This window comes from Anomaloglossus baeobatrachus, chromosome 5, assembly GCF_048569485.1.
Source record: "Anomaloglossus baeobatrachus isolate aAnoBae1 chromosome 5, aAnoBae1.hap1, whole genome shotgun sequence".
In the NCBI taxonomy this organism is placed as follows: Eukaryota; Metazoa; Chordata; class Amphibia; order Anura; family Aromobatidae; genus Anomaloglossus; species Anomaloglossus baeobatrachus.
Genome location: NC_134357.1, coordinates 570,187,867 through 570,259,955, shown reverse-complemented (window position 1 = coordinate 570,259,955; position 72,089 = coordinate 570,187,867). Strand labels below are relative to the sequence as shown.

General features: G+C 45.0%; 1 protein-coding gene across 1 annotated transcript; it reads right to left on the bottom strand.

Annotated features, from left to right (window-relative positions):
- Positions 1–25,261: 25,261 nt before the first annotated feature.
- LOC142310586 (oocyte zinc finger protein XlCOF29-like) lies at positions 25,262–66,045 on the bottom strand. Its single transcript, XM_075348105.1, has 3 exons — positions 66,005–66,045; positions 25,616–25,761; positions 25,262–25,486 (listed from the first exon to the last, which is right to left on the bottom strand). Exons 2-3 carry the CDS (start codon positions 25,691–25,693, stop codon positions 25,262–25,264), a joined length of 303 nt encoding a protein of 100 aa, XP_075204220.1. The 5' UTR covers positions 25,694–25,761; positions 66,005–66,045.
- Positions 66,046–72,089: the final 6,044 nt, after the last annotated feature.

Genomic DNA, 72,089 nt, shown 5'->3' with positions numbered 1-72,089 from the left:
TGTAGCTGTTTCTACAACTTGTCTATGGTATATAGGATGAACTCTTATTGGGTTAAGAGGAGGATCACTTTCCTTCTCCCCACTGACATGGTCATCCTCCTGTTCTGGATCGGTGACGTTTTCAGAATCAGATGAGTTCCATACGTCACCATTCCACTCATCTGAGTTCCCCTCTGTCCCTGCTTTGGCTATGGCCAAAGTTACTTCCTTTCTATTCTCCTTCCCTCTCTTCTTTCTGTATTTATACTGCTCTATACATACAGCAGACTTGTCTGCATCATGCTGATATCCATCACATTTGTCCACTGACAACTTATTCTGACACTGTGCTGTGACCAATGCAGTCTGGACCTCACACAACTGTCTCTCTAATTCCTGAACTTTTGTTACCATACGTATCTTTTCCTCATGCTGTTTTCTATATGCAGACAACAGGATCCATCCACCCCTACCCACAGCGCCCAATTCTTTACCTTTCTCCACTTTCACTTTCTGCAAGCATTCAACCACATCTACAGGTTCAGCATTTTTCAAACATTTGTCCCATGGTTCACTCAAACCAACACTATGCGACCACTTGGTTGCCAAAATATCATAGGGAGTCTGTTCCCAACCTGGAATCTCAATGCATTCACTCACAACCACTTTTTTCTTAAAAAGAGGCATATTTTACGCAATATCACACTAACAAAAATACTCAAAGCCTTCTGCGTATCCTGCCGACTACGCCAAATGTTTTGCTAATATTTTTAACACTAAGGTTCAGATACGGCTTTAAAGAAGGCAAATAAGTAATTTTATTATAAAGGTTAATATGAAATACAAACTTAAAGGAAAAGTATGATATTGCGTACACTTTTGTATATTGAACATACAAAGGTTAAGTACAGTTAAATATACTTACATCACCAAGGAGCTTTGGACATCATCTGTCTGGAAGTCAGAGAAGCATGACATAGACAGAGACTCCTGGAGATCACTGACCGGACGTCTCACGGTGCAGGAAACACGAGCTTCTGTCTGTGCTATACTTCAGCTGATCTTAAAAAGGCTTGAACAATATTACAAGCCTTAAAGTTAATGTGTTGTAGTCTTATTGATCCATGCCCTTTGATGGCCAGTCACTGGGCATAGATGAACCAGAGATACACCACACATCAGACAATGGGGTAATAAACCCACAGCATTCAAGTCTCCCAAGAATACACATCAGGTATTTGAGCTAGGTAAATGGATATATTGTTTGTCTGTATATTCAAGACAAACACACAGAAATCCTTAAGTATATACAAGATTTTGTAACCATGTACACTTTGTCTGTTTGATTAATCAATGTTATAGTATAACATAATTTATAAACTCAAAAATAGCCATTTTTATATTTGCAATACATTCCACCCTTGGCTATTTTGAGCCATACATTATTTATACAATGTCCCATACCCTAACGGCATAGTTTTAGCGGATGATACAACAACACAAAGCAATGCATGCACAATAGCAAAAATTACTCCTAATATATATAATGCATATATCCAAAAATCAGGTAACTAAGAAAATACACATTCCCACCATCTACCATTATCTTGTGTAATGTAATTAATCTAGTATAAATCCATCTCTACTTGTGATAAATATAGCCACCAAACAAGAGAATTGTCCTATTGCTTTAGCTGCATGTGCTGCTACAGTGAGTGTTCCTACAATTATTATAGATAATCCTTGTATCTATGATTTCGTTAACAATTTTACATTTTTTGTATATAATGAAACAGTCATTATATTGTTAATCTCATATTATTTCCTGCCCTCATACGTTTGCATTTTTTTATTTGTATGAGAGACACAAATAATAGCAATCTGTGACTACGCCAAATGTTTTGCTAATATTTTTAACACTAAGGTTCAGATACGGCTTTAAAGAAGGCAAATAAGTAATTTTATTATAAAGGTTAATATGAAATACAAACTTAAAGGAAAAGTATGATATTGCGTACACTTTTGTATATTGAACATACAAAGGTTAAGTACAGTTAAATATACTTACATCACCAAGGAGCTTTGGACATCATCTGTCTGGAAGTCAGAGAAGCATGACATAGACAGAGACTCCTGGAGATCACTGACCGGACGTCTCACGGTGCAGGAAACACGAGCTTCTGTCTGTGCTATACTTCAGCTGATCTTAAAAAGGCTTGAACAATATTACAAGCCTTAAAGTTAATGTGTTGTAGTCTTATTGATCCATGCCCTTTGATGGCCAGTCACTGGGCATAGATGAACCAGAGATACACCACACATCAGACAATGGGGTAATAAACCCACAGCATTCAAGTCTCCCAAGAATACACATCAGGTATTTGAGCTAGGTAAATGGATATATTGTTTGTCTGTATATTCAAGACAAACACACAGAAATCCTTAAGTATATACAAGATTTTGTAACCATGTACACTTTGTCTGTTTGATTAATCAATGTTATAGTATAACATAATTTATAAACTCAAAAATAGCCATTTTTATATTTGCAATACAGACGGTACTCTCAGCCATCCAATCTAAAACTTTCTCTACTTATTCTAGCCCCACCATTCATGCAGCGGTACTCGGTCCTAATAAATTACACGGAATCGTGCTGTTGCTTGTGTGCACCAGGGTAAGGTGTTTCATTTGAATGCGTAGAAGGCACAGATCAACCAAGTAATCTTCTTGCAGCAGCTCCACCATTACCATGGCCACGTCCCCATTTGACGCTTTTCTCATTCTTTGTGCGCAAAAAAATGCAGAGTATTACATGGCCTGTATACAGAGAGAGAGTGTCCAGCAGATTATTACTCTGCCTGATTATGGGGTGGCCATACAGACCCATTTTTCTCACAATTACGAAACATACAAACCACCTACACTGCCAGGTTTGTCGCCAGAACTGATAGACCTTGAGCCGAATTGTTGATTCAATATTTTGCTGGACGTTCACCTTTTGGCTTTTGAATACACGGATGGACTTCATTTTGTATTCTTCCAACTGTCATGGCCTCACATGATGCACTTTGGCAATTTTCTTGGCCGAGGGACCATTATCGATGATGCTGTTTCTCTTTCCTTGGGAAATCTTCATGGCTGCTCCTTGATTCGAACCAGTGATCTTTCACTTGGGAATTAATTTAATAAAATACTGACGTATTAGGGAATGTGAGAACAGATTGTAATTTGTTGTATACAGGAAGAAAACAGTAACAATAGAGTGACATGATGAGAATCTGCATAACTAATCATATACTAAATAGTTGCAAGTCAGATTTATGCAACAGATACCCAAGATGATTGTCTATATAGGAAGGTTGTCTCACGCTCAAAGCTGTAGTGGATGGTGAGATATGGAGACTAAAAGTTAAAAGTTCAAAACATTGCTACTATTTAGCTTGTCACAGTATATGGTTTGGTTTCTTTGCATATGTGGATTGGATGGATTGTTACTGTCCTCTGGTGAGAAATATGTCAAAAGCACTTATAAAAATATATTTACTAAGCAAATTGGTTGAGTGTTCAATGCTTATTTCAACCAATATGTACCTGCTTTTGGGGGGTGGGGATAAATTTGCCATAGTTATATAGCCTCAATTACACATTTCTATCCGCGTAAAGGTACTGTAAAGGCCGCTTTACACGCTGCGACATCGCTCAAGCAATCTCGTTGGGGGTCACAGAATTTGTGACGCACATCCGGTCGCTTTAGCGATGTCTTTGCGTGTGACACCTATAAGCTATTTTGAATCGTCACAAAAACGGTCAAAATCGCCGCTCATCGGTGACATGCCCCTCTACTCTCGATTATCGCGGCTGCTTGGTGTACGATAGTTTGTCGCTCCTGCAGTAGCACACATCGCTATGTGTGACGCCGCAGGAACAAGAAACCTTACCTTACCTGCTGCAGCCTGGAATGCGGAAGGAAGGAGATGGGCAGGATGTTACGTCCCGCTCATCTCCGCTTCTATTGGGCGGCGGTTCAGTGACGCTGCTGTGATGTCGCTGTGACGCTGAATGAACCGCCCCCTTAGAAAGGAGGCGGTTCGCCGGTCACAGCGACGTCGCAGAGCAGGTATGTGCGTGTGACGCTGCCGTAGCGATAATGTTCGCTACGGCAGCGATCACACAATATCGCATGTACAATGGGGGCGGGTGCTTTAGCGCTCGACATCGCTAGCAATTGCTAGCGATGTCGTAGCATGTAACGCGGACTTTAGACTATCCTTTGAAATAGCTACATGCTCGTACAAATATATTTTTGTTGGAGGGGGGGTTAAAATACTCCAGAAAAATTCCATTTAAAGGATAACTAATTTTCAATAAAAGTTGAAAAAGGGCTGCAGACGAACTTGATCTCACATTATCGTTAAGGTTCTCCACAGCCAAAGGCTTATTTTGTCAACTCTACCTTCCGGAGCCTTTTCATATGGAGGATGTGGAAGTCTTGCCAGTACTATACTGACAGAACTTTTCTTCATTTTCCATAATAACTTGTGTTACGGAAACCCCTCTCATGGTTTGGTCGGATACATTCTTTTAAAATGGTTATCCTTCCGTAATCCTTATATTTTTCAGACAGTCCCCATAAATCCTCCTACGGCCTTTTTTAAGACCCTGAGGTCTGCTCTGATCCATTTCGTCTGGAAAGGAAGCAAGCCTCAGAATAGTTACAAAACTCTTGTTCGATCTAAGCAGAGGGGAGGAGCTGGGTTGCCAGACTTGCAAGCCTATCATAGAGCTTCCCTGGTTGCTTGCTTGGTTGATTGGCGATTCCATAGAGAGATCAAACAGTGGACGGAGTTGGAACAGACCTTTTCTCAGGTCCCGCTTGGAGGACTTCCATGGATTCAGAAAGAGGACATGGAGGTGGTAAAGAAACAGATAGACCCAAGTGGGATTCTGCTCAGGGCGACGTTGGAAGCCTGGGAGGACATAAAATACAAGGGCAGTATTTCAGATACAGTAGTCTCACCCCACTGGCTCCCCTGTTCGATAATCCAGGCTTTCCTCCGGGATGTAACACGGACAGGTTTCTCGGATGGGAGAGGGGGTCGGACGTCAGAATGGGGCAGATATTACAGGGTAACCACCTATCTTCTTTCGCAGAAATACAGGCCACATTCCTTGACCGGCACTTGAACTGGTTTGAATATGTGCAGCTGCACTCTTCTGTGAGGTCATAGCTTGGAGGGGGACTCCCCCCAGCACCGATTACGTCCACGCCGTTTGAACGTTTATTTTTTCAGTCCTCGCCACCCACACACTCGATCTCACTCATTTATCGTCTGGTTAATGAGGCCCGCTGTTCTGAGGATCCTGGGTATATCAGAGTATGGGAAACGGAACTGGGTCTCAGTTTTTCAGAAGAGGAAAAGCAGAAGGCTTACCTGTTCTCTCACAAGATCTCATTAGCATGTAGTGCTCAGGAAAAGAGCTACAAGCTGTTGGCAAGATGGTACCAGTGTCCCGCCACATTGCATAGAGTCTTTCCATTGGTCCCGGAGTGCTGTTCTGTTGGCAATGTGGATTAGACAAAGGCACGCTGACTTACATATGGTGGGCATGTCAGAAATAGTCCAATTTTTGGTCTCAAGTGTTTCAGGTGTATAATCAAATATCAGGTGATAACATTGCTCCCTCAATTAAAATAGCACTTCTTTCAATTCTACCCGGCTCGGTAGGGCAGCAAAAGAGGAGCCTTTTACGGTTGCTTGATAGCAGCCCGAGCGGTCATTCCTAGGCATTGGAGGTCCATAGAGGCTCCCACTATCGGGGAGTGGCAGACAGAGCTGTCGCATATTTTCCACATGGAGGTACTTTCAGTTATGGTGATGGGTAGTAATGAGAAATTTATTAAGGTCTGGCAACCCTGGGTGTTGTTCAAGGAGTCTTCGGACTTCCAAGCCCTGTTTCGCACATACCCAAACACCCTCCTTACCTCCCCCTCAGATCCTTTGTCTAAACCCTCTTGGTTTATTACTTTCCTCTGTCCCCCCCCCTTTTCTTAATACTTTTAGGATTACTTCTTTTTCTTTGAGGTTCGTTGTCTGATTAGCCATACTTCAAGGTGACTCAGGTTGGATATGAAACAAACAAATCGACCTAGAGGCTTCTAATAAATATTAAGTGGTTTTGAAATACAATATCAAGATAAACTGTTGCGACTGTCGTATTCAGTTGTTGGGTCGATAACGTAAAGAGGATGTGGTTAATGTATCGATCAGTACTCTAATCACACTCTTTGTTGCTTTATGTAACTGTATTATGTCAAAAAATGTCAATAAAAACTGATTTATCATAAATTGTGTTACCTTCAGGATCACCTGCAAGCTAATCTCTATGGAATTCCTCACCCTTCCCAAACTTTGCAGAACAAAGGCCAGTAAACAGTAAAATGTGACCTGTAAGCCCCATTGGCCAGCACTTTAGGGTATGTTTTAAGGCATAAAACTTCATTATCTTAAATGAGAATTGATTTATAAGACATTATCTATCAAATAAACTGAAGTTGCTCAAAAGGATATTTCCATTTGAATTCCTTTACGGTACAGATGTGATCTCCTCTGGTACAGTGGCTGATGTGCCTTTGATAAGGGCTCGCTGTTAATTGTGGTCAAAGTGGTGTATTTTTCACCTGTTTTCTCTGTTGCAATGTTGGATCTATAGTTACAAGGATCCGCCCCCACTATCACCACTGTTCATGACATACAAAAAACGTATTGTTTGAGTTACTCCCATGTAACCACTTATTTTCTTTGATTGTGCACTGCTCTCTATTTCCTGTACTCGGTGCACAGTGCACACCATTTCAATCTTTCTGCAAACGTTGACAGTAACTAAAGCAGCAGTAGGTCCACAAATCTGCTATAATTTCCTTATCGAATGCTTTCAATTCTGCCTCCGATGCCAAACAAGATTTTGAGAATGGTTCTTGTACCTTATCCATGGGGCTGACTGTGTAACCCATGCATGTACTGTAATTATGGCAGTATCCAAAGCCATATAAAAAAAACTCTCACAGATAGCACTACAATACAAATATGTAAACCTATCATTTCAATTTTCACCAGCTCAAGACTGTTGTGATAATCTAGTTGTGATAATCTAGTTGTGATAATCTTATTAGTGAGAAAAAGGATTTAAACAAAATATGTGGTTGATAACTTGTTCCCGCTTTCCATTTCCAGAAACTCACTGCTCCGCCTCTTTTATGGCTTTTTCATATCTCTCCTATAACTGTTCTTCATACTCAATTGACCTTGTTTAGACACTGTTACTATGTCTATATGCTGCCACTGCTGCCCTCTTATTAGTGGATCTAATTGTACCATCCAGATCAGTGCCGGTCCCCTCTTCTTCCATCTTGGTTGCTGGGAGGTACCTCGCTTTGTTGTGGGATGCGTCGCAGCGATTCTCTTTAATTGCTCGGTATGTTAGTGCTTCTTAGTCCTAGCTCCTGTATGTGATCCCTGGGTGCGGCTGTCATCAATTTAAACCTCTGAAACTCTATCACTGCCAGTTAGCACAAGACAGAGTCAGAGAAGAGAAACTATCTGCTCCTGCTTTGCGTCTTCATTTCTTGTTGTCTGACCACGGCCTGTCTTCTGATCATGCTTTGTCTTCCGATTTTGTGCCTTGACTATCCCTCCTAGTTCTGACCTGGCCACCTTGACTGCCCTTGCCTCTGGTTCGCTCCTCCGGCCAGCAGCTCTTTAATTGAAGCAATCCAATCAACTTTGCTGTAACACCAGATCCCTGTACAGGGGATGAAAGGCAAAGGACGGGATTCTTGTGGAGTTAGTAGAGCCAATTCTGTCTGAGGTAGTATTTTTGAGCCAACAGATGTGACAGTAATGAGTCACTGTTTAAACCCATCGACTTGGGTAAGAATTTCATGTGAAGGGCTTGTTGTCATCTGGCAGATCCAATAGTGTAGCAGTATAGCGGTTTCTATCTACTGGATCAGTAATTCTTGCTCTGTGAGTTCTAGGTTGTCTTGTGTCTGCACTCACACCAGTATTAACAGAAACATTAAAATCACAACTAAAGTTTGCGCTAAATCAATACTTTATTTCAATAAATGATCATTAGTTAAGGATTCAGCAATATAAGGAAAAACGCAGCAGTCACCAAATGGCAAAACAAATCTTTTTTTCTTAATCCACATGCACTAACTCTTCCTCTAGCCATAAGTATTTGCATCAGTGCAAATTCGAGCACAATATGCCAAGTGTAAGAGGAATCATGTTTAATATTTTCCTGTTCCAGAATATGTACTTTCTTAGACTGACATGGTGGACAAATCCTCGTTACTCCTGGAATAATCTTGTTGGGTCTTCTTGACAAGCAGTGGCTACATCATACTGCTATATTGATATGTTAAACTTTTTACTGGAATGGATGGATAGGTACCCCCTAGCCTGGCTTAGTGTAAGATAATTAACAGATTAATATGTATATATAATAATATTTTATTTTTTTTTAACAAAAATATAAACACTACACTTTTGGTTTTGCTCCCGCTTTTCATGAACTGAACTCAAAGTTTTAAGACTTTTTCTTTGTACACAAAAGGCCTTTTTTTCCCCTCCAATATTGTTCACAAATTTGTCTCAATCTGTGTTTGTGAGCTCTTGTCCTTTAGGCCAGTGTCACACTTGCGATTGCCTCGCGCGAGTTTTGCGGTTCATCACCCGTCACGAACTCACACTCCTCTCACAGGAGCATAGAGATGCATGCAACCAACCTGCTCCTGTGAGCAGAGTGTGAGTCTGTGATGGGAGATGAACCGCAAAACTCGGGCAAGGCAATCGCAAGTGTGACACCGGCCTTACTGAGATAATCCATCCGCCTCACAGGTGTGGCATGTCAAAATCCTGATTAGACAGCATGATTATTCCACAGCTGTGCCTTAGGCTGGCCACAATAAAAGGCCACTCTAAAATGTGCAGTTTTACCATTTGGGGGAGGGTAGAAAACCAGTTAGCATCTGCTGTGACCACCATTTGCCAGTCTGCCTTCTGTCACGTACCGTGAAAACCGAGATCATTGAAGAGAGGAAAACCTCTCCAATGTGCCAGACGCTATCAAATGTGAGCATAGAATGTTCATTTCTCTACCAGAAACCATCTCCAAGGCGTTTCAGAGAATTTAGCAGCACAACCAACCAGCATCACAAACACAGGGCACGAGTAACCACACCAGCCCAAGACCTCTACATCTAGCACCTTCACTTCCCAGATCGTCAGAGAAAAGCCACACTGACAACTGCTGCAACAATTGTTTTACATAACCAAAGAATTTCATCATGGTCTCCACCTAACCGCAGCTCGTTGTCGTAATTGTCGTTGAATGGGAAAATGCTCACACAGCTTAGGAAAAATGGGAGTAAATATAAAAAAGTTTTGCATTTATATTTTTGTTCCGTGTGTGTGTGTGTGTATATATATATATATATATATATATATATACGCATTTGATTATTATCTGTTTATTATGCACATCTAGTCGACTCGTCCAATCTGCACTTAATTAGGCACATTGGTACACCAGGCACTTATTGAGATTTTATTTCAAATCTGTTTTATTATTAAGTTTATAAATCAAGCATACATCTTGAACATTTATAAAGATTATAATACATAAACAGTGATCTCTCAGTTTCGGAATGACAGAAATAACATCACATTGTAGATTTCATTGGAACTCTATAAGCTATCCTTATGCTAACACTCCATGGCAAACCATACACTAGAAATCAGAGTTCCAGCTAAACATGTCTTCCTGATAATTGACAAGACCACTCTCAGCATAAAACAATCCCCTTTTAAGTTATTGAATAAACATTTAAGAAAAACTAGAAAACTAGAAAAAAAAAAAAGAACAGATATAAGCTTAGAAAAGAAGGAATCAAATAGAGTGAAGAAAGTAGGGTAAAGAGGGGGTGGGGGAAAAAAGTGTGTGGGGAGAGGGGAAGACAAGGTATGTCACCATTTCTCATCCCAAATAACCTGCCAGACTCACCGTGAACTCAGGAGACTCCATGAACGTAATCCACGGTCCCCACACTGTGATAAATTTTTCCGTGAGCCCATTAAGTTCAGCTGTGAGTTCCTCCATTCTCTGGAGGTTTGCCATCTCCTCTACCCAGTCAGCTAACGTGGGGCATCTAGTCTGTTTCCAGTATCTGGGAATAATTATACGGGCTGCCGCTAAACAAAATCGCAGCAGGTCCCTCTTTTGTGACTTGAATGAACCTGGGAGGATAGAGAGGAGGGCCACCTGGGGAGATCTCTCCACCTCACCCCCACTCATCTTTTTATACAGAGAAAACACTGAGTCCCAGAATGGTTGCAATTTAGCACAGCTCCACCATATATGTAACATAGACCCTTTTTCTGTACCACATCTCCAGCACATGTCGGACACTGAGGGAAAGATAGCATGCAATTTGGTCGGGTATTGGTACCACCTTGTGAGAATTTTATAGTTTTTCTCTTGGGCGGCACAAGCCAGAGAAAGTTTGTGGGTCCACAGAAACGCCCTGCTCCATCTGTCCTCCGAAATGTCCTCTCCCAGTTCCTCTCCCCATCTATAGACAAATTTGGGTTTGTCCGACATGTCTCTCTGGTTCAGCATTTTATAAATAAGAGAGATGACATGCCCAGGTGACGAACCCTGCAAGAACAATTTCTCAAATGGAGTAGGGGGGGTCCTCAACTTCCTCTCCCTGTCCTGGTTGGATAGAAACGATTTCAGCTGCATATATTCTATCCAGGAAACCTCTCTCCCTGTGGCCCGTAGAGATGCATAAGGGGGCAGGGTATTTCCCTGGAGCACATGAAAAAAACGAGTTTCCTCCACCCGAGTATATCCCAGAAATTTATTGGAATGAAGCCCCGGAGGGAACTCCTGGTTGCCAAAGAGGGGGGTAAGTGGACCCCTCCCCTGTGAGAGAGAACCCCTCTTAACCTCACCGTCCCACGTCCCCATCACTGTCCAAATAAACTCCATTCCCTTCTCTATCTGTGACCTACTCTCCTTTCCCATCCATGAGAGGAAGTGCAAAGGGACTCCCAATCCGTCCTGTTCGATCGCGACCCATTGTTTCGAGTTCCTATGGAAGTGCCAATCCATTATCCTCGTTAGAATAGTTGCCCTGTAGTATAACTGGAAATTTGGGAGCCCTGCCCCTCCATTATTTTTGTGTCTGGTAAGAGTTTTTATGCTTGTCCGAGGTCTCCTATTCCCCCAAACGAACCTTGACAAAGCCGTCCGAATTTTGGAAAAGTAACTCCCCGGCAGCTGAATAGGTACCGTTTGGAACAAGAAAAGAAACCTAGGAAGAACATCCATTTTAATAGCGTTGATACGCCCAAACCACGATAGTCTTTTTTTGTCGTACTTCTTTAAATCCCTAATTGTCCTCTCTAACAGGGGTAGAAAATTATGATGCATAATTTTTGTTGGATCCCGAGGTACAACTACCCCCAGATATTTTATAGCTGACGGTTGCCACTTAAAGGGAAAATTTTGGGTTGTACAGGCTAGATCTTCCGCCGACAGGGTCACATTCATAGCCTCTGATTTAGAGAAGTTCACTTTAAAATTACTTAAGTTACCAAACTCCTCGAACTCTTTGAGCAAAGACGGGAAGGATATGTGTGGCTGGGAAATAAACATGAGAAGGTCGTCAGCAAATAAAGCTAACTTGCGATTCCCTCCCCCGGCCTCTATCCCATGGATACTAGCATTATTTCTTATGGCGACCGCTAGATGCTCCATGACAATGACGTAGAGCAGAGGTGACAATGGACATCCTTGCCTTGTTCCATTGTGGACCTGAAACGATGACGACAGAAACCCATTCGTCCTAACTTTTGCTGAGGGTCTCGAATAAAGGGACGCAATCCTATCTAAAAATTTTTTGCCCAAACCCACCTGCTTTAGAGCGGCCATCATGAAATTCCAACTGACCCGGTCAAAGGCCTTCTCCGCATCCACTGAGAGTAAACACATGGGAAGAGAATGAGCCCTCGACCGGGTCATCAGGAGGAACAGTTTGTTGGTATTGTCACGCGCCTCCCGACCTTGTACGAACCCCACTTGATCTGTGTGTATTATCCCGGGCAAGGAAGGAGCAAGTCTGTTGGCTAAGGCTTTGGAAAAAAGTTTTAGGTCTAGATTGATCAGTGAAATGAGTCTGTAATTTGTAACTAACATGTGATCCTTCCCCGGTTTGGGGATAACACATATATGGGCTTCGAGAGATTGCGCCACCCATTGGGAATTTTCTGAGATGGAATTAAATACTTTAGTCAAGAACGGGGATAGCTGAGTTTGGAATATTTTATAAAATTTAGGGGTGAACCCATCTGGACCCGGACTTTTGCCTGAGGGAGATTCTTTAATGATAGATGCCACTTCTGCTTCTGTAAAGTCCGTCTCTAAATTTTCAACCTCAGCACTGGGTATAACCGGTAGGGCCGTTCTGGATACGTAGTCGTTTATTTTATTTTCTAATGCGTCATGTGGCATGTCTCCAAATTTGCCCTTTATGTTATATAGGTCTCTATAATACTTTTGGAACTGTTCCGCGATGAGAGTTGGGTTCTGAGTCGAAGAGCCGTCTGCTTGTTTAATCATGGGAATGTGGCTGGGGTCTCCCCTAGGATGTAGGATCCTAGCTAGTGGTCTACCACATTTATCTGCATACTCATAGAGGAATCTTTTTATTCTAGTCCTATGTCGCTCATACTGTCGGTCGAGAATCGATTTAAGCTCCTCTCTATTTTTGACTAGCTCCGCCAGTGTCAAAGGTGATAATGTCTTCTTATGGGCCCTTTCCAGATCTGAAATATTCTGAAGTAGGGACAAAATGGTTTGGGCTCTCTCTCTCTTAAGCCTAGCCCCATGTTTGATCAAAACCCCTCTCAACACACATTTAAGTGCCTCCCACTGCACGGGAAGGGCTGTGGGGTCTTCTGAGTGTATTTCTAAAAATTCATCAATCGTGTTCTGTAGATCCTTCATGCACCCCTGATCCCCAAGCAGACTATCGTTCAGCCGCCAAGACCACGGCCTCCCTGCCCCATCTGGGATAGTAAGGCTCAGGAATATAGGAGCGTGGTCAGACCAGGATATACTGCCTATAGAGGCCTGTATCTGCCAAGTCAGAGCCTTTTGGCTCACAAGAAACAGGTCTATGCGGCTGTACGAGGAGTGAGCCGGGGAGAAGTATGTGTAGTCACGCTCCACTGGGTGTAACGTTCTCCACACATCTACCAATCGAAGCTCTTGTATTGAGCGTTTAACTTTTGTTAGCTTTCTGAGAGAGAGAAAATTGTGTCCCGAAGTTGTATCTACCTTAGGGTCCAAAGTGAAGTTTAAATCGCCACCCACGATCACGGTCCCTTCTGCGAATTCATCCAATGATGACAGGAGAGAGGAGCAGGACGTCGCCGGATCTCTGTTTGGTAAATACCAATTGACAATGGTAAAGATAGATGAATTAACATTAATTTTCAGAAAAATGAATCTTCCCTCAGTGTCCACTCTCGTGTCCAGAACCGTGTGCACCAGGGCTTTATGGATGCCTATAGACACCCCTTTTGATTTTGACTCTGGGTTGGTGCTATGGACCCATTTGGTGTAATATCTGTCTTTAAAGTTAGGGAGGTGACCAGTTTTGAAATGTGTTTCCTGAATCAATAATATATGGACTCGTTTCTTATGCATGTCAAAGAATACCTGAGACCGTTTTTGCGGGACATTGAGGCCTCTCACATTCAATGAGCCAAAGGTAATCTGCGTCATTCTGAGGAGGAGGAACGGTGAGGAACCGGGAAGATGGGGATGGGAAGAGAGGTGTGGGTGGAGAGAATAGAGGTTAGGAGAGGGGGAGAGAAAAAAAAAAAAAGGAGGGGGGGGTAGAAGGATTAAGTATATGAAGGAAACTACAAACAAAGAGAGAGTACCGTAGGCAAAAAGGTCAAAGCACCTCTTGCCTGTAGGGTCGTAACGTGACCCTTATACTTGGTCAAATAGACTAGAGGTAAATGCAGAAAAATAAGAATCTCTATATACCAGGGATGTTAATCCTACGCCACTACCCTGTGGCGTGTTATCCCAATCAGGGAGGGAACTTTCCACAAAGGAGCCCCCTGCCCTGGACTAAAAAACAGCTTTTAACTATATATATTTTGATTTGCAACTAAAGCTCTGTATAAAGAAGGGAGAAGGGGCTTTGAGAGGGTATTGCACCTTATAATGTTGAGGGGCGCCCCCCATTACACCCAGGATGGAAGGAGGGAACCCCCCACCCCCCTGTCCAGGGCGATACAATAACCCCACAACGCGAAATTCCCATCAGGACCAGAGGATAGACTCCATCGTACTGTGATCCTATAACCAAAAACATACTAGAACAATTTAATCCACCATTCTCTTATACATCAGACCGGCCTCCCTCCTCTTTCTCTATGAGAGCCACGCATCCGATCACCGGCTGGGACGGTGACTCCCCCCCATTGGAAAGTCCGGCCAGTCCTCTATAGGCACTAATGGAATGTCCAAGGCCGCGGTGAACGAGGGTAAATCCGCCGGAGACCGAAGAACATGCATTCGTCCCGCGTGCCGAACCTGCAGGCGGAAGGAGAACCCCCAGCTATATGGAAACTCGTATGAGCGGAGAATGTCCAGCAGAGGTTTAAGAGCTCTTCTCCTTTGTAAGGTAAAACGGGATAGATCTTGTAGAATCTGGATTTGGCTCCCCTCATACGATGGTGATACTCCACTGCGGAGCTTAAACAGAATGGCCTCCTTAATAACATAGCGGTGGACCCTACAGATCACATCCCGAGGTCGGTCGTTCTGGGCTGGTTTGGGGCCCAACGCTCTATGCGCTCTATCCAATTCCAGGGGTTGGCTTGATGGTTCACCCAGAATATTATTGAAGATCACTTGAAGGGTACCATGTAAGTCCTTGGACTCGACAGACTCAGGCAGGCCACGCACTCTGAGATTGTTTCTTCGGCCCCTATTTTCAGCATCATCCATTGCTTCAACCACGTATTGTATTTGGCGGGAGTGTTGTTCTAATAGTGCCCCGTGGGCCTGTGAAGTGTCCTCCATATTCTGAATTTTAGCTGCCTGCACTTGACTCTGGGTGTCCACTCTCTCCACCTCCCCCTTCAGGGCTGACAGCTCTGTGCGGTACGCCTGCTCCAGCCTAGTTATATATGCCTCCATATCTTCCCTGGTGGGTATAGCTGAGAAACGTGCCCGCATTTCATTAAGCTCTGTCAGAACTCCTGACTCTTGTGGTGTTGTTATGGCTGGGCCTGACCCTGCATGCTTGTCTGCATCTGGTAACTTTAGATTTATGTTGTGCTTCTCCCTGGGTACAGTCTCACTTCTGTCAGGGACCTGTAACTCATTTTCAGTGCAGTGTCCCCCCTCCTGAAATTCCTCACACTCCTGCATGTGTGTTATAAGAGAGGACGTTACTTCCCCCTCCAGAGGCCTCCAGGCTTCAGGGCTACTGTTTGTATCAGCAGGCACTTCCCCCGTGCTTCTCACTCCGGGTTTCCCCTGTACCTGTAATCTTGGGCTGTCTGGCCTTATCTTCTGTATCTCCTCTTCACTCCGGGTGGTCTCTCCTCTCAGTCCTGTCAGCTGCTGAGCCTTTCCCTGCATCTCCATAGCTGCCATCTCACTGCTGCACGCTGAGCTCACCTCGTGTGTAGCCTTAGCAGCCATCTTGGGTGCCACCTGTGAAGCTTCTCTCTGCCCCGGCCTGGATAAAAAGTGCTTGATCCCTCTCTCCTCCGATTGTGAAGCTCTGCTGCTGCACCCCTGGGATCTCCCTCGTCTCCTCCGCTGCATAGCCTGTGTTACAGAGTCCTCAGTTGCGTGGATCATCAGTTATAAAGTCCAGTGGCAGGAGCTAAGACAAGTCACGTCCTCACTCCTTCATAGCCAGGACACGCCCCCTTATTGAGATTTTAAACAAGTTTGAGGCCTCTATGTTATTCTCCCTCTACCCCCCCCCCCCCTTCAAAAAAATAAAAATAAAATATGATTGGATGAAGTGGAAACCACCACACTCTTTGGAAGCTGGGTTAAGAAAATCTCTGTCAAAGCAGTCAGTCGCTGCACAGCATCCATTAATTTCTAACCAATCTGAGAATATCAAAATCATCCAGATGCAAAGGGGTCAAAGTATGGTGCAAGAAAACACCTATGGAGTCAGAGTTTGTGAAAAAACTATACATGATTAAATTTTTCAATATTCTTATCGAGTTTAGAGAACAAAATAATATAAAAAAATCATCTTATTTTTCATACTATTTTACCCTTGCCGACTTGGGCTATTAGACGTGACATGCTTGGTGTCCAACGTTTGCCTCAGCAAGGGCTGGTCAACCCATTTCAGATGCAGTTATACGGTTCATATAAAGATTAATTGTTTTATATACATGGTGAAAAATTTATGCTTGTTCTATGCATTCTACTTGCAGATGTTTATTGTTCATTGCATACGGTACATTTCCTTATCATTTAGTGTTCTAAACTACTTTCCCTTTTAGATGTGTGACTTTGACAAAGAAAAAGCTGAGCTATTAGACAGGAACTTTTTATCAGTGTTCACCATGAAACTGACTGTTCCAGGGAAGATTCAACAAGGCAAAAATCAAAGTCCCACCTGTGATATAATGAATTTAACACAAGAAATACGCCTGCTTGTGAGTAAATTAAACATTGGCAAATCTCGATGACATTCATCTACGAATATTGAGGGAATTGAGCTCAGTAATTGAAAGACCGCTGTATCTTATCTTCTTAGACTCTCTTGTAACAGGGTAGGTACCTCAGGATTGGAGAATAGCTGACATGGTACTTATATTTAAGAAAGGTAAGGGGGTGGATCCAGGTAACTACCGTCCAGTAAACCTAACATCAGTAGTGTGCAAAGTTTTTGAGGGCATTTTAAGAGATGACATACAATGATATATTAGAGAGAATAATATAATAATTGATAACTAACATAGATTCATGAATGATAAGTCGTGTCTAACCATCATTTTGGGTTCCTATGAGTAAGTGCAAATCTGGATATTGGTAATGCAGCTGATGTGGTTTATTTGAAATTTGCAAAGGCATTTGATACTGTACCACACAATAGCCTTATACTGAAGTTCCAGAAGCCAGGACTAGAGGAAACTATATGTAGATGGGTAAGGAATTGGCTACAAGATACAGTCATATGAAAAAGTTTGGGCACTCCTATTAATGTTAACCTTTTTTCTTTATAACAATTTTGGGTTTTTGCAACAGCTATTTCAGTTTCATATATCTAATAACTGATGGACTGAGTAATATTTCTGGATTGAAATGAGGTTTATTGTACTAACAGAAAATGTGCAATCCGCATTTAAACAAAATTTGACCGGTGCAAAAGTATGGGCACCCTTATCAATTTCTTGATTTGAACACTCCTAACTACTTTTTACTGACTTACTAAAATACTAAATTGGTTTTGTAACCTCATTGAGCTTTGAACTTCATAGGCAGGTGTATCCAATCATGAGAAAAGGTATTTAAGGTGGCCACTTGCAAGTTGTTCTCCTATTTGAATCTCCTATGAAGAGTGGCATCATGGGCTCCTCAAAACAACTCTCAAATGATCTGATAACAAAGATTATTCAACATAGTTGTTCAGGGCAAGGATACAAAAAGTTGTCTGAGAGATTTAAACTGTCAGTTTCCACTGTGAGGAACATAGTAAGGAAATGGAAGAACACAGGTACAGTTCTTGTTAAGCCCAGAAGTGGCAGGCCAAGAAAAATATCAGAAAGGCAGAGAAGAAGGTGAGAACATTAAAGGACAATCCACAGACCCCCTCCAAAGACCTGCAGCTTCATCTTGCTGCAGATGGTGTCAATGTGCATTGGTCAACAATACAGCGCACGTTGCACAAGGAAAAGCTGTATGGGAGAGTGATGCGAAAGAAGCCGTTTCTGCAAGCACGCCACAAACAGAGTCGCCTGAGGTATGCAAAAGCACATTTGGACAAGCCAGGTACATTTTGGTAGAAGGTCCTGTGGACTGATGAAACAAAGATTGAGTTGTTTGGTCATACAAAAAGGCGTTATGCATGGAGGCAAAAAAATACAGCATTCCAAGAAAAGCACTTGCTACCCACAGTAAAATTTGGGGCTTCATCCTTTGGGGCTGTGTGGCCAATGCCGGCACTGGGAATCTTGTTAAAGTTGAGGGTCGCATGGATTCAACTCCGTATCAGCAGATTCTTGACAATAATGTGCAAGAATCAGTGACGAAGTTGAAGTTACGCAATGATCCAAAACACCGCTCCAAATCTACTCAAACATTCATGCAGAGGAACAATTACAATGTTCTGGAATGACCATCCCAGTCCCCAGACCTGAATATCATTGAAAATCTGTGGGATGATTTGAAGCGTGCTGTCCATGCTCGGCGACCATCAAACTTAACTGAACTGGAATTGTTTTGTAAACATGAATGGTCAAATATACCTTCATGCAGGATCCAGAAATTCATTAAAATCTACAGGAAGCGACTAGAGGCTGTTATTTTTGCAAAAGGAGGATCTACAAAATATTAATGTCACTTTTATGTTGAGGTGCCCATACTTTTGCACCAGTCAAATTTTGTTTAAATGCGGATTGCACATTTTCTGTTAGTACAATAAACCTCATTTCAATCCAGAAATATTACTCAGTCCATCAGTTATTAGAGATATGAAACTGAAATAGCTGTTGCAAAAGCCCAAATTGTTATAAAGAAAAAAGGTTAACATTAATAGGGGTGCCCAAACTTTTTCATATGACTGTAGGAAACAAAGAGTAGTCATAAATGGTATATTTTCTAATTGGGCTATAGTCAGCAGTGGGGACCGCAGGGATCTGTGCTAGGACCAATTCTTTTTAATCTCTTTATTAATGACCTTGTGGATGGGATTGAGAGTAAAGTGTCAGTCTTTGCTGACAACACCAAACTATGTAGGATATTAAAAACTGACCTTGGTGGTACAATATTACAAAACAATCTGGATAAGATGTCAGAATGGGAAGATACTTGGCAAATGAGATTTAATGTTGATAAATGTAAAGTAATGCACCAAGGATGGAGTAATCCTATAGCTGCATATACATTAAATGGAAGTAAACTCGGGACTACAGGAGAAGGACTTTGGTATTCTGATTACAAATAAGCTGAGCAGCAGCACTCAATGTCAGGCAGCAGCTGCAAAAGCAAACAAGATTTTAGGGTGTATAAAAAGAGAGATTACATCCCGTGATCCCATCATATTGTTACCCCTCTATAAATCACTTGTAAGGCCACATCTGTAATATGGGATTCAGTTTTTGGGCTCCATATTTTAAAAAGGATGTTCAGAAGTTAGTCAGCTCAAAGACGGGCAATTAGATTATTAAAAGGAATGGAGGCCGCCCGTATGATGAGATGTGGAAAATTTGGGTTTCTTTAGCTCAGAAAAAAGACGTCTCAGAGAAGATATTTACATGTATAAATACATGGGTGGTCAATGCAAAGGAGGGCACATGACTTATTCCTTCCAAAGACAATACTAAGGACCAGAGGGTACTCACGATAAATGGAACAAAAGGCGATTTCAGAAGCTAAATAGGGAAGGGTTCTTTAAGGTTAGAGCAGTGAGATTGTGGAATGACCTACCACAAGAAGTAGTAATGGCAGACACTATAACAGCTTTTGAAAAAGGGCTGGATGATTTTCTCAGTACACAACATTGTCGGAAATAGCTGATTTAGTCACAAAAGGTATAATTGGTGGAAGAAGGTTGAACTAGATGGAGCTAGGTCTTTTTATAACCTATGTAACTATAATAACTTTTACTGTACATTTTCTAGTACAATTAATCAAAAAAAGATTTTTTATAAAGCATGACATTTCTACTTCTCTGTGTAATTTCATTGATGTTTAACAAAATGTAATTTCTTGTTAAACATTTTCCCATTCTCAATGTGAAATGTCTTCTCCTATGTGTGTGTGCTTTGATTCATATCAAGAGTTGATTTACAAGAACAACAATCCCCACATTTTGGACATGAAAATGAATTATTACCTGTATGAGTTTTCAAATGTGCAGCAAGATATGCTTTCTTGGTAAAACCTTTCCCACAAATTGAGCATAAAAAAGGCTTTTCCCCTGTATGAGTTATTTGATGTCTAACGAGATCAGGTTTGCAAGTAAAACATTTCTTACATTCTTGACATGAAAATGGCTTCTCCCCTGTGTGAATTCTCAGATGTGCATTAAGATTTGATTTCTTGGTAAAACATTTACCACATTCTGAACAAGAATATGGTTTTTCCCCGGAGTGAATTTTCTTATGAGTAAAAAGACTTGTTTTGCAGGTAAAACATTTCCCACATTCGTGGCATGAAAATGGCTTCTCCCCTGTGTGAGTCATCTTATGTGCCAGAAGATTTGTTTTATAGGTAAAATATTTCCCACATTCTTCACATGAAAATGGCCTTTCACCTGTGTGAATTCTCTGATGTACAGTAAGATTTTCTTTTTTGTTAAAACTTTTCCCACATATAGAACATGAAAATGGCTTTTCCCCTGTGTGGATTATCTGATGTCTAACAAGTTTTGACTTAATGCTATAAGATCTTCCACATTTTAAACATGAAAATGGCTTTTCCCCGGTGTGAATGCTTTTATGTTTAACGAGTTCTCCTTTGTTAGTAAAACATTTTCCACATTCATGACATGAAAATGGCTTCTCCCCTGTGTGAATTCTCTGATGTATAGTAAGATTTGATTTGCTGGTAAAACATTTCCCACATTCTGAACAAGAATATGGCTTTTCCCCTGTGTGTGTTTTTTGATGTGAAACAAGACTTTGTTTGCAGTTAAAACATTTACCACATTCTGGACATGAAAATGGCTTCTCCCCTGTGTGAATTCTCTGATGTACAATAAAACTTGCTTTCTTGTTAAAACATTTTCCACATTCGGAGCAAGAGAATGGCCTCTCTCCAGTGTGAATTTTCTTATGTGCAACAAGAGCTGTTTTGTAGGTAAAATTTTTCCCACATTCTTGACATGAAAATGGTTTCTCCCCTGTGTGAATTTTATGATGTGCAATAAGAGTTTCTTTCCTGTTAAAACATTTCCCACATAATGAACATGAAAATGGTTTTTCCCCTGTGTGGATTATCTGATGTCTAACAAGTTGTGATTTAATGCTATATGATTTTCCACATTCTGAACATGAAAATGGCTTCTCCCCTGTGTGACTGCTTTTATGTTTAACAAGATCTCCTTTGTTATTAAAACATTTCTCACACTCATCACATGAAAATGGCTTCTCCCCTGTGTGAATTCTCTGATGTACAGTAAGACTTGATTTCTGTGTAAAACCTTTCCCACATTCTAAACATGAAAATGGTTTCTTCTCTGTATTAGCTTTTTGATGTTTAGTATTCCTTTTGTTATTTTCATTTTGCTTTACATTTTGTGATAGATCAGAAGATAGGTCCTGTTGATAAGGACTAGATGATGGAATGTCATAGCCTTCATATATATATGACGTGATATCATAATCAGTTGCTTCAACATTGGTAAAAGGCAGATATCCCTCTGATGCACAGTCATCTGTCAAGAAGAAAAAAATATATTTTTTTTAAAGGTGCTGCAGTTTGCAGTTGAAGCAAATTGTATTAAAATTAATTTACTGGCTGACGAAGACAGGTACAAACTGCATACATCAATGCAAAGACTAAGATGATATTAACCCCTTAATGACCGCCGACATGCTTTTTCACAGTGTCCATTTGGGGACCTTCAGCACCGTGAAAAAGCAGCGCTGAAGATTACGTTTATAGTGCCCCACTATAAATTTTATAGTTTATACTAGGCGAAAATTGTGTGAGTGACAGGTGTGTATCACGGCTGACAGCCATAACTACAAAAGCATATGCAGTGGCACTCAATAATATAAGTATACTTTAGCATTGCATTACTAATGTATCAATATTAGAAAAAATGAATAAATACATAGCTAATCAGTCGCAGCCCTCCTAATACTGAGACTGAACAACTAATTGCGTCTCTCTTTGCTGTGTATTTAATCTGGGACACAGCTGACCACTTGCCACCATTCATATTGGAGTTTTGACATGACAAGTCAGGTATTGATAATGTTTTTAACTTCAGTAGGTTAGGGACTGTCTCAGATGGGTACACCGTGACGAGGTGAGACAGCTTTTTACTTTTTTGCAAAAATGTATACACTAAGTACCCTGTTATCAAGCACTTGCAATTTATTTATTAAGGCTATGTGCGCACTTACCGGATTTTGCCGCGGATTTTCCGCGGATTTGCTGCATGTTTCGCTGCAGAAAATGTTCATAACATCTCTGCAGTGAATCACCAGCAAATCCTATGGAGAAAAAAAATCCTGTGCGCACTAGGCAGAATTTGACAGCTGCATGTTTTGCATCCGTTGAAGTGTTCCAGAGTTATAACCTCATAAATGGACACTGGTCAGAATTGCGCAAAATAGCGAGGTCAGTAAGGTCAAAATAGGCTGGGGGCTGAAGGGGTTAAGAATATTAAAAAAATGGATAAAGTAGCTACACAGATATGGCCTTGATGATTCTACATAGAGCATACATTACTCCAAAAATTCAATCAAAAATGGACACAAATGCTTTATACTCTTGTTCTAAATGTGGCATAAGAGACACTGACATGTTTCATCACTTATGGGACTGTGTTCAGATACAGGGAGTATGGAGAAGCGTTCACTCAGTCTTACAAAACACATACAATATTCAGTTTGCTCTGACACCACAGTGGGCGATTTTTAACATCTTGGAGGAGGCTCAACAAAGTCTTCCGAGAGGCACCAGGGCAATGTTAACTATTTGGGCCTCGGCCACTAGGAAAAGTATCCTACATCTCTGGGTAAATCCTGAAGCACCCTCTCTAGCGTTTATCCAAACAAAACTCATGTTCATATTCAAAATGGACTGGCTGGATGCACTGTCGAATAAGGAGAAGTTGACTAAGCGTTTCTTTGAAACATGGTCTTTATTTATACCTAACTTGGCTACAGTGCTTAAGGATAGACTTAAATCTCAGTTTGGACAGACCTCTTGGTACCTTCTTGAACTGCTCAATGGACACATACCAATTACATAAGTTACCATTTTAAGTTGCTTCTGGTCGCACGCAGAGCGGGGGGAGGGGTGGGCGGGACTGTTTTGATTATAATGTCATCAATGGAATGCTCTTTGTATAAGAGCAGATTGTAAAAGAAATTCGGTTAAAATTCAATAAAAAGATGTTTAAAAAAAAAAAAAAAAAAAATTATTTGAGGCACCTGAAGTTCAAAATACTTTCTAAACCTCTAGATGAATTCCTTAATCAATGATCTAATATGGGGTCTCTTATGGGGGTTTCTGCTGATCTGGTAACTCAGGGGCTCGGCCAATGAACCCAACAATCTAGAACAGAATCTGCCTTCTAAAAGCCAAGTACCATTTGATCCCTGCCACGTGCTCATACAGTAGTGTCCAACCTCATATGGGGTACCGTCACGTTCATTACAAATTGCATTAGAAACTGCCGTGTCTATATTTTCCAATAACCCCTTTTGTGAATTAAAATTTCGAGGCTCAACAAAATTTTAGCCTATAAACCTTGTTTAAACCTTGTTTTTAGTTTTCACAGCCATATCTTGTGGGATAAAAATGATCACCGCACCCATGGATTAATTCATTATGGGGGTTTAGTTTGCCAAATGGGTGTTTTCTGGGTTTTTGCAATGTGCGGGGAATGATACAGCTCAGCTTGCGCTCCCACATCAAAGGCAAGGACACAACATTTCCTCCTCTCTGACTCTGTCTTCCTATGATCGGGCAGTGTCATAGAGTAGAAAAAGCAACACTGCCTCCCCTCCCACAGGGGAATCTCAATTAATGTCCGTTTGGCTGAAGGAGATATTCGCATATCAGGCACCCTAAAATTCAATAGCCCATATTTCTGCAATACAGAGGGCATAGCAAAACTTGTAATCAGCCTCTTTTTCGTGATATATATAGTTTAAACAAAAAATATTATGAAAGGTCCTGTTTCATTGCCTACAGATCAATGAATGTCTAGGTCCTAAGACCCGCCTCAATTACTTAAAAGACTTCTGAGAAGCTGAGATTACATTTCGGTCAAGACAAGCTTCCATCTGATCGAGGGCTTAGAAGGATTCAGGCAGTGTTTCAAGCCTAAAGGTGAAATTAAAAAATACTAACAAAATAATAAAAAAATAACAAATTTAGACTTCTAGGAGCAAAACAGTACAATGCAGGGACATGACAAGAATTTTCAAAACTGATCATAAGCTAAAAAGTTGCAAGTCAAATTTATGTATGGGATAGCTGAGATGATTGTCTATAAAATTATAGTAAACCCACGCTCAAAGCTGTAGTGGCTGGTGAGAAATGGAGCCTCAAAGTCACAAGTTCAAAATTGGTACCCTTTTGCCCATTAGTGTATACACTTCACTACTCACCTGCGCTGTCATCTGAGAGAACCTCCACTTTATACCAATCATTAGCATTCACATATGTCTCTGTAGTATCAATATTGTTTGACTTTTCACCCTGAAACAAATATTGTAAAAATCACAGACAGATGAAGAAGTCCCATCTATGGTCAGCTCTAATCCTGCCATCTCCACCGCTCTCATTACACAAGTATAAAACATATAATACTGGAGGATAAAACAAGACTGAGCACAAGACCTTCACAGCCGTCTACACATCATAGGGAGATTTCATGGCACCTTCCCTCCATCTACCTGATGATCCTGAGGAACATCGGGATCTTCTTGTTTACAGTCCTGTGGGAGAAGAGGATGGGGACATCTCTCTGGTGTTGTCCTCTTACTGGATAGAACTGGAGGAGACACATACAGGGGCTGAATTCATTTCTTACATACAGATAATTATAGGCCGTGTGTATTTAGTCCTGTCTATTACCTGGTGATGTGAGGGGCCGGGGAACCTCCATCATGACGTCCTTGTACAGATCTTTGTGTCCTTCTAAATACTCCCACTCCTCCATGGAGAAATAGACGGTGACGTCCTGACACCTTATAGGAACCTGACACATACAATGATACCGTCACCCCCGATCCCTTCATAGCGTTACTGTATAATGTCCCAGCATTCCCAGCAGTGTCACCTCTCCAGTCAGCAGCTCAATCATCTTGTAGGTGAGTTCTAGGATCTTCTGGTCATTGATGTCCTCATGTATCGGGCGGTGAGGTGGAGGCCCCTTGATTGGGCTCAGGGGTCTTCCCCATTCCTCAGACACAGGGGCCTGACAGCGCTCACTAGAGGTCTTCTTCACAACTGTGTAATCCTGGTTATGGAGAGACACAGTAATAAATCTCACTACAGACATTTCCAGAGTCCTCACCTCTCCAGTTCTGTCCATCTGTTATTCCCATAGATAAGAATGATGTAATGGAACGTCATCAGAATCTCTCACCTCTCCAGTAAGCCGGAAGAGGATCTCTAGGGTGAGGTGTACCATCTTCTCTCGCATCTTGTCACTGTCCTTATACATCCTTGATGGGTCAACCAGGAAAATTTGTGTAGAGGATCTCCGCTGAGAGGATCCGATATTGTAGAGATCTGAATGGGGAGAAGATGACAATGTACCATCATAAAGAATCCGGTGTAATAATACAATTACTGGAGTCTTTATATCCAATCACTGGCTGTAGAAATTATGACACGTGACTACTTAATAAGTATTCACCTGTTGTTTTTTCAATGTTCACCATTGTGGGCAGAGATTGGGGTTTCTACATGACTTCGGTGTGTCCAGCAGTGTTAGACAGCTGCTGCCAATAAATATGGGATGCATTGAAAGAAGCATAGATGCTCATGGCAAGAACACTAGTGCGAATACCACAATTACACACATGGTCAAAATTGTTGGTACCCCTCTCCCTCGTCTCTCATTTAATGAGCAAAAACCCACAATGGTCACAGAAATAACTTGGATCTGACAAAAGAAATAAAAAATCTATGAAAATGAACAAATGAAAGTCAGACAATGCTGTTTTTCGCTTCCACAGAATTTAAAAAAAAAAAAAAAAAAAAATAAAACTCATGAAATAGGCCTGGACATAAATGATGGCACAATCCTACTCCTCAACTTAATATTTAGTTGTACAGCCTTTTGAGGCAATCACTGCAGTCAAACAATTCCTGTAACTGTCAATGAGACTTCTGCACCTCATGACAGGTATTTTGGCGGCTCCTCAAGGGCAAACTGCTCCAGTTGTCTGGTGTTTGAATATTGCCTTTTCCAGATGGCAGTTTCAGCTCTTTCCAAAGATGCTAAATAGGATTTCGGTCATAGAAGCCACTTCAGAATAGTCCAATGTTTTCCTCTTAGACATTCTTGGGTGTTTTTAGCTGTGTGTTTTGGGTCATTATCCTATTGCAAGACCCATGACCTGCGACTGAGACCAAGCTTTCTGGCACTGGGCAGCACATTTCGCTCTAGAATCCTTGATAGTCTTGAGATTTCATTGTACCCTGCACAGAATCAAGACGCCCTGTGCCAGATTCAGCAAAGCAGCACCAGAACATTACTGAGCTTTCTCCATGTTTCACAGTAGGGACAGTGTTCTTTTCTTAATATGCTTCATTTTTCCGTCTGTGAACATAGAGCTGATGTGCCTTTCCAAAAAATACCATTTTTGCTTCATCTGTCCATAGGACATTCTCGCAGAAGCTTTGTGGCTTGTCAACATGTAGTTTGGCAAATTCCAATCTGGCTTTTTTATGTTTACAATGGTGTCCTCCTTGGTCGTCTCCCATGAAGTCCACTTTGGCTCAAGCAACAACGGATGGTGCAATCTGACACTGATGTTCCTTGAGCTTGAAGTTCACCTTTAATCTCTTTAGAAGTTTTTCTGGGCTCTTTTGTTACCATTTGTATTATCTGTCTCTTTGATTTGTCATCCATTTTCCTCCTGCGGTCACGTCCAGGGAGATTGGCTACAGTTCGATGGATCTTAAATTTTTAAATAATATGTGCAACTGTAGTCACAGGAAAATCAAGCTGCTTGGAGAAGGTCTTATAACCTTTACCTTTAATATGCTTGTCCATAATTGTTTTTCTAATCTCCTGAGAAAACTCTTTCCTTCACTTCCTCTGATCCATGTTGAGTGTGGTACACACCATGTAACCAAACAGCACAGTGAGTATCTGTAGCCCTATATACAGGCCCACTGATTACAAGATTGTAGTCACCTGTGATGCTAATTAGTGGATATACCTTGATTTAACTTATCCTTTTTGTCACATTATTTTCAGAGGTACCATCATTTCAGTCCAGGCCTGTTTCATGAGTTTTATTTTTTTTTTAATTCTGTGGAAGCAGAAAAGCAGCAATGTCTGACTGTCATTTGTTCATTTACATAGATTTTTTATTTATTATTACTTTTGTCAGATTCAAGTTATTTTTGTGACCGTTATGGGTTTTTCTTTCATTAAACGAGGGGGACCAACAATTTTGACCACGCGTGTAGAATATGGAGTACACTTTTGGTCTCCGGTGTATAATAAGGGCATAGCTGAACTAGAGCGGGGCAGAGAAGAGCAACCAAGGCAATTAAGGGAATGGGCGGACAGGTTAGCAAGTTTGGAAATATTCATTTTGGAAAAACAAAGGCTTGGTGGTGATTTTATTACAGTGTACAAACTTATGAGGGGACAGTAGAGAGCTCTCTCTAATGTCTTTTAACACCTGGGCCTACCAAGTGGACAAGGAGGCATCCATTACGTCTAGTGGAAAGAAGGTTCAATCATAATCAAAGATGATGAGTCTTTATTGTAGCAGTGAGATTATGGAACACTACAAAAGTTCAAGGATGCCTTTCTTAAAAAATATAATACTGCAGGTTATCATTGTTATATTTTGTGATGAGAAGTTGATCTTGGGATCCTGTCTTATTGCAGTTTTTAGACTTAGGGGTACTTTGCACACTACGACATCGCAAGCCGATGCTTGCGATGCTGAGCGCGATAGTCCCCGCCCCCGTCGCAGCAGCGATATCTTGTGATAGCTGCCGTAGCGAACATTATCGCTACGGCAGCTTCACATGCACTCACCTGCCCTACGACATCGCTCTGGCCGGCGAACTGCCTCCTTCCTAAGGGGGTGGGTCGTGCGGCGTCACAGCGACGTCACACGGCAGGCGGCCAATAGAAGAGGAGGGGCACAGATGAGCAGGACGTAAACATCCCGCCCACCTCCATCCTTCCGCATAACCGGCGTGAGCCGCGGTGACGCAGGTAAGCTGATGTTCCTCGCTCCTGCGGCTTCATACACAGCGATGTGTGCTGCCGCAGGGGAACGAGGAACAACATCGTACCGTCGCTGCAGCGAAAATATGAAAATGTCGGACACTAAACCAATGATACGATTACGACGCTTTTGCGCTAGTTAATCGTATCAAAAAGGATTTACACACTACAACATCGACAGCGACGCCGGATGTGCGTCACTTTCGATTTGACCCCACCGACATTGCACCTGCGATGTTGTAGTGTGCAAAGTACCCCTTAGGAAGGAATTTTTCACTCTGAAAAGGTATCCATACCCTGTGAACTTTTCCCAGAGTATTTCACATTATACTCACAAACGTAAATGTATTTTATTGGTATTGTATGTGGTATACCAAAATTAAGTACAAGTCTTTGTGAAGTGGAAAGGAAATGATACCTGGTTTTCTAAATATTTTAAAACTACAAATATGAAAATTGTAAGTTTAATTTATATTCAGCCCCCTGTAGTGTGATACCTCTAAATAAAATGCTGCATGACCAATTGCCTCCAGAAGTAAAATTGAGCCCACCTGCGTGTCATTTATTCACAGTATAACTACAGCTGTTCTGTGGTCTGTGGAGGCCTCAGAGGTTTGTTTGGCAACATTAAGAATCAAACAGCATCATGAAAACAAAGGAACACACCAGAAAGGTCAGGGATAAAGTTGTGGAGAAAGGTAAAGCAGGGTTAGGTTATTAAAAAAAATAATAATAAATAAATAAATAAATAAAATAGTCCAGGCTCTGAACAGTCCATCATCCAACAATGGAAATACGGCAAACCTGGAGAGATCCTAAAGATGTGCCACAATAATGTACTTATTTATTTATGTGCAAATTAAATAATTTATATTTAATTTGAGGGAATATATGCACATATTTAATTTATTTTGATTCCTTTGTTATTGATATCTTTATATAATCCTTATTTTTACATTTTTATCATATAGTACTCATGCACTTTCATGATTAATCTCTTCTGTTTTCACTCCCCCCTCCTTATTTAGCGTTACAGTATATCAGCGTTACTGTGAGCAATTACCATATTTTTCAGACTATAAGACGCACTTTTTTTTCTCCAAATGTTGGGGGAAAGTGGGGGGTGCGTCTTATAGTCTGAATGTAGGGCTGTGGGGAATGAGGGTGCTGCGGTGGAGCGGGTCATCGGCGGCATGAACAGGCTGTAGCAGCGCCTGCCGTGACCACGTGGGCCCACTCATTTCAAATGAACACCCATCCTCCAGCCGGGGGTGCACGCATAGTAAACAGCCGGACCACGTGATCACCCCTGACAACTACAGCCTGGAGTGATCATGTGCGGCTATATTCACTGCCCCCCGCGCATCATCAGCGTGGTACGCAGTGGATAAGTACGGTATACTCACCGTTCCCCTGCAGCATTGCAATGTCATCCTGGCTGTCGGCCAGCTCATCTGTGTAGAGAGCGGTGAACACAGCGATGACGTCATCCCTCTGCACACCGCTAGTCTCCACACATATCAGCGAGCCAGCAGACCAGAGGATATCGCAATGCTGCAGGGGGATCGGCTCCACACAGGTCAGTGGCGCTGCTGCTGACAGAGAGGAAGATGATCGTTGCTGCAGGGAGTCAGGAAAGGTGAGTATAAATGTTTATTTTTTTCTGTGCAATAGGATACAGGCCATATAGCAGGATGGGGTATATAGCAGGATGAGGGTACATACCAAAATAGGGGTATATTATGTGCAGGATGGGGGTATATAGCAGGATGGGGGTATATTATGAGCAGGATGGGGTGTATATAGCAGGATGGGGGTATTTAGCAGGATGGGTGTATATAGCAGAATTGGGTATATAGCAGGATGAGGGCATATACCAGAATGGGGGTATATTGTGAGCAGGATGGGGTATCTTATGAGCAGGATGGGGATATATAGCAGAATGGGGGTATATTATGAGCAGGATGGGGGTATATAGCAGGATGGGGTATATAGCAGGATGAGGGCATATACCAGGATGGGGGTATATTATGAGCAGGATGAGGGAATATAGCAGGATGGGGGTAGATTATGAGCAGGATGGGGGTATATTATGAGCAGGATTGGGGTATTTAGCAGGATGGGGGTATATAGCAGGATAGGGGTATTTATCAGGATGGGGGTACATATCAGGATGGGGGTATATAACAGGATGGGGGCTATACCAGGATGAGGGACATATATACAAGGATGGGGATCATATACAAGGCAGGAGGATCATTACCAGGATGGGGTACCTTAGTAGCGAATTTAAGGACAGTAGCCCCATAACAGTGTCAGCAGCAGATCCTTGCCCCATAACAGTGTGTCATGACCACATTTTTTGCTTAAAATTTTATTTTCCTATTTTCCTCCTCTAAAACCAGGGTGCGTCTTATGGTCCGAAAAATACGATATGTATATTTTAATCAATATTCACTTTTAATGTATTCTGCATTCTCCTTCTGTTGTGAAAGCACTTTATCCTCCTATTATTTGTCTAGATCAAGCGATAGACTTCAGATCGCACACGCAATCACACATCAGATCGCACACGCAATCACACATCAGATCGCACACACAATCACACATCAGATCGCACACACAATCACACTCATCAGACGCCGAACGGGAGGACCTGCAGTGAAACGCACAGCCACACACAGATCGCACATTCAATCACACATCAGATCGCACACACAATCACACAACTGATCGCACACGCAATCACACATCAGATCACACACACAAATCACACATCAGACGGCACTCACAATCACACATCAGATCACACACGCAATCACACATCAGATTGCACACAATCACACAACTGATCGCACACGCAATCACACATCAGATCACACACACAAATCACACATCAGACGGCACTCACAATCACACATCAGAATGCACACGCAATAACATATCAGATCGCACACGCAATCACACATCAGATCGCACACGCAATAACACATCAGATCGCACACGCAATAACATCAGATCGCACACGCAATCACACATCAGATCGCACACGCAATCACACATCAGATCGTACACGCAATCACACAACTGATCGCACACACAATCACACAACTGATCGCACACACAATCACACATCAGATCGCACACGCAATCACACATCAGATCGCACACGCAATCACACATCAGATCGCGCACGCAATCACACATCAGATCGCACACGCAATCACACATCAGATCGCACACACAATCACACATCAGATCGCACACACAATCACACATCAGATCGCACACACAATTACACATCACATCGCACACACAATCACACACTGATCACACACATAATAACACATCAGATCATACACACACACACCGGACCGAGAGTAGCGACAGTCATTGGACCCGACCGCCCTGCAGGAGAGTATAATAAAGGCCTTTTTTACGTGGTACAGAGTGGCCTGGGCTCTCGGCTATACAGTATTCTGGAATGCTGTATATAAGGGATCACTGGTAGTGGCCGCAGCTTATAGGTGAAAAACCTGGTGAAAGGTTCCTTTTAATCAGCTGTGCTCCTTCTCTGCACTACAGATTTGTATTCAGTATTGTTCCTCAACAATAAAGTATAGATTTTTTTATCTTAATTTTGTGTTTGCCTTTTTGATCTGAGCTGCCACTGACACTGACCCGCTGCTGCTGCCACCACTGACCCTCCACTACTGCCACCAAGGACCCGCCGCGGCTGCCAGCACAACCTCTGCCTCCTGTGACCCTGCTTCACCACCACTGCTGCCCCCCCTGCGGTAAGACAACACCAGAGTATAAGACGTACCCCATTTTTATTTGTTTTACCTTTTTTATCTCTAAATTTGGGGTGTGTCTTATAATCCGATGTGTCTTATAAAACGAAAAAAATACGGTATATTATATACTAGAAGGTGGCCTGATTCTAACGTATCGGGTAGTCTAGAATGTGTATGTAGGTTAGCAGATTGAATAATAAGGTAATGAATGGACTGGATGGGTTAGGTTTAATTTAGTATTCTTATAATTGTTTATTGGTTTTAAAATGACAAACAGACGGAACAGTTTTAATAGAGGAGTCTGATATTTAATGATGTCCATGGCTTGTAATGAAAGAAGCCCATGAACAGTGTAAAGTTAAGTAAAAATATGCTGATGCTGTGATGTGGCCCAATGCTGGTATGTGCCCCCATTGTGGTGCAGCCACCATCCTGACATGTGCCCCCATCCTGCGGGGTAATGTGTGCGGTAACGCACTGCGCTATTCTCCATAGACTTGTAGTAACGATGCACTGTAACGCAAGTGTCTGCGTTGCATCCGCTGGACGACGCTGCGTCGTTAATTTGATGCAGTGTCGGGCGGAGGGAACTCTGCATGTAGCGTTTTTTGGGTCGTTAGAATCCGCCAAGGTGTCTAATAATTGTCTATGGGGCGGATTCCACCACAATGCACTAAGCGGTGGAATCCGCTGACGGATCCCGTCACATTCTACTGCGCATGCTCAGCATGTCCAGCAGAACGATCTAAATCATTTAAAATCACTCCTGGTCTCCCCCCCCTCTCATACTCACCGATCACCGGTGCGGCACTGAACAGCTGTCACACTGCTCTGGCGGCTTCTCCTGCTTTTGAAAATGCCGACCACTCATTATTCAATCTCATATTCACTGCTTCCCCCGCCCACCAGCGCCTATGATTGGTTGCAGTCAGACACGCCCCCAAGCTGAGTGTCAGCTGTCTCACTGCAACCAATCACAGCCGCCGGTGGGCGGGTCTTTATTGTGCAATACAATAAATAAATAAATAAATTTTAAAAAAACTGCGGTCCCCCCCAATTTTGATACCAGCCAAGATAAAGCCACACGGCTGGAGGCTGGTATTGTCAGGATGGGGAGCGCCACGTTATGGGGAGCCCACCACCCTAACAATATCAGCCAGCAGCCGCCCGGAATTGCCGCATCCATTAGATGCGACAGTCCCGGGACTTTACCCGGCTCATCCCGAACTGCCCTGGTGCAGTGGCAATCGGGGTAATAAGGAGTTAAATGGCAGCTTATAGCTGCCATTAAGTCCTAGGTTAATCATGGCAGGCGTCTCCCCGAGATACCTTCCATGATTAACCTGTAAGTGAAAGTAAATAAACACACAACGAAAAATCCTTTATTTGGAATAAAAGACAACCCCCCTCATTTACCACTTTATTAATCCCCAAACACCCATCCAGGTCCGAAGTAATCCACACGATGCTTTCAGCTCTGCTACATGAAGCTGACAGGGAGCGCCGTAGAACACGACCGCTCTGTGTCAGCTCCACGCAGCAACTGAAGTGAGCCGTGCTGTCACCGGAGACTTCACTTAGGTAGTGCCTGCGTGTGTGTGCGAATGATGATGGGGGCGGTAGTGCCGGGGTGTGTGCGGTAATGATGATGGGGGCGGGAGTGCCGGGGTGTGTGCGGGGATGATGATGGGTGCGGTAGTGCCGGGATGTGTGCGGGGATTATGATGGGAGCGGTAGTGCCTGCGTGTGTGCAGTGATGATGATGGGAGCGGTAGTGCCTGCGTGTGTGCGGGGATGATGGGAGCGGTAGTGCTTGTGTTTGTGCAAAAATGATGGGAGCGGTAGTGCCGGGGTGTGTGCAGTGATGATGATGGGAGCGGTAGTGCCTGCGTGTGTGCGGGGATGATGGGTGCAGTAGTGCCGGGGTGTGTGTTCAGTGTATACATGCGGAGGGCGGAGTGCGGGTGTGTGTGTGTGGAGCCGAGTTACGCTGGTAACCATGGTACACAATCGGGTAACTATGCAAAGTGCTTTGCTTAGTTACCCGATGTGTACCATGGTTACCAGCGTACGCCGGCTCCCGTCACGATCCTAGCAATGCAAGGGTATTGCCGGTGTGTGCTCCCGGGGGTGCAGCACTCACCGGGGAGTCGGGGCTCCGTGTGGGTGCGGGGAAAGGTGTCGGGCGTCGTCCTGTCGCGCCGTAGTTTGTGCTGTTCACTTAGTTGAGCCGTTGGTCGCAGGATCTTTAGCGCACGCGCTGTGGCGACAGTTGTCACTGTAATGACGTAATTTTGGAGCAAGACAGACAGACAGACAGAATAAGGCAATTATATATATAGATTGGTTAATGCCCTGTACTGCGCTCTATCATCCTCCCACAGCCTATTAATGTAATCTTGGTGCTCGTGAAGCTCAGCCACAGGCTTGGCTTCTTAGGGTACATGCACAGGATTAGTGTTCACAGCATTTTTGATGCAGCATGCTTCAGCTGCGATATACAGTACAAGCACTGTTCGTGTGCTGCCCGCAGTGTAAACTGACCTGCGGTGCCACTTCCCGAGCCGTAGCATGTCAATTTATTGCTGCGAAGCATGGAGAACAGAGGAGAGAGACCACAACTACCCAAGCCCGAATCATGGGCACGAGCAGCTGCAGTCTCCAGCTAATGAGACTCGCGGCCCCGCAGGTCAGGACCCAACAAGTCCAGGACGAGCACTGATCGAGGGCACATACCCTTAAGGCCCCGTTACACGCAACGACATATCTAACGATATATCGCCGGGGTCACGGATTCCGTGACGCACATCCGGCCTCGTTAGCGACATTGTTGCGTGTGACACCAACGAACGGCCGTTAACGATCAAAAATACTCACCTTGTCGTTGATCGTTGATACGTCGTTCATTTTCAAAAAATCGTTCATTGTTGAGGACGCAGGTTGTTTGTCGTTCCCGAGGCAGCACACATCGCTACGTGTGACACCTCGAGAACGACGAACAATGCTTACCTGCAGCCGCTGGCAATGAGGAAGGAAGGAGGTGGGCGGGATGTTACGGCCGCTCATCTCCGCCCCTCCGCTTCTATTGGGTGGCCGCTTAGTGACGCCGCACAAACCGCCCCCTTAGAAAGGAGGCGGTTCGTCGGCAAAAGCGACGTCACTAGGCAGGTAAGTCCGTGTGACGGCTCCTAACGATGTTGTGCGCCACGGGCAGCGATTTGCCCGTGATGCATGTAACGGGGTATGCGGCAGAACAATAAGGGACGCCAGGCCAAGGAACAATCCAAAGGCCTTTATTGGAACCACAAAGATAAAGCACCAAACATAAATATAAATCCTTAAAGTCTGCAAGGAGTCCACAACAAAACAAAAGATCCAGGGGCACCTCCCGGTATTCCGATGCCAGGGAAAATATGGCAAAGGTCCTTATATGAGTTCCTTGAGTCCAACAGGGTGAACAACAAAACACAATCCCACGTGGCCACTGATCTCCAGTCTGTGACAGTCCATACACAGGCTCTAGGATCCAGCCTCAGCAATAGATCCTAGTCCTTCTCCAGCCGAGATCCAACTAACTGAACTAACATGGGTCTCATTGTTCTTTTCTCCTGGGATCAGCCCCTTAGGTGGGCAGAAGAGTCCAACTCCGCCTGGACACTTGATACATGAATGGACTTTAGACTCCTGGCTCTGTTCTGTTTACCAAGTTGTAGATTGGAGAAGTCCCATGCTGAGAAGAACAAACAATCCCCCACCAGTAGTACATACAGGACACTCAAGGAGAGACAGACTATTACAACATGAGCACAGGCGGGGGAGGGATACTCTGTTACAACCCCTTCCCCCCTCAATTTGTGTACGTACTAGTGACCTCAACAGGTCGCTTGTCAAGTACACGTAAACATGGTGGACCTGACTCAGGGCTCCTCTTGCCTGGACAATCCGTCTGCATTTTGGTGTTGGCTGCCCCTTCTATATTGTATTGTAAAGTTATAGGGTTGAAGAGCCAGGCTCCATCGTAGTAAGCGTCCATTGTCCCCAGAGACTCTGTTCAGCCAGGTGAGAGAATTGTGATGAGTAACCACAGTGAATTCTCGTCCATATAGATACAGCCTTAGTTTCCTAAGGGCCCATACTACAGCCAGGCATTCCTTCTCAACAGTTGCATAGGCCACTTCTCAGTCCAGCAGTTTCCTGCTGAGGAAGGCAATGGGGTGCTCCTCCCCAGCTGCATTCACCTGGCTGAGTACAGCTCCCAATTCATAAGAAGAGGCATCCGTCTGCACAATGACTCTCCTCTTATAGTCTGGAGCATCCAGAACCAAGGCGTCCTTCAGCCAGTTAAAAGCCTCATCACAGGCTGGAGTCCGGATCACCAGCTGGGGCATCGTTTTCTTCATGAGGTCTGTAAGGGGCTTGGCCACAGAGCTAAAATGAGGAACAAATTTTCGGTAATAACTGGCAGTGCCCAAAAAAGCCATAACTTGTTTCTTGGTTTGGGGTACAGGCCAGTCTCTAATAGCCTGGATTTTGGCAGGTTCAGGACATAACTTCCCTCCTCCTACTCGATGCCCTAGGTATTGGACTTCACCCATCCCCAATTGGCATTTATCAGGTCAAATGGTTAGGCCTGCTGCGAGAATCTGGTTAAGAACAAGAGCTACTTGATTCAGATGTTCCTCCCATGTGTGGCTGAAGATGGCGATATCATCCAGGTAGGCACAAGCGAAGTCGCCACATTCCCGGAGGATCAGGTCCACCATTCTCTGAAAGGTTGCAGGGGCATTTTTCATTCCGAAAGGCATGTTTAGAAATTCATACAGACCAAAGGGGGTTATAAAAGATGACCTTTCTCTACCTTCCTCCGTCAGGGGAATTTGCCAGTATCCCTTACTGAGATCCAAGGTGGTGACGTATCGTGCCCCAGCTAGCCGGTCTAGAGGATCATCAATGCGGGGCATTGGGTAAGCATCACTGATGGTATGGTCATTTATTCGTCTGTAGTCCGTACAAAATCGAGTACTTTCATCTTTCTTGGGTACTAACACAACAGGAGAAGCCCAAGGACTATGGGAGGCCTGAATCACCTCCAGCTGTAACATCTCCTGCAGCTCATGGTGCATGGTGTTTCTAACTGATTCTGGTAGCCGGTAGGGAGCCTGTGGTATGGGACGGAAGCCCTGATGTTGGGTTTACTGTGGTTCGACCTGGTCGGGATGAGAAAGCAGCCTGTCTCTGATGGAGCACTCCCAGCATTTGTTTTTTCTGTAAGGAATCTAAGTGATCTCTCAGAGGAACCTGTTCCACAGTAGATGGGGCTCTGGCTGCTTCAACAAGATCAGGTAATGAGTCCTCATCCTCCTGACCATCTTCTGAAGCCAGCCGACAGCTTGCTATCATAGGTAATGTCCGGTCATGGTACTCCTTAATCATATTCACATGGACAGTCCTTTGTCTTAGACCCTGATCATCTAGAGCAAGAAGGTAATTGGTGTTGTTTACTTTTCTGAGAACACGGAAGGGACCCTCCCATGTTGTCTGGAGTTTATTTTGCCGATGGGGAACAATCATTAACTTGTTGTCCCTCTACAAATTCTCGATAGCGTGCTTTGCGGTCATACCATGTCTTCTGTCTGGTTTGAGCCATCCGCACATGATCCTGAGCCAAACTAGCAAGTTGAGCCAGGGTTTCCCGAAGCTTGAGCACATATGGAACAACAGGGGTTCCTGTATCTTCAACTTGCCCCTCCCAATATTCCTTTAGCAGAGTTAAGGGTCCTCTGACCTTTCTTCCATAGAGTAGTTCAAAGGGGGAAAACCCAGTGGACTCCTGGGGAACTTCCCGATAGGCAAACAGGAGATGGGGTAGGTACTTTTCCCAGTCGGAATCCCTGTCAGTGAAGGCCCTTAGCATATTATTCAGTGTTTGATTAAACCGTTCACAAAGTCCATTGGTTTGAGGATGGTATGCTGTAGTTCGAATTGCTCGTACTCCACAGGTGCGCCACAGACACTGCACCAACTCTGACATGAATTGGGAGCCTTGGTCCGATAAGATCTCACTTGGGAATCCTACTCGGGCGATAATGGTAACAAGGTCCTCGGCCACCTTGCTGCAGAAATACTTGACAAGGCCATGGCTTCTGGATATCGGGTGGCGTAGTCCACAACAGTGAGAATATACTGCTTTCCGGATTTACTTGGTTTAGCCAGTGGTCCAATGATATCGACAGCTACTCTTGAAAGGGTTCTTCTATTATAGGGAGTGGTTGCAAGGGTGCCTTTGGGTGATCTCCGGGTCGCCCTCTACGCTGACATATGTCGCAAGTTCACCAGAAATGCGCCACTGCTTGAGAAATTCCAGCCCAATAGAAAATTTTAGTCAATCGTCTCTCGGTGCGGGTTTTCCCTGGCCGGCAGTAGGAATGTCATGAGCAAGGTGTAATAGGGAAATTCTGTATTTCTGAGGAACAATCAACTGTTTGCCATAAGTCCAGGGTTTGTCTAGGGAGTCAGCATTGGTAATCTGATATAGAAGTCCATGTTCTCTGATAATTTTTTCCCCATTTTCTCCTAACTGCCCTACTTCAGCCCGAGCTCTAAAGCTAGCCAGGGTGGTGTCAGTCTCTACCTCTTGTCTAAACTGAACTTTATCCCAAGTGACATTCATATGAGACCCACAAGAAGAATCACTCAACGGCAGTTCGGGTGGCCTCATTTCCATTGATGGGTTGAACACGTCCACATCTGATGCTCTCTTGTCTTGACTTCTGGTTATCTCACCGACAAAGTGGCATTGAAGATTCCCCACATCATTCCCTAGAAGAATGTCTGCAGGAAGGCCGCTCATCACACCGATTATGCATTGTTTTGTCCCAAAGCCATAATCCAGGGTCACACTCGCTCTTGGAATGTATCTTTGAGTACCTCCAGCCAATTCAATGGCAATTCCTGGTCCCTTTTGCATTGCTTCTGGTTGAATTACTCGGGGATCTGCTATGGTGAGAAAAGCCCCAGTGTCACGAAAGCCAACAACTTTTTGGCCATCCAGCACGACCTCCTGTAGATGTTTATGCTGAAGATCAGAAGAACGAGCGGCTGTGGCTCTCACCCCATAGACTCCTGGTAGGGACGTCAACATATCAGAGTAACTTGGCAAATCATCAGGGCCTGAATCCAGCTCTTCTCCTACTGAGTGTGTCTGTAGATAATGGACAGGCAAAGGGGGTCTGTAACTGTTTTGCCTCCGAACACCTGGACAGTGAGTTTGCAGATGACCAGGCTGCCCATATTGATAACATCTGCGCTGCATCTCACTCCTTCCAGTTTGCCTTCTGGATAAGTAGGTAGGAGACCTTGGTGACTGATATTGAGGTGCAGGTGCTGGAGGTGGTTGTTGATTTGAAGGATGACTCCGCTGGATAGATGGGCATATGGCCCGCAGATGCCCAGGATGCACACAGCTATAACATCTTCGCTCTTCTACTTTCTCTCCTCGTCGCATTCCAGAAAGTGTGGTAGAAACAACTGGAGGCGACACACCTGATTATATTGTGAAGGGGAAACGATCTACATCCTAGCAAGTTGATCATAAGAAGAAGATATCCCCTTACATAGATCTCTTTACTGCTTGCCTCAGGAAGCCTTGTCACTGAACATACCCCCTGGGACACCAGATTCATACATACACCAGAACCAAGCACCTAACTTAAACGGACTAGCAAGTACTGGGTCTTAGAGGAATGCAATAAATCAATCTCTCTTCTACCTGGGAGAACCCCAGCTCAACCTACAGATGAGCAGGATAAAACATGGTTAAGTTTGGCCAGAAATCCGCATCAACAGAGGTATATCACGCATCCAAACCCCACAAGAAAGAGATGGACAAATTCGTTAACAAGCAACAGAAAAATAAACAACAAGCATAGCAGAACAAAGGAGGACAACATACACCTGACCACAATTCAGATGTCTCTGACACAGAAGCAGAACTGCTTGATAGCCCAGACAAGCCAATCTCAAGGGCATTTATTACCAGAATACTCAAAACAGCCTTAGCACCTCTGGCAAAAGATCTATCTGACATTAAAAGAGACATTCACCAACTGGGTCACAGAGTGGAGGAGCTGGAGCAGTCTCAGATGGCCATCATATCCCATGCCCAAGAGCCGGAAACCAACCTTCATATACATGATGATCACATCTATAAAATATATGCCGCAATGGAGGATCTGGAAAACCGGAACAGACGAAACAATCTCCGGATACTGGGTCTTCCGGAAACGGTAATCACGGAGGACATCTCTAAAAGACTAACTGCCCTCTTCTCAAACTATTTGGATGCTGAAGAAAAACACCAGTTAATCATAGAGAGGGCACACAGAGCACTACGCCCAAAACCCAATCCCAACGATCCTCCCAGAGATGTTATCTGCCGAATTCTAGATTTCCGCCTTAAGGACAAAATCTTTCAAAAAGCCAGATCAGACCCTAACATCCAACATGAAGGATCTAACATTGCAATCTTCCAAGACATAGCCCCTTCTACATTAGCCAAGAGGCGCCTCCTTAAACCTCTCACGGACGAACTGAGGAAACAACAATTCCAATTCCGTTGGCTGTTCCCCTTCGGTATTTTGGTCTCCACCAAGGGGAAGAAGTTCACTGCAAGATCTCCCAAGGACTTCTCCAACCTTTGCGCAGAACTGGACATCCCACCAGGATCTACTCCAGATCTGAATCTCCTCCAACCTGCTCTACATCTTACACCACTCCCCACGCAGCAGCCATGGGAAACCGTGGGATATCCGAAAAGTCAACGCCCCAGACCAAGACCTACCAGGCCACCTCTGTCTGAAACCAGACACAAGGCTGTTTGACGGAAGGCGCCTGTTCCATCTGAATAAAGACTGCATATGTGATGAGTATACCTCTGACAAATTTGAATATTTGACCTGTTGTCTCTTGTTCTCTCCCTCTTATTCTACAGATTTAAAATGTTTTTCATTTAGGTTGAACTTCTGCATATATTGTTATATTTAATTATTGGGTTCTCCCTGGCATACCAAAATTGTCCGCTTATTTGAATGAACCCCAAGAAATCCCCCATGGTTACGGTTCACAAGGACAAGACTGCTATACTTCTATGTCACACTTTCCCCCCTCTATACCCCTTCTCTTAATATTCTCTCTCTTGCCTTTCTCTGTGTATCACTTTTACATTGGCTCGAGATCCAAGGTTGGAGTGGGTTGAGCTGGGCATCCACACAGTTTAGCTATGGCTAAACAACACAACCTGCTGACACTCGCCTCTAACAATGTAAGAGGCCTTAACTCTCCCGTCAAGCGCTCACAAATTCTAGCCCACCTTAAAAAAGGACATTTTTGTGTACTCACCGTAAAATGTCTTTCTTGGAGCCTTTCATTGGGGGACACAGACAGTGGGGACACAGACAGTGGGTTATATGTTGTCTCCAGGGGAGGCTTGACACTAGATTTAAAAAAAGAGTTAGCTCCTCTTCCCACAGCATATAACCCCGGCTAGGCGGGAACTAGCCCAGTTTGGTGTAAAAGCAGTAGGAAAAGGATAACCAAAACCACAAGGGCGGGAGCTGTGTCTCCCAATGAAAGGCTCCAAGAAAGACATTTTACGGTGAGTACACAAAAATGTCCTTTCCTTTCTCGCCTTTTCATTGGGGGACACAGACAGTGGGACGTCCCAAAGCAGTCCCTGGGTGGGAACTCAACTAACAACAGTGTATAACGTCAGGCTAAGAGCTGACTAACAACTGCAACAGTAGTGAACTCATATGAAAACACTGTCAGAACCGAGCAGTGGCCACTTATAAATGGGCCACTGCCGCCTGAAGAACTTGTCTTCCAAGAGCAACATCCACGGAGGCATGCGTATGCACTCTGTAGAATTTAGTGAACGTGTGCACACTGGACCAGGTAGCGGCCTTGCAAAGTTGGGCTGCCGAAGCCTGATGGCGGATAGCCCAGGAGGCACCCACTGCCCGAGTAGAATGGGCACGCACAGATTGAGGGGGAACGGCACCTCGTGCCTTGTATGCCTCACAGATGGCAATCCTGATCCATCGGGAAATCGTGGATTTAGATGCTGGGTTGCCCTTCTTGTGTCCTACTGGGAGGACGAAAAGGGCATCGGACTTGCGCAACGGCGCTGTCCTGGAAATGTAGATCCGCAAAGCCCTGATAAGATCCAGATTGTGAAGGGCTTTCTCAAAGGAGTGGACCGGGGCCGGGCAGAAAGACGGCAACACAATGTCCTCGTTCAGGTGGAAAGAGGATACGACCTTCGGAAGGAAGGCAGGGGAAGGCCGAAGAACCACCTTATCATGATGGAATATCAAGTAAGGTGAACGACAGGAAAGAGCTGCCAGTTCGGACACTCGCCTGATAGAGGTGATAGCGACTGAAAAGCCAACCTTCCAAGATAGACTTTGAAGAGAGATTTCTCTCAGAGGTTCGAAGGGAGGAAGTTGAAGAACTCCCAGAACCACATTCAGATCCCAGGGATCCAAGGGGTGGCAATAAGGAGGGACCAAATGCGCTACCCCTTGAAGGAAGGTACAGACCTGAGGGCGAGAAGCCAGCTGCTTCTGGAAAAAAATCGACAAGGCAGAAACTTGTCCTTTAAGGGTACTGAGAGCAAGACCCGAGTCCAGACCGTGTTGCAGAAAAGCAAGAACGTTAGGGATTGAAAAGGTCAGGGGTGACCGACCATGACGGTCACACCAGGCAAGATAGGTCTTCCAGGTCCTGTGGTAAATTCTGGCGGAGGAAGGCTTCCGTGCATTAAGCATAGTATGAACTACCCTGGAAGAAAACCCCGATCTGGCTAGAATCAGGGATTCAAGCGCCACGCCGTCAAATGCAGTAGTGCCGTATTCTGGTGGAATATTGGCCCTTGCGACAGAAGATCCAGGCGGTCGGGAAGACGCCAGGGAGTGTCGCTGAGAAGTTGGAGGAGCTCTGGGTACCAGGCCCTCCTGGGCCAGTCCGGGGCCACGAGGATCACCGGAATTCCCTCCGCTTTGATTTTCTTGATTACTCTCGTAATGAGAGGAAACGAAGGGAAGATGTAGGGTAGGCGGAACTGCGACCATTGAAAGACTAGAGCGTCGGAGCCTAACGCTAGCGGGTCTCTCGACCGCGATATGAAGGGACGTATTTTGGCATTCATTCGAGACACCATGAGGCCCACATCCGGGAGCCCCCAACGAAGAGTGATCTGATGGAACACTTCGTCGTGGAGGGACCATTCTCCCGCCGCTAGACCTTGCCTGCTGAGAAAGTCTGCGGCCCAGTTGTCTACCCCTGGGATATGGACAGGTGAGATTATGGGGATGTGCTTCTCTGCCCAACGAAGAATTTTGGATACCTCCTTCATCGCTGCCCTGCTGCGAGTTCCTCCCTGACGGTTGATGTAAGCCACGGCCGTGGCATTGTCTGACTGGATCCGAACAGGGAGGCCCAGTAATAAGGGTTGAAGATTCTCAAGGGCCAGAAATATGGCTCTGATCTCCAGAACATTGATGTGCAGAGAGCACTCGGAAGGAGCGTCCCTGAACAGTGTGGTGAAGAAACACTGCCCCCCCAGCCTATCAGGCTGGCATCCGTCGTGACAACCTGCCAGTGGACCGGGCAGAAGGACTTCCCTTGAGATAGGGATGAGGCTTGAGTCTACCAGACGAGGGAGCTGAGCGCAGACCGAGACAGGCGGACTGACCGGTCCAGGGAAGCTGGATTCTTGTCCCAGGAGGATAGAAGATCCAGCTGTAGATGGCGCAGATGGAATTGGGCAAAGGACACGGCTTCCATAACCGCCACCATTTTGCCTAACACTCTCATTCCGTTCCGAAGGGATGTGTGACGGCGAGAGAGGAGGGATTGCGCAGCCCGAATCAGTGAAGCCCTCTTGTCCTCTGGAAGGAAAACCCGGGACTGAGCCGTGTCTATCAGCATACCTAGGAAGGTGATGCGCTGATGGGGAATGAGGGATGACTTGTTGAAATTGACAAGCCACCATAGCCTTGACAGGGTGTCTAGGCAAATCTGCACGCTTTCTGAGCAAACGTGAGGAGAGCTCCCTTTGACCAGAAGGTCGTCCAAGTAGGGAACGACCAGGATGCCTCTGGGGTGTAAAATGGACATGACGGCCGCCATGACCTTTGTGAAGACCCGAGGCGCAGTAGCTAGTCCAAAGGGAAGGGCCCTGAATTGGAAATGACGGTGTCCTACGGCAAAGCGAAGGAACCGTTGATGAGAGACACATATGGGAATGTGTAAATAGGCATCTTGAACGTCTATGGAAGCTAGGAATTCTCCACGTTCCATGGCGGCTAGCACTGCTCTCAGAGATTCCATTCGGAAAGTACGAATGCGTACGAATTTGTTTAGCCGTTTGAGGTCCAAGATAGGGCGGACAGAGCCATCTTTTTTGGGAACGACAAAAAGGTTTGAATAGAAACCTTTGCCGGGCTGTTCCAGGGGCACTGGAATGATAACGTTTGCCTTTTGTAAAGAAGCTATGGCCTGAATTAAGGCCTGGTTTTGCGTCTTGAACTTTGGGAGACGAGAACGCAGAAACCTGGTGGCCGGCAGGGAATGGAAATTGATCTTGTAACCCGAGGTGACGATTTCTCAAACCCAGGCATCGTGAGTGTGTTCTAGCCAGATATCCCGGAAAAGCAGAAGCCATCCTCCCACAGGAGTCGGATCTGCGGGATACCTGGCGTCATGCTGAGGGGGCCTGTACAGATCGAGGTCCCTTGGATTTGGACTGCTTGGAGTGGGAACGCCAAGAAGAGCCCCTTGAGGGACCGGATCCTTGATCTGAGCGTTGGGACGGTCCTTGGGCCGATGGCTTTTGGGGAGCCGGCCGAAAGGACCGCCTGCGCCAGGAAGATTTTTTGAAATTTCTGGCTACAGGCCGCTTTTGTGGTAGAATGGTACTTTTACCACCAGTCGCCTCAGATATGAGTTTGTCCAGGGATTCACCAAATAGACGAAGACCCTGGAAGGGAGGTGTGGACAGGGACTTTTTGGAGGCACTGTCCGCATTCCAGATTTTTAGCCACAGAACCCTGCGGGCGAAGACAGCATTGGCTGCCGTTAGGGCTGACCAGCTGGCTGCATCTAGAGAGCCGTGAAGAAGATAATTAGAGGCGAGAGAGAACAAATCAAGAATCTCAAGAGCCTCCAGAGGAATATTGCAAGGGCGGAGCAACTTGCGCAAGTTCCTACTCCACACGCTCATAGCTCTAGCCACCCATGTTATGGCAAACAGGGGGCGTAGAGAGGAGCCCGAAGCCTGAAAAATAGATTTGACTGCAGCATCAACTGGGCGGTCAGACGAGTAATTAAGAGACGCGTTGTCTGAAACAGACATAACCGTGTGTTTAGCCAGTCTGGATACTGGCGGATCCACCACGGGGGGTACCGACCAGGGCTTAACCATTTCCGGGGGAAAGGGATAAGCGAATGAAGAGGAGGATTTTTTATTAAACCTCCTATCAGGGTGATCCCACCGTTTAGATACGATTTGATGAAAAATTGGATCGGGGCAAAGGACTTAGGCGGCTTCTTGGCTCGCTTGATTGCCGACTGAGAAGTCGGGTCCGAGGGCTGATCAGAAATCGACAGAGAGTGATTGACAGCCGCTATCAGGGTGTCTTCCATATGCCTAGACTCAGAAGGGACATCTGAATCAGAGTCAGAGTCTCGGGAATCGTGACTACTAAAGGTCACGGAGTCTGAGTCAGACTGACAATCGTGTGAGTCAGATGAGGCGGAGCGGACGCAGTGGCGCCTTTTGGAGACAGCCTTTTTACGTACTGGAGATGATACACCAGACGAAGGCAGGCTCCTCTGAGGGAGCTGAGTCGGGGGAAGGCTGTGGGAGCCTGTGGAAGGCTGAGATATCTGAGCAGCCAGGTCATCTAACCTTTTAGACATCAGAAGAGCCCATGCAGGGATAGCCTCCTCAGATGGGGGTGCTGCCTGAATGGCGGCCGGGGCAGAACCCACAGATTGCATGACCCCCTGGTCCGGCAACGCCTGTTGTGACATTGTCGTAGGGGCATCGCAGCCTCGGCAGAGTGTATAGCTTCGCCCATTGGGAAACGAGCTGCCACAGGTGGTGCAAGCATAGTACAGGTCCATAGAGGATGCCTGGGAAGCTTTATCACCCTTGCGGTTTTTACGCATGTCAGCAACAAACGTATAATTATACTGTGAGCCTTTAGCAGTATTACACTACTGTGGGTGAGGAGCTACTAGCAGTATTAGAAAGGGACTGCTATACAGAGCTGGTATATACCAATAGTAAAGTGGCACACACTGCCAAATAGTCAATATATACCTGCAGGCACAGTCAGTATATACCGCTGAAAGCTGATATACACCGACAGCCAGCAGGCACACACCGCTAGGAAGACAGCGATATACCACTGAACAGAGCGGTATATAGTGCTGCAGAGTTGCAGAGCCAAGGAGGCGATCGCACCCGTGCCTGCTCCCCACATGTAATGGCGTCCAGTGTTCTCTGGCAGCATGGAGGGGAGAGACGGCCCACTGGAGGGAGCGGCTTCTAGAGCAGTGGAGGGGGCGTTGCTAAACATGCAGGCCGACGCCGGGAGCTAAATTAATGATGCTTCCCCGGGATCACGGCCTGCATCGCCCCACCAACGCCATCTCAGGCGGCGGTCTGAATGCAGGGGACTGACTCGTCGTCTCCCTACCTGCCCTTGCTCCGTCTGAAGACGCGTCGGTCTTGGGATGCGGGGATCTCGGGGACGCATCTTCGGCTCAAGGCTAGCAGGTACTCTGTTCTGCCTAGCCCTCTGGAGCTACCTCTGTGAGGTGCTTCTAGGGAGCCTGGAGGGGTACGCACACCCGACCACTTGGGCGCGAGGGAAGACTGACGGCTTGTGCACGCCAGGTTTCCTCTGCCCGTACACGGGGGGAACGGGGGTGGCAAGGCACCCTGGTATTGCCCCTATCAAAAATAGAATGAATAAGAAAAGAAAAACAAAATAAAAAGTAAAAATAAGCTGGCCTGAGGCACCTCTGGTGGAGCTCAGTCCAGACATGTCAGCCTCCCTGCTGACACTAAAAAGAACTGGGCTAGTTCCCGCCTAGCCGGGGTTATATGCTGTGGGAGGAGGAGCTAACTCTTTTTTAAATCTAGTGTCAAGCCTCCCCTGGAGACAACATATAACCCACTGTCTGTGTCCCAACTGTCTGTGTCCCCCAATGAAAAGGCGAGAAAGGAAAGAAAAGATAGACATGCTTCTGCTACAAGAAACGCACTTAATGCTAGAGAAGTCACCGAACTTTGATAAAGCATTTTATAATACATGGTTCCACTCATACTCAACTACGAAAAAAGCCAGGGGAGTAGCCATTGCCTTCTCAAAACACACACGCTTTCAATTGCTGGATACCTTTTCAGACAATATGGGCCGATTTGTATTTATAAAGGGAAAATAGCACATACACTAGTAACAATAGGAAATATCTACGCCCCGAACACTAAGCAGGATGTCTGGATATCGAAGGTTTTGAAGGAAGCTAAACATTTTATTTATGGTCCTCAATTCCTAAAAAGGCGCTGATGCGTATACATAAATCCATGCATTCGGCCCAACTGGTCGATGCCTGGAGACACCTCCACCCAACAGAAAGAGATTACTCTCATTACGCACCTGAACAAAATTCATATGGCCGAATTGACTACATATTTGTTCCTTTCTTAGCTGTTTCCATGATACAACATGCCAAACTTATTACTAGCGTCCACTCTGACCATTCTATCTTAAAACTGGGAATCACACATGGGGAGATGGTCCGGAATAGGACATGGAGATTGAATGAATCTCTCTTGTCTCAATCTAGGTATAAGACACATGTTACGAAAGCCCTGAAAAATTACTTTGATATTAACACTCAAGATACAGTCCCTATTCCTACAGTGTGGGAAGCGCACAAGGCAGTAATACACGGAGAGTTTATTTCCATATCCTCGTTCTTAAATAAATCCAGAAAAGATGAGGTGGCTTCATTGTATTCCGAGATACAAAAAATGGAACTGCAACATAAAACTTCTCAGTCACCAAACATCCTCAGTCCCTTAACACAATTAAGACAAAGGCTCAGAGATATCTTAAACAAACAGTCTGGAAAGTTCTACATGAACTGTAGGAATCGCCTCTTTGTACATGGAGACAAAGTATCTAAGCTTATGGTTTCCCTGATAAAAAAAAGGAAAGCACGTATGTACATTTATTCTCTAAAAGATTTAAAACAAAAAACTTTCAGATACTGAAGCTATTGCTGATGCCTTCAGCAAATATTTCTCCTCCTTGTATCACATTCGAGAGCATGAGACACCAGAACAAGCAGATAAAAGACAACGGGACATAATCTCTTTTCTGTCAGAACTACGTCTTCCAACGCTCAACACAACCCATATAACAAATCTGAACAGGCCATTTTCTATTGAGGAGCTCCAGTCGATCCTGTCAAAGTGCCCCGCAGGGAAGCCCTGGCCCAGATGGCCTCCCGATCTCTTATTACAAGACCTTTAAAGAAACTCTACTCCCTCATCTCCTTCACCTCTTTAATGCTGTGCTACAGGGCTCCCCTTTTCCAAAACAATCATTAGAAGAACATATTACCCTCATACATAAGGAAGGAAAAGACCCTGAAATCTGTAGCAACTACAGACCGATTTCACTGTTGAATAATGATTTGAAATTATTTGCGAGCCTTGTAGCACACAGTTTAAGTACCATTCTACCTACACTTATCTCGCCCGAACAAGTGGGTTTTGTGAAGGGAAGAGAGGGACGAGATAACTCCATACGCATACTCCATCTAATGCAGCATGCCCTTATTCACCGCAGACCCTTAGTGCTATTAGGCACTGATGCGGAAAAGGCTTTTGACAGGATCGATTGGATATTCATGAGAGAAACACTACGGCGCTTCGCCTTTCCTACCCCATTCATAGAGGCAATTTTTCAGATGTATACACACCCGACAGCACGTATTAGAATAAATGGAGATCTTTCTAGCCCATTCAACATTAACAATGGAACTCGGCAGGGCTGCCCGCTTTCTCCATCTCTGTTCATCTTAGTGATGGAGACCCTCATTCAACGAATCCGACAGCATCCGAACATTAAAGGGGCTTACATAGCTGGAACTACACATAAAGCGGCAGCCTTCGCCGACGACCTTCTTCTCCTGTTGACGGAACCCCTCAAAGAATTTCCGGCTATCTTGGAAATCTTCGAACATTTTGGCTCACTGTCAAATTGGACAAATCGGAGGCTTTGGGTATACAGCTCCCTCAAGCAACAATGGATGCCCTAAGAAATAAATACCCCTTAAGTGGCCCCCCAAGTTTATTACCTACCTGGGAATAAAGATATGCTCACATTGGCCTTCTTTAGTCTCTTTAAACTTTTTCCCGTTATTAAAATCTTCGTTAAAAGTAATAGCCTCATGGTCAGCCCCATTTGTCTCATGGATGGGACGTAAAAACCTATTAAAAAGCTTTCTGTTACCAAAATTTAGTTATGTATCACAGATATTACCAATTCAGGTACCACAGACCTTTTTCCATATAGCTAGAACCCTCTTCATCAACTATATTTGGAAGGGTAGGCGGCCGAGGTTGAATTATAATACCCTAGTACTACCTAGGTCCAAAGGAGGAATGGGGACACCAGACCCACAAAAATATCACACAGCAGCAATACTATCAATGATAATAGATTGGACTCGCAAATCTCCAAACAAACTTTGGACCTTGATCGCAGACTCCATCAGTCCGATGAACTTCAGACCCATCCTTCACTCGGCAAAACATTTTCTTCGAGACCCGACTACAGGTAATTTAATCTTTAAGGACACCCTCACCTTCCCCGATAATCCGAATAATGGATTTGCCAGGGCTGTACTCAGATAGCACACAATCATGCACTCCTAATCAGCTTCATAAACTCACTACGCCAGTGGAACTAGTGTTAGAGGATGGAACATTAACACCCCTGACTCAGCTTAATAAGATCATAGCCCCAAACTCACTCAACTTCCTTCAATATGAAAGACTAAAGTTAGCGGTACGGGATCACTTACCAAATGGGCTGCCCCGAAGGGACCTTTCCACTTTTGAATCTATGATTACGCAAACAAAATGCCCTCAAAAAGTCCTGTCTAAATTATATCAAATATTGGTCTTAAATAAGCTCCCGCAGAAAAGGGCATTCATATCATTATGGGAAAAAGATCTAGGCAGGAATTTTACAGAAGGAGATTTGATCCAAATTTATAAGAGATCCTTTGGCCCATCATATTGCGTGAAGGTACAGGAAAACTCATACAAATTAGTTACCAGATGGTATATATCACCTTCTCAAACTAGCACATGGTTCCCTTCCTCTTCAGAGTCATGTTGGAGGTGCAATAGAGAACGAGGTACATACTTCCACATTTGGTGGCAGTGCGACCAGTTGCAGCCCTTCTGGGAAAATGTGATTACCTACACCAAGCGGATCTGTAAACTGTCCTTTAACCCCCAACCCAGCCTAATCTTCCTGAACTTGGTCAGCAACCCACAAAACACTCCGAACAAAACTCTCCTCCTATTTCTACTAGCGGCAGCCAAACTGCTCATCCCCCCCCTTTGGCGCTCAACAAGTATACCTACTATCCAAAATTGGATGCTCAAAATCGACCAGTTATATCATATTGAAGAGTTGGCAGCTTTAGCTTATCACTCTCAAGATAAATTTAGACTCATCTGGGCCCCCTGGTTGAATTTTCGAGAATCCTCCGAGTACTTTGAATTGGTGGCGTCTTGACCTGCTCCCACCCCCCCTCCCCTGAGCCAGCTATGATATATTTCTCATCTAGATTAAACCCCACTCACACCTCCTGTCTCTCAATATCTTCTTGACACCATCCTTACCTTTCTTTACACCCCCCATCCTACTATTGACATGTTTTACATATGTTCATTTCACTAATGTTAATTATTCACAAAAGTTTATTGTTTATTTCACATGGACTGCAATGGTAAACACACCTAACTGAGGTACTTCCGACAAGGGAAGAAAAATTATCCAGAACTGTGGACCGAACTTTGGATCTAAATCCTTCCCTCCAGGATTCGAGTGCCTTATATTTTCTCACATTTATTCATTGTTTTATGTTACTTTATATTAATTTCTTGCTCTGAACAATACTTGGAAGGTGTGCATTGTGTTTCATATGCTATTTTTCACTATAATAAAAAGAATATTGAAAAGAAAAGAAACAACTGGAGGCACATTCACACTGGTATCCACATGAGGTGGTGATCTAGGAGGTCGAGGAACATTTGGCACTGAAGGACAAGGAACCTTTGGTGTTGGGGAGCTGGTCATTTTTTCTCCCTCTACTAGCAGCTTCTTCCACTGAGGTTTGATAGTGAGCACCTCATCAGCTAGAGCAGCAGCTTGTTCCTCGGTCTCTGGTCTCCTCTCACGCACCCATTCCCGGATCTCAGTAGGGCACTTGGCATAAAACTGTTCTTTTAGGATGACCTGGAGGAACGTCTCCCAAGTTAAGGCCCCCTCTCCCTCCAGCCAGTGATGGCATACTTGTTTCAGTCTGTGGGCATACAGACTGAAAGACACTTCCCCATCACAGGCTAACGTACGGAACTGAGTCCTATAAGTATCTGGGGTCATGGCATAATGTTCTAGAATTGTCTGTTTTATCTCCCCATACTCACAATTCCACTCAGGATCCATAGCTCTATAGGCGTCGGCAGCTCCACCCTCCAAGAGGCCCACCAGGTGTCTGACTCGCTCTCTTTCTGGGACTTCCATTAATATCGGCACTGATGCTGAAAGTCCTGGAAGAAGCCCTCAATGTCACCTGCAGCTTCATTAAATTGCTTAAAGTCCTTGCGGGACACTCTTGAGAATTCCCTCATAGTTGGTGCTGTGGTTACAGTTTGTCTGGAGCCTCTAGCTGTTTCCACAGCAAGCCTCCTCTCCAGCAATGCTGCCCTCTCTTGAGCTCTGCGAATGGCCTCCCTCTTATCTTCTATGGTGGCCTCATCTCCAAGCAGTGCCATCTCCTCCTCATACCACACAACCCATTGACTTTTTTGGGTATTTACCTCCAGCTCCCGTCTTTCCTCCCCTTGCTGTAAAAATCCTTCCTCGGTGCCATCTTGCAGGCAAGCGTTTTCCAATGCCTCAATTAGTTTCTCCTTAGAGAGTCCTTTATAGCCGACTCCTAATTCACGGGCCTTTGTTTGTAGGCTCACCACAGTCCAGTTCCTGTATCCTGAGGTTCTGATTCCAGATGTTAATGGGCCATTGTCCTCCATTCTTTCTGCTCTGATCCAGCTGCTGCCAACCAGTTTGTGACCGGGTATGAGGAACAATCCAAAGGGCTTTATTGGAACCACAAAGATAAAGCACCAAACATAAATATAAATCCTTAAAGTCTGCAAGGAGACCACAACAAAACAAAAGATCCAGGGGCACCTCCCGGTATTCCGATGCCAGAGAAAATATGGCAATGGTCCTTATATGAGTTCCTTGAGTCCAACAGGGTGAACAACAAAACACAATTCCACGTGGCCACTGATCTCCAGTCTGTGCAGTCCATACACAGGCTCTAGGATCCAGCCTCAGCATTAGATCCTAGTCCTTCTCCAGCCGAGATCCAACTAACTGAACTAACATGGGTCTCATTGTTCTTCTCTCCTTGGATCAGCCCCTTATGTGGGCAGAAGAGTCCAACTCCGCCTGGACACTTGATACATGAATGGACTTTAGACTCCTGGCTCTGTTCTGTTTACCAAGTTGTAGATTGGAGAAGTCCCATGCTGAGAAGAACAAACAATCCCCCACCAGTAGTACATACAGGATACTCAAGGAGAGACAGACTATCACAACATGAGCACAGGCGGGGGAGGGACACTCTGTTACAACGCACAACCGACGGGGGCTTTCACCAGCAACATCGCTAGCGATGTCGCTGCGTGTAAAGCCCCCTTTAGAGTTTGGTATTTTTCACTTTATATCACAAGCCATCAAACTATCATAGGTTCAAGTCCTCTACGGGGGACTAACAAATACAGTTAACCAATAAGATATTAAAAAAAAAAAAAAGAATAGAAAGGAGAACAAAATAGGAAATTTCAAAACTTTACAAAAGTACATGTGGTATCAACATGTCTGTAAAAGTCCCAACTTTCAAGATATAAAACAATAATTTCATGGTAAATGCTATAATGAAAAATGAAATCAAATATCAGACTTTCCATTTTTAGTCAAGATATTACCCTTCAACAGAATGCAATACATAGCCCAAAAAAATATGGTATGTACCTCAAAATGGTACCAATACAATCTACAGCTCAGCGCGCAAATCTTATGCGTCTCAGAAAATGGAGACATAAACCAGTATTTTACTACATAAACTTCGGAATTTTAAATTAATTATTAAGACGCTTATATTCCAGTTTCTATGGGTCGTCACACGTCATAAAATGTTTGGCCTTGGCTGCAGTTCTTTATATATTAATCTGCGCTGTAGTCACCGGGTCGTGTCCAGCATTGAGTCGCTTACTCTGCGATGTCCAGTATTGACTACAGAGCCGATGTCCCAACTGTACTCATAGGTAACCATATGGTATCTGTGGTGTTACATAGGACTGCATGTGACATCTACTACAGTATCTGTACTCAGATATCACTGTGTTATCTGTGGTGTTACATAGGACTGTAGGTCACATCTACTTAACTAAAGTCACCAATGAACCTCTAACCACCAAAGCCAAGCGACAATACTCTGCCCTCCTCCTCCTGGACCTGTCCTCTGCCTTCTGCACAGTGGACCATTCCCTCCTACTACAGATTCTCACATCACAGACTTGGCTCTATCTTGGATCTCTTCATACCTAACAGACCGGACGTTCAGCATTTCCCACTCTCACACCACCTCCTCATCTCGCCCCCTATATTTCGGTGTCCCCCAAGGTTCAGTTCTTGGACCCCTGCTGTTCTCCATCTACACAACAGTTCAAAAGTTTAGAGTCACATTTTTAAAAGACAACCCCTTTTTTATTTCAACGAAGCTAACATTAAATGAAACAGAAATACACTCTATACATTGTTAATGTGGTAAATGACTATTCTAGCTGCAAAATCTGTTTTTTTAATGCAATATCTACATATAGGTGTATATTTTCTGGATATTAAAATTCAGATTCAGTCAGATAGATCTATTCAGACAGTTATTTTTAGGAAAGAGACGTCAGTCAACAGTCTTTTACATGCAGCCTCTTCTCATTTGCTCTCAACCATGAGGGCTGTGCCTGTTGGGCAATTTTTGAGAATTAGGAGGGTATGCTCATCAGATCATCAGTTTGAAGATCAGACAAACCCAGAGATTTAAAGATAGGGGCTATAGTTCGAAAAAAATCAAGAAGGGCTATTTGAGGGCCAGAGCCACACCTAGGATCCAACTGTTGTCTACATCAGTAAAAAAGGATGCTAAGGTATTAGATTCATTTCCACTTATAATAACCAGTGGGATGAAATCAGAAGTATCTTGAATAAACTCTAGTCAATTTTAATGACGGAACCCACTTTGAAGAAAGCTCTCCCAGACCGACCGCTGATGACTGCTAGAAAAGGGAAAAATCTTAAAGATATTCTCGTACACAGTCACTACAATCATAAGAATACCCTTCCATTTAAAACGGGTAAGCCAAGGTGGGGATGTTTCTGTGACGTCCCTGGACTATCAGGTGGTCACAGGGTATTGCACAATCTGCCCTCCCATGCAGTATCCACCTCCTTCTTGGTTTTGGGTCCCTAACCACATGGTGTTGCCTACATCAGCTAATCAAATCCTAGGTACACTCTGCACCACACCCACCAAACACACCAGTGGACTGCTTGAGTGGAATAGAGTCGCCCACCTGGGGGTTGGAGAGGGGAGGTCAGGAGCGTCAGGAGTGTAGAGTCTGGAGGTGAAAGTAAGAGGAGGTCAGGAGCAGGGCTCCTAGGAAGCTATCTAGGTAGCAGACGGTGGTCTGGGCCTAGAAGAGCTGGACCCCTGGTCGCAGGGGATCGTGGCAAGGGGTACGGATCTGTCAAGGAGGATAGCTGACGGCCTTGCACGATCCCCAGGCTGGGACCAAGGCACGATGGGGTACGTGGAACCTAGGTCAGGGAGTAGCTTCAGGCAATCCGACAATTTACCCGAGGAGAACGGAGCCTTCAAGATCCGTTCTCACCCGCTCCAGAATCGGGGTACTAGCGCAACGAGGGGGATAGGACTTTCCACTCAAAACAGTCCAGAAAATCACCAGCGTGAACCCTGAGAGCAAGCTCCCACACTTAGCCATAGTGGGGAGTGGGACCCAGCAGGTTTTATACTACCGGGACCAACAGAGAAGTAAACTTAGTGAAAGGAGGCAGGTCATGGATCACCAGGCAGCACCATTGGGGATGGGACCCGAACTAAGCTCCCCTCAGTGGCAGCGTTATCCAGAACTTTGGTTTATCCAGTTGTCGGTGTCAGCTTAATGGACTGAGTGAGTACGCAAGTGACCCCATTGCATCCAACGGCACTCCCCTACCATCACCGAGCCCCGGGGTATCCCCCTACCCGTGGAGGGTCACAACACCTGGCTGACCCATTCCATCATCCCCTGGTACTCCCAACTGCAGCAGTGGTACTCCTAATTACCACATACCAAGGGTCGTGTCACGAACTCTATAACCTCCCTTGTAAATACCACCCTTCATTTGAGTGGCTGCACGACCCCCGGGTCCGGAGACCCTCGAGCCACCGCGGATCCAGATCCGAGCAGCTCGGCTGCTGGCACAGGGGCGGCACACTTCCCCTGCAGTTCTTGTTTATCTTGCAAGAATATAGAGAGGGCTACTTTTTTTGTGTTGACGGATGGTCTGAGGGAGTTTGAGATCAGACAGTATATATCATGTACTGTAGTACGGAATTTGTCATATATCTGACTAAATTATCTAAAATATCTTAGCAGCAAAAGATGTGACTGATCTTGACTCCTTAAACACCATCCCTTGACACTTTAAAGGGAACCTGTCACCACTTTTTTTGGCTATAAGCTGCGGCCACCACCACTGGGCTCTTATATACAGCATTCTAACATGCTGTATATCAGAGCCCAGGCTGCTGTGACTACATAAAAAACATTTTATAATACTTACCTAACGGTCACGCTGCGGTGGAATTGGGTCACGGAGGAGTCTCCGTTGTCCGGCGCTGGCTCTTTCGGCCATCTTCGTCCTCCTTCTTCTGAAGCCGCAGTGCATGACGCGTCCGACGTCATCCACACTCGCCGGCATTCAGGTCCTGAGCAGGCGCACTGTGATCTACCCTGAGCAGGGCAGATCAAAGTATTGTAGTGCACCTGCGTAGGACCGGTGAGTGTGGATGACGTAGACGCGTCATGCACCCAGACTTCAGAAGAAGGAGGACGAAGATGGCCGAAAGAGGCGGCACCGGCATCGGACAACGGAGACGCCTCCGTGACCCAATTCCACCGCAGCGCGACCGTTAGGTAAGTATTATAAAGTGTTTTTTATGTTCTCACAGCGGCCTGGGCTCTTATATACAGCATGCTAGAATGCTGTATATAAGAGCCCTGTGGTGGTGGCCGCAGCTTATAGCCAAAAAAAATGGTGACAGGTTCACTTTAAGATATTTCACAACTGTAATCCTTCCTCCCTTAAAGTGAGGGGAATAGATAGACTCCACCTGGGTTTGAGGGGTGGCAATTTCAAACAGGTTTTGGTGCGCCTGGAATGCAAATGGATAGTCACACTGGGCACTATGTCGCCCAGTGGACTAAATGAAAAACTGTCTTTTGCCCCCTTCCTTTGATCCACTTTGATTGGGATTGTCTATGAAGATGTACCCTAATTTTTGGGGAAATCCTCATAGTAATTTGCTTCTTGCCACGTTATGTTTTTAATATGTTGTGTGTGTTTTCTTGCTTCTTATTTGTTCCTTTGTTTTCCTTTATATTTTTTTAGTCAGTGCATCATTTGAACCGGGTGTATATGAAAATGTTAGCTATTCAGTCTGAGCTCGTGAGCCCAAAAAAATTCTTCATGTTCAGATCCTGATTTCTTTGTAATCCTATGGATCTAGTGTCCACACTCTGAAATATATTGGATATGTGAGAATTTAGTGTATTGTTACCTCCTCTATTTATATTGGGTTATTTGTCAGTCACGATCTGACCTAGAATGAAGGGTAATTGTTATATTTATTATAATATGTTATCCGGACTTTCAAGGGTGATTTAGATATGTCTTGCTTCCCTTAAGATATCTGCATGAGCTGATTATTGTTATCTCTCTGAGTTGAATACTGTATATTTATGATTAAGTCTTCCATGCAGATGTTTGAGGCAGAGGATCATTATGATTATTTACCCTTGAATAGTTAGTGTCACAAGCATTTTGGGAATATTATATTTCCGTGATAGGCATCTTAAATTGTAACTATGTCTTTTATTAATCTTCATTATATTGAAGTTTGATGTATAGTTCTCGGAGCGTTGATAAACTCGATTTATGAACATTAAATGATATATGGTCTGTTTATGTTATGTTGCCAGGCTACTTGCCACTAACCAAGATGGCTGCCGCAGTGGCGCACATGCGCAGCTGCACTCCTGTCAAGCTCGTGCCGGAATGCCTACATACGGGTCGGCGCGGTCACCCTGTGTGATGACACTGGAAAGACCTCGTCACATCCGGGAGCGCCCGATGACGCAAGCCACTGCCGGAGTCCCGCCCTTCATGCGGCCAATGGGAACTGACGGAGGTAACTTTGGTGTACTATTTAAACCTGGGAATCTTGCACACAACATACCATGGCCCCCGAGGAAGAAATACTCAGTTGTTTAGAAGTTTCACCTCCCGATTGTGCTTTATTAATGGGCCTATTGTCACCAGTTACTGGGTGATATCTTTAATAGTATATTCTTGTGGGATGACATTTATACACTATGTATGGTCATTTAATCATTATATGATTTGGATTCTGGACCATATATAGGATTCATCTCGTTGTATTGGAACATATGTGATTTTCTGTGATCCAGCACATGATGTACACTTTATGTCAACTAATGAAATATCGCTCACACCTGTCATGTTTTACACCAAGTGTCTTTCCTAGGGACTCCCTATGTTCACCTAATCCTTATTGAGTAGATTTTATTTATTGTATTTTACCTCTTGCTGTGATAAAAAAAAAAAAAAATCTCTAATAAAACTTTTTCTAATTTTTGCAAGAACATTTGGTGTGATGTCATGTTTATGGCTCTGACTACTATAACCCTTAGTTTGCTCATTTTTAAAAACGCTATGTTGGGGTGTAGTCCATATATATATATATATGTTACTATGGTGCCAGTTTTTGTCGAAATCTGTTCTATGTTTATAGGCCCATTTCCAACAACAACCACTCCAGTGTTCTAATGGTATATTGTGTTTGCGGTGTTAGAAGCTAATGGATGTTTAGAAATCCCTTGTGTAAGTATGTTAGCGCAGCTGAAAACAGTTTTGCTGATTAGAGAAGCTATAAAACTGACCTTCCGTTGAGCTAGTTGAGAATATAGAGCATTACATTTGTTGGTTCCATTAAAGTCTCAAAATGACCAGAATAAGAGAACTTTCATGTGAAACTCGACAGTCTATTCTTGTTCTTAGAAAAATCTATTCTATGTGAGAAATTGCCAAGAAACTGAAGATTTCCTACAATGGTGTGTACTACTCCCTTCAGAGGAGAGCACAAACAGGCTCTAACCAGAGTAGAAAGAGAAGTGAGAGGCCACGCTGCACAGTTGAGCAACAATACAAGTACATTAGAGTCTCTAGTTTAAGAAATCGACGCCTTACAGGTCCTCAACAGGCAGCTTCATTAAATAGTACCCGCAAAACGCCAGTGTCAACATCTACAGTGAAAAGACGACTCCGGGATGCTGGCCTTCAGGGCAGAAGGGCAAAGAAGAAGCCATATGGGGAAAAAAACACTGGTAGTTCTTCTGGAACTACATATCCCAGCCAGCAAGCGAGGGTTGCACTGAGCTTGCGGGGGTTGCAGTGAAGTGCGGGAGTTGCAGGTAAGTGCATAGTTTAAGCACAGGAGCATAGTTTGAAGTTATTCTTACAAGTTTCCCATTGTTTTTTCTTTGTTTTTCTAAATTTATCTGTACTGTTTATCCCCATTTAATAGAATGACAATGCTACCAAGTGTGCGTCTTGTCAGATGTATGCATGCCTTGAACAGCCATTCGAGGGTGAATATCTCTGCACTCGATGTCAGCATGTTACATATTTGGTAGCCCAGGTAACTGATCTAAATATGCAGCTCACATCACTGAGGAGCATTGCAAACCTGGAGAGGAGTTTAGAGCTCACTGAGCGGCTCTGGCTGGTGCCAGTGGTATGGAGGAGGGAGGAGCTGGGGAAGGTCAGGACCCAGAGGTAGGTAGCTGGGTAACAGAAGAAGAAGTACGGGGAAAAGTGTCAGGGAGCCCAGTCCTGATCTGGCCCAACCCAGTACATATGCTTGCTTCGCTGATATTAGGAATGTAGGGCCAGGACTAGATCACTACAGCAGGATGTTGCTCCTAACAATCAGAAAAATGGCTGCTATAGGAAGGAGGGAAATAGGAGTGCAGCAAAGGCCAGACAGATGTTGGTGGTCGGGGACTCTATAATTAGGCGGACAGACAGGGTCATCTATCGCCGAGACCGTGAATGCCGAACAGTGCATTGTCTGCCGGGTGCTCGGGTTCGGCATATTACGGATCGGATAGACATATTGCTGGGTGGGGCTGGGGAAAATCCAGTGGTCATGGTGCACATTGGTACTAATGATAAAGTTAGAGGCAGGTGGAAGGTCCTTAAAAATTATTACAGGGAACTACGAGAGAAGCTGAAGTCCAGGACCTCCAAGGTGGTGTTTTCAGAAATCCTACCAGTGCCACGAGCATCACTAGAAAGACAGCGGGAGCTTAGGGAGATAAATATGTGGCTTAGAAAATGGCACAGGAAGGAAGAGTTTAGGTTCATGGAGAACTGGGCTGACTTCTCAGTCGGCTACAGGCTCTACGATAGTGACGGGCTGCACCTCAATGGGGAGGGTGCAGCTGTGCTGGGGAGAAAATGGTCAGATGGATGGAGTAGCTTGTAAACTAGGATCTGGGGGGAGGGAGGGTAGTGGAGCAAATAAAGGAATAGAGCAGATAGAGACACTGAGACGGTAGGGGTCAATGAAGGATTAGGACAAGGATTCCTTGCTGGGACATGCAAGGAAAGTAGGGAGGCTAGTAGTAAAGAATGCATTAATAGTATTAAACGTCTACTGGCAAATGCAATAAGTCTTGCAAACAAAATGAATGAATTGGAGACTCTTATGTCAACCATGGATTATAATGTGGTCGGCATTATTGAAACCTGGCTGGATGAGAGACATGAGTGGGTGACAAATGTATGAATGTAAAGAGGGCTATACTACATTCCGGAAAGACGAAAAAGGTGGAGGGGTGTGTATATTTATCAAAACTAACCTAAGACCTGTGCTCAATAACGACATTGGGGGGTGCTGCAACAATGTAGACACAGTATGGGTAAATGTACATGTGGAGGGGAATAACAGAAAGCTGCTAATTGGAGTTTGCTATAAGCCTCCTAACATACCTAAACAGGTAGAGGGTGAAATGCTGCAACAAATTGTAAAGGCAGCTAATAATAATAATAATAATAATAATAAGGTCCTTATTATGGGGGATTTCAACTATCCAGACATTCAGTGGGACATAGAATCTTCTGGTTGTGCTAAAAGCTGTAAGTTCTTATCTACAATTCAAGACCATTTCCTCTCTCAGATGGTAGATGAACCGACGAGGGGAGATAATTTGCTAGATCTGGTCCTGTGAAATAGACCAGATACAATTTCAGATCTACAGGTCCGGGAGCACTTGGGTACCAGCGATCATAATATGGTAATCTTCAAAGTAATATTCAATAGAACATTTAAAAGGGGAAGTTCCTCAAACCTGGTATTTTAGGAAAGCTGATTTCAACAAATTAATGGAAGAGCTTAATGTGTAGAATGGGACAATGACATAGTAACTGGATATACCTAACATAAATGGGGTAAGTTTAAGGACATACTACTAGAGTCCTGTAAAAAAGTTATACTCTATGGTAATAAAATGACCAGGAATAAAAAGAAACCACTATGGATAAATAATACTGTACAAAGTATAATAAAACAAAAACAGAGGGCTGAGAAAGGCTGAGAATACAGAAAGAGCATTTCAGAAGTTTAAAGATATCAATAGAAATGTAAAAAAGAAATCAAGCAAGAAAAATTAGCTACTGATAAAAAAAATTAATGCCAAAAGGAAAACAAAGAATAGTATCGGCCCCTTAACCCCTTCACGACCATGGACGGATATATCCGTCATGGAGCGTGTCCCGTTAAGCCCCGCCCCCTGCCGCGGGCAGGCGGCGGTCGGCACACACATCAGTTGTTTTCAACAGCTGACATGTGTGCCTGCTAGCCGCGGGTGGAATCGCTTCCACCCGCAGCCATTAACCCCTTAAATCTTGCTGCCAAAGTCTGGCTTTTTAGACTGGCTTGTAACAGGGTTGGTGCCTCAGGATTGAAGGATTGCTGATGTGGTACCAATATTTAAGAAAGGTAAGAGGGTGGATCCAGGCAACTACCATCCATTAAGCCTAACATCAGTAGTATGCAACGTTTTTGAGGGCATTTTAAGGGACATGCAAAAATATATTGCAGAAAATATAATAACTGACAGGCAGCATGGATTCATGAAAGATAAGTCATGTCTAACCAACATGTTGGGGTTCCAAGAGGCGGTAAGTACAAATCTGGATATTGGTAATGCAACTGATGTGATTTATTTGCACTGTACCACATAATAGCCTTATACTAAAGCTCCAGAAGCAAGGACTAGGGGAAACTATATGCAACTGGGTAAAGAATTGGCTAAAAGATAGGAAACAAAAAGTAGTCATAAATGTATATTTTCTAAATGGGCTACAGTCAGCAGTAGTGTACCGCAGGGATCTGTGCTAGGACCGATTCTTTTTAATCTCTTTATTAATGACCTTGTGGATGGGATTGATAGTAAAGTGTCAGTCTTTGCTGATGACACCAAACTATGTAGAATATTAAAAACTGACCTTGAGAGTACAATATTACAAAAAGATTTGTATAAGATGTCAGAATGGACAAATACTTGGCAAATGAGATTTAATGTTGATAAATGTAAAGTACCGTATTTTTCGCTTGATAAGACGCACTTTTGTTCCCCCAAATTTTGGGGGAAAGTAGGGGGTGCGCCTTATAAGCCGAATATACGGGTGTTTTATTTTACTATGGGCAGCAGCATGGGGGCGATATCTAACACAGGGGAATGTGTGCAATCCATAGGGGGTTATAGGCAGCACAGGGGAATGTGTGCAATCCATAGGGGGCCATAGGCAGCACAGGGGAATGTGTGTAATCCATAGGGGAGCATAGGCAGCACAGGGGAACGTGTGCCAGCACAAGGGGGCTATATTCAATATAAGGGGGCCATATCCAGATTAAGGGGGCTAATTTTAGGATGGGGGGCTATGAGGGACATATACCCAATATGATTTGTAAGACGGACACTGGCATTATAAGATGGACCCCATTTAACATTAACAAAAAAAAATTCTCTTTTCCTTCACCAAATTTGGGGGTGCGTCTTATAATCAGGTGCGCCTTATAAAGCGAAAAATACGGTAATGCACCTAGGACGGAGTAATCCTATAGCTGCGTATACATTAAATGAAAGTAAACTCGGGACTACAGAACAGAAGGACTTAGGTATTCTCATTACAAATAAGCTGAGCAGCAGCACTCAATGTCAGGCAGCAGCTGCTAAAGCAAACAACATTTTAGGGTGTATCAAAAGAAAGATTAGATCCTGTAATCCCAAGTATTCTAACCCCTCTATAAATCACTTGTAAGGCCACATCTGGAATATGGGATATAGGTTTGGGCTCCACATTTTAAAAACAAGATTCAGAAGTTAGAGTCAGTTCAAAGGCGGGCAACTAGACTATTACAAGGAATGGAGGCCTCCCATATGATGAGAGGTTGAAAAAGTTAGATATGTTTAGCTTAGAAAAAAGACGTCTCAGAGGGGATCTCATTTATATGAATAAATACATGTGTGGTCAATATAAAGGACTGGCAAATGACTTATTCCCTCCAAAGACAATACTAAGGACCAGTATACCTGATGAAAGCATATTGTCTGCTGAAACGCATTGGATTAATAGGAGCTTCTAATTAATAAAGTACAACATTTAATATCAGCAAGTGGTTCCTTATGCGCCACATCAGACCGAAATAACTCTTTTCCAAATACTAAGGACCAGGGGATATACACTGCGAGTGGAAGAAAAGCGATTCTGGCAGCTAAATAGTAAAGGGTTCTTTACAGTTAGACTGTGGAATGCCCTACCACAAGAGGTAGTAATGGCAGATACTATAACAGCTTTTAAAAAGGGCTTCATGATTTCCTCAGTACACACAACATTGTTGGTTATAAGTGACTTAAGCCTGCTTTACACCTTACGATATCACATACGATATCGTATGCTATCGTACCCACCCCCATCATATGTGCGACACGTTCAATTTGTTAAAAAAGGGTAAAAGGGATTTTGAATAAGGAAGGCTATCACTCCATTTTACAACGCCATACCATACCTTGTGGACAGCGCTTGATTGGATCCAATTTCATCCTACAACAGGACAATGACCCAAAGCACACCTTCAAATTATGCATTAACTATTTAGGGAAGAAGCAGGCAGCTGGTATTCTTTCTGTAGTGGAGTGGCCGGCCCAGTCACCTGATCTCAACCCTATTCAGCTGTTGTGGGAGCAGCTTAACCGTATGGTACGCAAAAAGTGCCCATCAAGCCAATCCAACTTGTGAGAGGGGGGGGGGGAAGCATGGGGTGAAATATCTCCAGATTACCTCCGCAAGTTAACAGCTAGAATGCCAAAGGTCTGTAAAGCTGGAATTGCTGCAAAGGAGCATTCTGTGCCGAAAGCAAAGTGTAGAGAAAATTATTATTTCAAGTAAAAATCATTATTTCTAACCTCGTCAATGTCTGGACGATATTTTCTATTCATTATGCAACTCATTCAATAAATAAAAGTATCATTTCATGGAAAACACAAAATTGTCTGGGGGACTCCAAACTTATGAACTGTAATGTACACCTTCAGCCTGGCCCATCTCATAGAGTCCTACGGCTTTCAGTATCATCTCTATGCCGATGACACACAGATCTACCTCTCTGGACCTGACATCTCCTCTTTACTAACCAAAATCCCACAATGTCTGTCTGCTATTTCATCCTTCTTCTCTGTGCGATTTCTAAAACATAACATGGACAAAACAGAATTCATTATCTATCTCTTTCAAGGCCTCCCCCCCCTCTCAACAAGCTAATCCATCAAAGTCATTGGCTGCTCACTCTCCCCAGTCATGTGTGCTCAGTGCCTGGGAGTAACCCTTGATTTTGCTCTCTCCTTCATGCTACACATCCAAGCCTTCTTCACCTCATGCCAACTACAACTCAAAAATATCTCCCGGATTTGTACATTCCTTAACCAAGAATCAGTATAAACACTAGTGCATGCCCTCGTCATCTCCCGCCTTGACTACTGCAACCTCCTGCTCTTGGACCTCCCTTCTAACACTCTTGCACCCCTCCAATCTATCCTAAACTTTGTGGCCCGATTATTCCACCTCTCTCCTCTCTGCCAATCCCTTCACTGGCTTCCCATTGCCCAAAGACTCTAGTTCAAAACACTAACCATGACATACAAAGCCATCCACAACTATCTTACATCTGTGACCTAGTCTCCCGGTACCTACCCGCACACATCCTCAGATCCTCACAAGATCTCCTTCTCTACTCCTCTCTTATCTCCTCTTCCCACAATCGCATACAAGGTTTCTCCCGTGCATCCCCCATACTCTGGAATGCTCTACCTCAGCACATCAGACTCTCACGTACCGTGGAAAGATTCAAAAGGAACCTGAAGAACCACCTCTTCCAACAAGCCTTCAACCTACAATAACCCTCAGTCCAGTACATCCAGCTTTGTCCTCACATACTGTACCTTCCCCCATCCCCTGTAGACTGTGAGCCCTCACGGGCAGGGTCCTCTCCCTTCCTGTACTAGTCTGTGCCTTGTATTGTTCATGATTATTGTACTTGTCCCTATTGTGTACACCCTTTTCGCTTGTAAAGCACCATGGAATAAATGGCGCTATTATAAAAAATAATAATCTGTACCACGGAAAGTTATCACTGTTATCTGTGGTGTTACATAGGACTGCAGGTCACATCTACTGCTTTTTCCTGTGCGCCCATAGATAATGATGGAGCGGAGGCCAAGCACAAACCAGAACCAGCGGCCAGAAGAGGAGGAGGGAGAGTACAGAGGACAGAGAGGGGGGATTCAGGGGGAAACATGACAGGTAAGGAAAAAACAAAGAGGAAAAACATATAAGGCAAAATGGAGACAAAAGAATAATGGGGAATCTCCACCTACCTCCGACTGCAAAGCTGCACGCTAGCTATATGGTACTTCCAGGACCTGTGATGATGTCACATGGAGGGGAGGAGTCAGGGGTCACATGGTCAGCTCCTCAGTGTATGCAGGGCTCTGCTGTGCTGGTTGTCATGGTGCTGGATGAGGGGAAGTTTATGTGTGGGGTCAGGAGGGGTTTACAGTGTGGATGTAGCAGAGCCGTGTGTGTACGAGGTGTACGGAGCAGAGCCGTGTGTGTACGAGGTGTACGGAGCGGAGCCGTGTGTGTACGAGGTGTACGGAGCAGAGCCGTGTGTGTACGAGGTGTACGGAGCGGAGCCGTGTGTGTACGAGGTGTACAGAGCGGAGCCGTGTGTACGAGGTGTACAGAGCGGAGCCGTGTGTGTACGAGGTGTACGGAGCGGAGCCGTGTGTGTACGAGGTGTACAGAGCGGAACCGTGTGTGTACGAGGTGTACGGAGCGGAGCCGTGTGTGTACGAGGTGTACGGAGCGGAGCCGTGTGTGTACGAGGTGTACAGAGCAGAGCCGTGTGTGTACGAGGTGTACGGAGCGGAGCCGTGTGTGTACGAGGTGTACAGAGCAGAGCCGTGTGTGTACGAGGTGTGCGGAGCGGAGCCGTGTGTGTACGAGGTGTACGGAGCAGAGCCATGTGCGTACGAGGTGTACGGAGCGGAGCCGTGTGTGTACGAGGTGTAGGGAGCGGAGCCGTGTGTGTACGAGGTGTACGGAGCAGAGCCATGTGTGTACGAGGTGTACGGAGCGGAGCCGTGTGTGTACGAGGTGTACGGAGCAGAGCCGTGTGTGTACGAGGTGTACGGAGCAGAGCCGTGTGTGTACGAGGTGTATGGAGTAGAGCCGTGTGTGTACGAGGTGTATGGAGCAGAGCCATGTGTGTACGAGGTGTATGGAGTAGAGCCGTGTGTGTACGAGGTGTATGGAGTAGAGCCGTGTGTGTACGAGGTGTATGGAGTAGAGCCGTGTGTGTACGAGGTGTACGGAGCGGAGCCGAGTGTGTACAAGGTGTACCGAGCGGAGCCGTGTTTGTACGAGGTGTACGGAGCAGAGCCGTGTGTGTACGAGGTGTATGGAGCGGAGCTGTGTGTGTACGACGTGTGTGGAGCAGAACCGTGTGTGTATGACTCGCCCACCCCAGGGCTCTGGGACACCTGGTGCCGGGCCGGACTAGTCCGGGGGTAGTCAGCGGTGGCAGGGCCCAGCTCTGTGACCCTGGCGGGGTCAACTAATATGGCGGCTGTGGGGGTGGTGATTGTGATGTTAAAGTTTATAATATATATTCGTGACGCCACCTGTGGATTGCGGCTATGGAGCCGCCGCTGCTGGATGGGACCTCCGGGGCTGATGGATTAGCAGCTGGGATGGTTCTGCTCCCCACAGATGGAGCGGTACCCCAGGGTAACCGTTGGTGCTTATGAGAGTCTATGCAATGGTGGGGGCAGTGCAGGGCCAATCAGGTAGTGTAAAGAACCGACACAAACAACAGTCTCTTTACCTTCTTTTCTTTTACTTGGCAACAGTTTAGCCCTGGGAGACCGTCACAGGTGGTAAGGGTGATCCGGTCGGCCTGGAAGTACCTGGGTGATCTCCTTGGCCAGTCGAGTAATGAGGCCTACTCCCTGCTCTTTCTCTGCTTCTACAGGACCCTGCAATCTTGGTTTAGCAGTGGCCCTCTTGCTGCTGGGACTTGTGGTACGTCCCTTTCCCCGTGTGGTAGGCTGCGCAGGCCCTCTCTGATGCTTCTCTGTTGGAGTCCACACCGGGCCCCTGTGATGCAGCTGGACCTTCGGGTTCTTTATGGGGGCCAGGGGACCTGCAGCCCTCCTGCCCGTCAGATTCGGCTACCGGGGAAGGGTTTTACACCCTGGCAACCACAGACGCTGACGTCTGATGTTTTGTTGCGTGCTCTTCTGAGGTGAACAGGTTCTGACCTGTCCTCCTCTAGCGTCTTCTCTACGTGCCTCGCTACGGCTCCTGCTTTCCTGGGTTGAGCTAGCCCAGCTCCAAACCCCAGCTCACAAGACAGTACTACTCAGCTCCTCTCTCCTTGAACTTTCCTCACAGACTACTTAACTCCTCCCTCAGGCCAGAGCTTAAGGAAGTGCTTCCTGGAACTCCAGGTTTAGAGCTCTCTCTGCTGGCCTGAGGGAGAAAGTGTTGAATGTTGGTACTTACTGGCCAATAGACTTCCCCAATTACCTCCAGGCTCAGCATTAACCCTTTGGAGGGGCAACACTTTTGTGGCAACCAGATGCTGGGGCGGCACACTCCCCCTTAGTTAAAACCAGTACTCCCGGACTGGAGAAACATAAACAAGACATAACATTATAACATTTCATCCCTTTTTGGGAGGTACATTTCTTAAACGTTACAAACTTGGAGGACTCTGCTTCTTAGCCTTCTTTGGCTGACCCACCAGGAGATCTTGTAGAGGCGCTGCTATTTTCGTGAAACCGTCAATTAACCTTCGGTAGTAGCTCAGCAGCCCAAGGAACTGCCGCACCTCCTTTATCGTGGTGGGTCTTGGTCAGTCCTTGATTACTGTGACTTTCTCTGGATCAGGTGCCACACCTTCTGCGCTGACTACATGACCCAGGTACTGTACCTTTGGCTTCAAGAGGTGACATTTTGACGGCTTTATCTTCAGGCCATACTCGGACAAGGACTCAAACACTTCTGCCAAGTGCCTCAGGTGGTCTTCATAGGTCTTCGAGTAGACTATGACGTCATCCAGGTACAATAACACGGTTTCAAAGTTGTAATGGCCCAAGTAGCACTCCATCAATCTTTGAAATGTCCCTGGGGCGTTGCAGAGCCCGAATGGCATAAAGTTTAACTCACAGAGGCCCATTTGTGTCGTGAATGCAGTCTTCTCCTTGTCCGCCTCTGCCACGGGAACCTGCCAATACCCACTGGTGAGATCCAAGGTGGAGAAATAGTTAGCTGACTTTAAGGCTGTTAGTGACTCCTCTATTCTGGGTAGTGGATAAGCATCTTTATGTGTAATGCGGTTAATTTGCCTGTAATCAACGCACATTCTCATTGTGCCGTCTTTTTTCTTTACGAGCACTAGGGGAGCTCCTCAGGGGCTACAACTATCTCTGATCACCCCAGCCTCCTTTATTTCCCATAACATCTCTTTGGCACGCTGATATTGAGCTGGGGGTACAGGCCGGTATCTCTCTTTAATGGGATGATGGTCACCAGTGGGGATTTGATGTTTAACCCCTTTTACCTGCCCAAAGTCTAGAGGGTGTTTGCTGAAGACCCGCTCGTATTCCTGCACCACCCGGTAAACCCCATGCTTTTGGTGGGGAGGGGTGGAGTAGGTGCCCACATGTAATCTTTGGCACCAGTCCTCCAGCTGTCCCTTGGAGCCATTGTCTTCCGCCTGGTCGGACGGGATCAAGGGTTCCATGGTTCTTATGGTATTATTACTGACAGTGTACAGCTTAGCTACCGTGGCGTACTGGGGCAATTTGTCTTCCTCCTCCCCACAATTCAGGACGCGGACGGGTACTCTTCCCTTACGGACGTCTGCTACCCCCTGGCTATCAGAACTCTAGGCCTACTGTCTGAATACACAGGTTCTACCAGGGCCTGGTAATCTTGACCCTTTAGGCCTATTGCTGCCCGACACCATATCAACATTTCACTTCTTGGGGGTATTGCAATGGGGAAGGGGTCACTTACCCTCACACTGCCAATTTCTCCTCCGACCAGCTCTACCTGCTGCCTCCTCATCAGGGCTCTGATCTCCCTCTGTAGGGCACGCTGCTGCCCGAAGCTGGCAGTATTAGCCGCCTGTTGCAACAAAATTATCACTTCGGCAAGACAATTTTAAATTACATTTGTACCGATTGTTAGCAGCGGGTTAGATTCTTTGCGATCAATATCCACAATTATCATCCGCTGAGATGGCAATTCTACCCGCCCCACTTTAATGGTCACCTCTTTGTACCCAATTTGAGGCACAGGCTGGCCATTACTGGCTACCATCGTTAAATCATCATCTGGGCCACGGGTAATGTCTGAATCAGCCCAGTATCTTTTGTACAGTATATAAGGTATGGTTGTTACCTGGGACCCCGTATCCAGGAGGGCAGTCAAAGGGATCCCATCCAGCACTATAGGAAGGACCGGTCGTCCTCCCACATACTTGTTGTGCCAGGCAGTCGAGCCGGGATTTCTGACACCTGTGGGTTGGCTCCTGACCCCAGGTTCGGCCTGTTTAAATTTCAGTGCCTTGCGTAGTGGCCCGCCTGGCTGCAGCGGCGGCGGCAGATTGGTTGTCCAGCTGAATCATACCGGTCTGTGTCTTTTCCTCGGGTCGGCGGAATACTCCTTTGCCGCATCCACGGGACGTCATCTGGACTGGAGGCCAACTCGATTCTCGCCGGCGATGGGGTCACTTGTAGAGACTGCACTGTTTTTGCAAGGGCAGCCACAGTCTTGGTCAGCTCTTGGACCTGATGTCTGAGCTCTACAGCGGGATCCTTAGCCAGGGTCTGCGCCTCAGCCCCTGCAGTGGCTCGGGTTGAAGGCACTTCCTCTGGGTATGTGATGGCAAGAGGCCGGAGGGGTACTGTGTTATTTTGGGTCGATTCTCTCATTACCCGAATGGCCTGGTCCTTAAACTTTGCAAAGTCCAGGGCAGGGTTCTGCAGGACCAGGATACGCAGCTGTGTCCTGTGAGCATCTGACAGGAGCCACTCTATAAACTGCTCAGTCAGTAGTTTGTCTTCATCACGTACACTCTCTGGGTCCACCTGTATAACTGCTTTCAGGGCCTCCTGCAGGTTTAAGGCATAGTCCCGTATGCTGTATTTAGCCCTTTGTTTGCACCCAAAGAATTTCATTTTTATTTCTGCTGCAGTGCGGGTGTCAAAAGTACTCTTCAACTTGGCCAGTATCTGGGTTACTGTCCCTTTATCAGTGTCAGGCCAGTACTTTACTTCACGCTGGGCTGCGCCAGTTAACTGTCCTGTTATTATGCCCACTTTCTGGCTCTCAGTTAGAGGATACACTTTAGGGCTGCTTCTCACTTGCGAGTTTCTCGCAGTAGAGCAATGCGAGAAAAACTCACATTGGAATCGGACACATGTTAGTGAATGATTCAGCTCTCATCTGCGATTTTTTTCTCAGTCCAAATCGGACTGAGAAAAAAATCGCAGCATGCTGCTTTTTTGCGAGTTTCTCGCACCATTTGTCCCAATGATTTCCTATGGAAGGGGATTAAAAGTAGGATCACACACGCGCACCAGCGTTCACATTTGCGAGTGTGGCAGTAACTTCGCTCATTAAATATTCAACAGATGAATGTGACATCACATTCCCAAAGGTAAATTAAATGACACATGTGTAATAGCTTTTAGATAATTAAGATGTTGCATGAAACTAGCATCGCAAACGCGACACACACGCGAGCAAAAAGCATCGCACTTGCGTTGCACTCGCACCTAACGTGAACTAAAATCAGCCGAGTTTTTTTCAGCCCAGTCGGACCGATTTTACTCGCATAGATGTGTTTCCAGCCTTAAACAAGCTATGCAGCCTTTCTCTGAAGTCGCTCAGGGCATGTGACCCCCCGGAGTACTGCGGTAGCCAGTCCGCTCCCGGGAGATATGGCATTGTGAGCGGCATTATGGGCGCTGCAGCGGGAGCTGGGGCGACGGCGACTGGGATCACATTGGCTGATGCTGCTGCATCTTGGGCTATAGCAGCCACCTGTTCCCCCTCTGAGTCGGACATCTTCCTTCCCCCTTAGTGGACCTTACCAGGCTCCGCTCCCTTTTTAAAATCTCTTCTGAGTCGCGTGGGGTTAACGAACCTCCGCTCTGATGGCGTGCTTTCTTCGCGCTCTTTTTCGGGCACGCCACCCTTCTTCCTGCGCTCAGCAAGGCTAATGGCGGCGGCTGCTTTTACCACAGTTAATCACAGTCTTTTCACAGTTCCTTCAGGCGCACAGTACCCGGTGGGTCCGGGCACAAAATCCTGTTCGTAACGCCAAGGTTGACTCACCCACTCCAGGGCTCTGGGACACCCGGTGCCGGGCCGGACTAGTCTGGG

Excerpts from the sequence above, each read along its gene's own strand:
- LOC142310586 (XM_075348105.1), bottom strand. The coding sequence starts at position 25,693 with ATGTATAAGGACAGTGACAAGATGCGAGAGAAGATGGTACACCTCACC. Across the intron at positions 25,487-25,615 it reads TCTTCCGGCTTACTGGAGAG|GATTACACAGTTGTGAAGAA; the intron begins GTGAGAGATTCT and ends CTCCATAACCAG.